Raw genomic sequence first — 72,089 nt, forward strand, 5'->3', positions numbered from 1 at the left:
GAAAATGAAAGCTCCCAAACGCTCTTTCAAATCATCAAAGGTTTATCAGCAGGGGAGCAAAGCATTGTGTGTGTGTATGCTTGCTTTGCACACACAAATGTCCTTCCGGGTGGCCGGAGTGCAATTCGCAGCCAGACAATGCAGCAGGAGTCTTGCGGGCTGCAATTTACACTCTTCAGCTACTGACTCAGACCAGCGGTATAATACAGGTACACTATCCCTTATCCGAAAGCCTTGGGACCAGCTGAGTTTCGGTTTTCGGAATTTTTCGGATTTCAGAAGGTATTATTATAAGACTGGGAAATTTGTATTTAATATAAATTGTAAAAGTTCAGGCTACCTCTTGCGACTGTTCCGTGTCTCATTCCCCTTCCTGCTTCTCTGGAAAGCCGGATATCGGCTGACTCCTACTAAGCTGGCCCGCAAATCAGGTCGGGGGTCAGGTGGGGGGTGGGGGGGGAGAAAAGAATATCGGATGGGCCGCGGTTCAGTCGGGGGTCGGGGGGGAGAAAAGAATATCGGACGGGCCGCAGTTCGGTTCGGGTCACGGGGGGGGGGGGGGTCGGGTCGGGTGGGGGGGGGGGAGAAAAGAATATCAGACGGGCCGCGGTTCGGGTCGGGGGTCGGGTCGGGTCGGGTGGAGGGGGGAGAAAAGAATATCGGACAGGTCGGGGGTCGGGTTGGGGGGGAGAAAAGAATATCGGACGGGCCGCAGGTCGGGTCGGGGGGAGAAAAGAATATCGGACGGGCCGCTGCAGCTATCACTCTCCCGGTACCTCCTTCACACTGCCCGGCTCGGCCTGCAATCTCCTACCCAAGAGGGAACTCTGTGACCCTCTGCCCTGCTCAGCGTAAGCCGTGCGCCACTCTGGTCATGTTGTGTGCACGACTTACGCTGAACGAAAAAACTTTCAGTTTTTAGAGGTTTTCGGTTTTCGGAAGTTCGGATAAAGGATAGTCTACCTGTAGAACAAAAGCAAAATACTGCGGATGCTGGAAATCTGAAATAAAAACAGAAAATGTTGGAACTACTCAGCAAGTCAGGGAGCATCTGTGGAGAGAAAAACAGAGTTAATGTTTCAGGTCGATGACCCTTCGTCAGATATGTAATAGAACTGCCGCTTTTAGATGCTTTGTTCAAATGCCCTGCAAGCTCCTCTACTGAACATCATCTGCTCTTAGATTAAATCCATGTCTCGATCAAGCCCGCTTGATTGGCACCCCATCTACCACCTTAAGCGTTCACTCCCTGACAACCGGCACATCGTGACTGCAGTGTGTACCATCTACAAGATGCACTGCAGCAACTCGCCAAGGCTTCTTCGACAGCACCTCCCAAACCTGTGACCTCTTCCACCTAGAGGGACAAGGGCAGCAGATGCATGGGAACACCACCACCTCCAAGTTCCCCTCCAAGTCACACAGCATCCTGACTTGGAAGTACATCGCTGCTCTTTCATCGTCGCTGGTTCAAAATCCTGGAACTCCCTACCCAACAGCAATGTGGGAGTACCCTCACCACACGGACTGCAGCGGTTCAAGAATGCGGCTCACCACCACCTTCTCAGGGGCAACTAGGGATGGGCAATAAATGCTGGCCTCATTCGCGACGCCCACATCCCGTGAATGAAAAAAAAATACTTGCTCCTCAATCCGTCAGAGAAGCTTTGGGGGCAATTTCACCCGTTAGGAGACAGATGGGATCGGGTGCAACACTGGTTTTACATCATGCCTGATTCTATTCTCCATTGAAGTCAATGCAGTGTGTAAAACCAACGTTCCACCCCATCCCATGGGTTTCCCACCCTGTGAGTTAGGGTAAAATTACCCCCAATGTTACTCCAGTGTCTCTACTGGTGGGAAGGAAAAGGGTAGGTTTTTCCACCATTCTTTTCACAATACTACTACAGTATTTGAATCCATGATCGACTCAGTCAGTCATAATTTGGGGTGAAACTCCTCAAGGTTTTTATTTCAAGTGCATTTACATTCCTAATGTGAGCAACATTATGACATCCCAACGGTCTAAGTTGTGGTTCACCGCAATGTCAATCTTGGGCTTTCCTTAATCAAACCTCCTCGTGGCTAATCTTACAGTGACATTGGAAGAGACCGAGGAAAGGTTACCTGCCCACTCGTTTGTCTCAGGATGGAGTGCGATGTGAAGAGGCCACAGAGGGGGAGTAATGAATATATTTTTTTTAAAATCAAGCCAATTAAAAAAAGTAGGGTGTTGTTTAAAACAACTAATGATGCATCACGCCTCCAGTGAGCAGTGCAGGAATGATATCATTACACAATGCATTTACAAACTTGACAACGGCCCAAGAAGGACCCAGGTTTTTCCCTGTTGCTTCTCCTGAGGGTGATGGCTACAGGTTCAATAGTAGCCTTCAAAATGGAATTGGATAAATGCTTGAAGGAGAAAAAACTGCAGGGATATGGGGAAAGAGCGGTGGGAGTGGGACTAACTGGATTGCTCTTCGAAAGAGCCAGCGCAGACTCGATGGGCCGAATGGCCTCCTTCTGTGCTGTACTATTCTATGATTCTATATGATTCATGCTCGGTTATGGTCTTACAGAGATTGGGAGCTCTCCAGTGGCCATTCTTTATGTATGAGCCCAGTCAGTGAGCGTCGGAAGCTCGGGGTCATGCTTACAGACTGAACGGTGGTGTTCTGCAAAGCGGTCACCCAATCTGCGTTTGGTCTCCCCAATGTAGAGGAGGCCACATTGTGAGCAGCGAATACAGTATACTAAATTGCAAGAAGTACAAGTAAATCACTGTTTCACCTGGAAGGGGTGTTTGGGGCCCTTGACAGTGGGAAGGGAGGAGGTAAAAGGGCAGGTGTTGCAGGTATAAACAGTGACCCTTGCTGGAATGTGTGTGTGTGTGTGTGTGTGTGTGTGTGTATATTGGGGTGAGGACATGATTCAGCTCCTATAGTCAAGTAGCCGACGCTCACCTGCCCTTTTACCTCCTCCATTCCCACTGTCCAAGGCCCCAAACACTCCTTCCAGGTGAAACAGCGATTTACTTGTACTTCTTGCAATTTAGTATACTGTATTCGCTGCTCACGATGCGGTCTCCTCTACACTGGGGAGACCAAATGCAGATTGGGTGACTGCTTTGCAGAACACCTCCGTTCAGTCCGTAAGGGTGACCCCGAGCTTCCGGTCGTCTGTCACTTTAATTCTCCGCTTACAATGTCTCCTTAAATGTACACCCTGAGAAGAATACAAAAAATAATTGGGGAAAGCCAGCTATACACGTACCGGGAGTGCACTATGCTTGTCCTGCTCCAGTCCTATTACTGAAAAATGGACATGACAAGAGGTTTATACAGCTTGGCCCATAAGAACACTCCATCTGTGAGAAGCCAGAGCTCTCACTCTTAATCTGCAGTTTGCCACGTTCCGTTCTCCTAGAATACTATCTGAAGAACATGGTTGCACTGAAATGAGGCTCTATTGATGTCAGGTACAAAGATTGAGGCTAGTAGCCCTTTTAAGCGTCTAAATTGAAATTTAATCCTCAAGACCTGCAATAAGAGTTCATCACGAGACTGCCGAGGGTAACAAAATTAGCCTTTCCAATGTGTCATTAGCCAAGCATATGCTGAAATAATAGCGGATGATATTTGGAAATTACATGGGTGAATGGCAACTTTACTTAGAAAATTATTCAATTCTGCTCATGTAGAACTTCAAATGTAATCGAGAGGGAAACAAATTACCATCTGTGACATAATTAACATTTCCATCACTGACAGCGGAAGTAATGCTGAACAAACTCCACTCAGTCACCCTTGACTGAATGTTTCAGGCTGGCTGGGGAGTTTGGCACTCACAGGCTCGAGGTTAATATTTTATTAGTTTGTGATAGTGCGTGCTGGAGGGAGAATTGTCTATCGCTGCCTCTCTCTCTCTCTCGCTAGACACTTTAGTCCCTTTGCTGCAATCCTTGCCATTGAATAGCTTCCTGCTGCAAGGATACTGAAACACCAGGAACACCCAACAGAAGGCATGACTCAACCAGATGAGGTCTGGGTTTTTTTTCTCCTTCGTCCTCTGAAACAGATTGTTTCATCCCTTGAAAGTCCATCTAGCAATCTGGCTCAGAAATGAGGAGACACACTTGACCAAGCAAGATGGCTTTCAGTAACAGGAAGCAATGGGACCTGAACTTGCAATATTCTTGTTTGCAGCTCAAGCATTCAACTTACTACTTATTTATTTTTAAAGCTAAAATACTGCCTGCCATGTAACTAAACCAAGAATCTAGAAATAAAAGATCAATCGATTTGACTAATTGTTTTCATTTAAATGTATGCGCACATGTTTTCCATCCATTATTAAATAAGATTGACTTTTTTTTTATTCGTTCTTGGGATGTGGGCATCGCTGGCAAGGCCAGCATTTATTGCCCATCCCTAATTGCCCTCGAGAAGGTGGTGGTGAGCCACCTTCTGGAACCGCTGCAGTCCGTGTGGTGAAGGTACTCCCGCAGTGACTTATGTCATCAATAGCATATTTGTTCTGTTTAATACCAGAGTTTAGAATGTTTTTTCTATTCATTCAGGGGTTGTGGACGTCACCGGCAAGGCCAGAATTTATTGCCCATCCCTAATTACCCACAAGAATGTGGCGGTGAGCCGCCTTCTTGAATACAACGGAGTGGCTGGTGATGCCATTTCAGAGGGCAGTTAAGAGTCAACCACATTGCTGTGGGTCTGGAGTCACATATAGGCCAGACCGGGTAAGGACATTAATGAACCAGATGGGTTTTTACAGCAATCCAGGAGTTTCATGGTCACCATTACTGATACTAGCTTTTTATTGCAGATTTATTTAATTGAATTTAAATTCCCCATTTGAACTCATATCTCTGGATCATTAGTCCAGGCCTCTGGATTACTAGTCCAGTAATATAACTACTATGCTACCGCACCCATGTCTGGGAGGACAGAACTCGAGGAATGTTAGGAGTATCACAATGCAGATCACAATACTGTCACCTTGGGGATTCAGGTGCACATCAGTCCGGAAGGTGAGATAAAAGACTTGATTCTCTGCTGACTGTAAAAGTCTTATAGGAAACGAGTGTCGGAAATGTCAACCCACTTCTCTTGGACAAGAGTGCTCATAATGTGGCATGAACTGGACAAGTTCAGTCACAACCATAGGGGAAGGCTGGTGTGGGAAGTAGAAGGGGATTATACTGGTGTTCTTCAGTTGCTGGATTTAAGGCATGTTGTTTGAGCAGAATCAAAGGAAGCTTCACTCTGCATCCAGTTGTGACATGCCTGACCTGCGAGTGCTTGTGCTGATACCATGGGATAAAAGTAGGAAAGGGTTTCACTCCTCACCAATGACATTTCTCTCTCCGATAAGAACAAAAATTCACTCTTAAGAGTAAAATGATAAACGGAGCGTTGAACAGCGAAATCTGTTCCCTTAAGGATTTTCAACTGCATACTGCCCCTCGGCGACATCATCCGAAAAAACAACATCAGGTTCCACATGTACGCTGACGTCACCCAGCTCTACCTCACCACCAGCTCTCTCGACCCCTCCACTGCCTCTAATTTGTCAGACTGCTTGTCCGACATCCAGTAATGGAGGAGCAGAAAATTCCCTCCAATTAAATATCGGGAAGACTGAAGCCATTGTCTTCAGTCCCCGCCACAAACTCCGTTCCTTAGCCATTGATTCCATACCTCTCCCTGGCAACTGTCTGAGGCTGAACCAGACTGTTCGCAACCTTGGTGTCGTATTTGACCCCGAGTTGAGGTTCCGACCACATATCCACTGCATCACCAAGACCGCCTACTTCCACCTCCGTAACATCGTCCGACTCCACCCCAACTTCAGCTCACCTGCTGCTGAAACCCTCATCCATGCCTTTGTTACCTCTAGACTTGACTATTCCAACGCACTCCTGGCTGGCCTCCCAACTTGAGCTCATCCAAAACTCTGCTGTCCCTATCCTAACTCGCACCAAGTCCCGTTCGCCCAACAACCCTGTTTTCGCTGACCTGCTTTGGCAACGCCTCTATTTTTAAATTCTTATCCTTGTTTTCAAACCCCTCCTCGCCCCTCCCTGTCCCTGTAACCTCCTCCAGCCCTACAACCCTCTGAGATCTCAGCGATCCTCCAATTCTGGCCTCTTGAGCATCCCCGATTGTAATCGCTCCACCATTGGTGGCTGTGCTTTCAGCTGCCTGGGCCCTAAGCTCTGGAATTCCCTCCCTAAACCTCTCCGCCTCTCCACCTCTCTCTCCTCCTCTAAGACTCTCCTTAAAACCTACCTCTGACCAAACTTTTAGTCATCTGTCCTAATATCTCCTTTTCATAGAATCATAGAAATTTATGGCACAGAAGGAGGCCTTTCGACCCATCGTGTCTGTGCCGGCTGAAAAAGAGCTAGCTTATGTGGCTCGGTGTCAAATCTTGTTTGATAATCGCTCCTGTGAAGCACCTTGGGATGTTTTACTATGTTTAAGGCGCTATATAAATGCAAGTCCTTTCGTTCCTTACTTTTAACCATTCTATATACTCTAATAAAAGAGTTTTTGCTTTCTGATTTTAAGATATTTTTGCTCTCCTGGTCCATTCAGTGTAGGAGCTGGTTTCACTGTGAATGCACGGGCTGTCCATACAAATAAAACAGTAGCCCCATCTGCTGCCCGAAGGCATAAACATCACTTGCATCGCATCTTCAGAAACACAGTTTGGGTCTGATGGCTCTGCATTGACCCCATGGGGGGGTCACTTGCTTTTGTCCCTCTTCTAATCTGCACAATAACACTCAATGCTGCCATCTGTCACCTTCCTGAGACTAGGAACTGCCGCCAAGGTGATGATGATCAGCATTCGCAGCAGTGACTAAACTGTGGGCCGTTTCCTGTCAGCGGCTTTAATGCGTTCAGAAAGAATAATATTTACGCTAACCTTATTCCTAACACTTCCGTTAAGTGTAAAGTAGATTTACTGGCACCATTTTAGCCAAGTCTTTCTGTAGTGTTTGTCACAGTGAAATTGTAACGATGGAAAGCAAGCGGCAAATAGATCGAATTCCATAGAAAAATAAATGTAAAACAGTTGCCGTCACAATTTAACGCTGTTTTGCCCTCAGTCTTTAGGCTGAGTTTTTTATGGCGTTGTACAGTGTTAATTTGTAGTCAATTGAGTTTGAGTACTTTTTATTCTTCAAGCTGTTCCTCACATGAAGAAATGTTGAAAACAAGGAAAAGTGACAGGCTGATGGCAAATGCAGGATCATTTCCAAGCGCACAGAATCTGTATTTGTATCTTAGGAAAGAAAGAAAGACTTGCATTTCTATAGCGCCTTTCATGACCACCGGACGTCTCAAAGTGCTTTACAGCCAATGAAGTACTTTTTGAAGTGGAGTCACTGTTGTAATGTGGGAAACGTGGCAGCCAATTTGTGCACAGCAAGCTCCCACAAACAGCAATGTGATAATGACCAGATAATCTGTTTTTGTTATGCTGGTTGAAGGAGAAATATTGGCCAGGACACCGGGGAGAATTCTCCTACTCTTCTTCAAAATAGTGCCATGGGATTTTTTTACGTTCACCTGAGAGGGCAGACAGGGCCTCGGTTTAACGTCTCATCTGAAAGACGGCACCTCCAAAAGTGCTGCGCTCCCTCAGCACTGCACTGGAGTGTCAGCCTAGATTTATGTATAGGACTGAAAAGATCTATTGCGATGGATCTGGCCGGTCATAGCGTCTAGGAAATATCACGTCCCACAATATTGCTCATAACCCTCTATCAAATTATTCCCCAGGCCCTTCGACAATTTACTCTTCAATTGCTTATACAATCAACCCCCCGCAACCTTCACTTAGCAGTCCATTTCTTACATTCACCACCCTCTGTGGAATTAAATCGAAACTGTCTCTTCGCGCTCCCTCTTCTAAGGTTGATGCTATGCCCTCAAACTGTTTGTAACAATCAAGATTATTATATTCTGGGATCGTTATGTTCTGTCAAGCTGCTGTATAGGTCAGTCACGTGCATGGCTAAGTATCCAAATCAGTTTGAACTAGTTCTGAAAGGCACACTATTGAAGTACTGAGCTTGTGTGTACATGTCAGAAATAAGGAGGCACAAAGTAATGAGGAACCTACTGAGTGAGCTGTGAGTTAGAGAGATCGTTACACTGCTCAAGTGCTATAGAATCATAGATTCGTACAACACAGAAGGAGGCCATTCGGCCCACCGTGCCTGTGCCGGCTCTTTGAAAGAGCTCTCCAATTAGTCCCACTTTCCCCCTGCTCTTTCCCCTTAGCCCCACAAATGGTTTCTTTTCAAGTATTTATCCAATTCCCTATTCAAAGTTACTATTGAATCTGCTTCCACCGCCCTTTCAGGCAGCGTGTTCCAGATCACAGCAATACACTTCCGGCAGTAGATTCCAAGGTCTGCATGGATTTTCAACCGCAGCCCAAATATTCCCGATTTCCACATCTGGAACAGCTAATCCAATGACTATTCACCCAACGGTGCGTTCACATTCCACAAGTTCAGCATTCGCGTGCAACGAGACCTGGGTGTCCTTGTGCACCAGTCGCTGAAGGTAAGCATGCAGGCGCAGCAGGCGGTTAAGAAGGCAAATGGTACGTTGGCCTTCGTAGTGAGTGGGTTCGAGTACAGGAACAAGGATGTCTTGCTGCAGTTGTACAGGGCCTTGGTGAGACCACATCTTGAGTATTGTGTGCAGTTTTGGTCGCCTTATCTGAGGAAGGATGTTCTTGCCATGGAGGGAGTGCAGCGAAGATTCACCAGACTGATGCCTGGGATGGCAGGAATGACGTATGAGGAGAGAGTGGGTCGATTGGGCTTATACTCGCTGGAGTTTAGAAGAATGAGAGGGGATCTCATTGGAACTTATAAAATTCTAACAGGACTAGACAGACTAGATGCAGGAAGGATGTTCCTGATGGCGGGGGAGTCCAGAACCAGGGGTCACAGTCTAAAGATAAGGGGTAAGCCATTTAGGACAGAGATGAGGAGGGATTTCTTCACCCAGAGAGTGGTGAACCTGTGGAATTCTCTACCACAGAAGGCAGTGGAGGCCAATTCATTAAATATATTCAAGAAGGAGTTAGATATATTTCTTAAGGCTAAAGGGATCAAGGGATATGGGGAGAAGGCAGGGACAGGGTACTGAATTTGGATGATCAGCCATGATCTCACTGAATGGCGGAGCAGGCTCGAGGGGCCGAATGGCCTGCTCCTGCTCCTATCTTCTATCTATCTATTTATGTAAAGTCGAAACTGCTTCCACCGACGTGAAACCTGGACCGTGAATCGGCTGTTGAGGGCTGAACTGACTCTGAAGTGAAGCGATAGGGAAACCACCTCCTCCAGGAAGTCTCAGCCACTTAGTACCGGTGTCCAGTCAGTCCCAGACTCTAGATTGAGGTTGTGTTCACACTTTAACAGCAGCAGTGGCGCAAAGCAAAATTGCTTTGCACCAACCACTTCATTACAGTTCTGGCGTGAATTCGCCCTTAGTGTGCACTTTACTGCTGATTATTCACTAAACATGTGCTTAATGTTGTGCTTAAAATGTTGTGCTAAAATATTGTGCTTAAAAGTTTCTCAATGGTTTCTAAACGTTCCTTTGATTGTATCTGTAAGTTGAATACACATTCAATTCTGATGTTAACTAATCTCCAGATACATCCAAATCTTCAAACAGTCTTCTTATTGATCCGGAACATTTTGATCAGCTCTACCATCCTATTGTTTTGCTCCGACTCGACTGGTTTTTTTTGCACATTTTCTCTGAACAGGGATTGCTGATGACAATCGACATTTATATAGCGCCTTTAACATAGAAAAATGTCCACAAATACTTCACAGAAGCGTAAATCAAAAAAAAAATCCATTGAAGTCCAACTTTGAGTGTGCTACTGAACATAACATTGAAAGACTTGGGAATTTACACAGGCTAATTTCATCAATTTTCCAATGAGAAGCGACTTGACTTTGAGCCTGCAAGAAATTAACCCACCAAATTAACAATTGGAATAATCATAGTTGAATTCCTTAACATGAAGCTGCGGAACTTTAGTTTCCTTTAGTCTTGCCTTCCACCGACAATCTGCAGCCTTTTAAAACTGAGGCTTGGCATCACTTCACTATTTCTTGATGTGCCTCATCTTCTCTCCCACTTTTTTTCAACACTGGAGGTGTATTGTGCTATGAACCTTGGCCTTTTACCTACGACTCTCAATGTAAAGAAAAAACAAGGAAACAAGCCTCTTGGCTCCGAGAACATTCAAGGTAGACAATAATTCAGATATTCTGGTCAGAAAATTGTAGCCTTCGACCATCATAAGATCATAGAATCATAGAATAGTACAGCACAGAAGGAGGCCATTCAGTCCATCGAGTCTACACCGGCTCTTTCGAAGAGCAGTTAGTCCCACTCCCCGCTCTTTCCCCATATCCTTGCAATTATTTTCCTTCTAGTATTTATCTAGTTATCTTTTGAAGGCTACTCTTGAATCTGTATCCACCACCCTATCAGGCAGTGCTTCCAAATCCCAACCACTCGTTACGTAAATAAGTTTTTCCTTATGTCGCCTCTGGATCTTTTGCCCATTGTCTTAAATCTGTGCCCTCTGGTCATCGGCCCTTCAGCCATCAAAAACCACAAAAGCAGATTTTACCAGGGCAGAGATAACTCCTGTTGTAAAGGAGGTCTGGTTGAGATGGGTGATGACCTTCAGCATAGAGAAAGAGCACCTCTGCCTCCCATCCAAATCAAACACAAAATCAGTCCTGGTAGGAGATAACTAGGCAGTTGAATGTCGCTTTGACCAACTGAATTACTTGGCAAAAGTTTTTGAACAAAGGACATTGGCCTTCATTGACATGGAGACAGTTAATGGCGCTCTTCCTGAGGAGGTGGCAGAGAGGCAGAAACCAGCTGGTACGTACAAGATTCAAGCTACCTTCTCCTGGTTTTCACAACAGGTAACATCAAAGGTGATAGAGTGCTGGAGGGAAGAGAAAACAGGAACTACAGGCCAGTTAGCCTGACATCAATAGTAGGGAAAATGCTAGAATCTCTTAAGGAAGTAGGATCAGGGCATATTGAAAATCATAATATGATTGGGCAGAGTCAACACGGATTTATGAAAGAGAAATCGTGTTTGACAAATCTGCTAGAGCTTTTTGAGGTTGTAACTAGCCGGGCATATAAGGGGGAACCAGTGGATGTGCTGTATTTGGATTTTCAAAAAGCATATGATAAGGTGCCACACAAAAGGTTATTACACAAAATTAGGACTCTTGGGGTTGGGGGTAAAATATTAGCATGGTTTGAGGATTGGTTAATGGACAGAAAACAGTGTAGGAATAAACGGGTCATTTTCGGGTTGGCAGGCTATAACTAGTGGTGCACAGCAAGGATCAGTGCTTGGGCCTCAGCTATTTACAATCTATATTAATGACTTAGATGAGGGGACCAAGTGTAAGGTAGCCAAGTTTGCTGACGATGCAAAGCTAGGCAAGAAAGTAAGCTGTGAGGAGGATCCATGGAGGTTGCGAAGAGATATAGACAGGTTACGTGAGTGGGCAAGAACAACGCAGATGGAATATAACATGAAGAAATGTTAAGTTATCCACTTTGGTGGGAAAAATAGAAAAGTTGAATATTTTTTAAAAGAAAGAAAGCGCTTTACAGTCAATGAAGTACTTTTGAAGTGTAATCACTGTTGTAATGTAGGAAAAGGTGAGAGACGGGGAAATGTTGGTATTCAGAGGGACCTGGGTGTCCTTGTACATGAATCACAGAACGTTAGCATGCAGGTACAGCAAGTAATTAGTAAAGCAAATGTTAAGTTAGCCTTTATTACAAAGGATTGGAGTATAAGGCTAAAAAAGTCTTACTGCAATTATATAGGGCCTTGGTGAGACCACACCTGGAGTATTGTGTACAGTTTGGTGTCCTTACTTAAGGAAGGATATACTTGCCATAGAGGGAGTGCAACAAAGGTTCACCAGACAGATTCCTAGGATGAGGAATTTTCCTATGAGGAGAGATTGAGTAGACTAGGCCTATATTCCCTAGAGTTTAGAAAAATGGGAGGAGATCTCATTGAAACATATAAAATGGCTTAAGGGCCTTGATAAGGTAGATGGGTCAGGATAGGATAGGTGAGGTGAGAGTGACTGCCCTTGAAATCAAGGCAGCATTTGACCAAGTGTGGCATTAAGGGGCCCTAGTAAAACTGAAGTCAATCAGAATCAAGGGAAAAACTCTACACTGGCTGGAGTCATACCTAGCACACAGGAAGATGGTTGTGGTGGGTAGTGGTCAATCATCACAGCTCCAGGACATCACTGCAGGAGTTCCTCAGGGCAGTGTCCTAGGCCAATCCATCTTCGGCTGCTTCATCAATGACCTTCCCTGCATCATAATGTCAAAAATGGGGATTTTGCCAATGACTGCACAGTGTTCAGTGCCATTCACAACTCCTCAGATAATGAAGCAGACCATGCCCACATGCAACAAGACCTGGATGGCATTCAGGCTTGGGCTGATAAGTGGCAGGTAACATTCGCGCCACACAAGTGCCAGACAATGACTATCTCCAATAAGTGAGAGTCTAACCACTGCCCTTGACATTCAACGGCATTACCATCGCTGAATCCCCCACTGTCAACATCCTGGGGGTCACCATTGACCAGAAACTTAACTGGACCAGTCACATAAATACTGTGGCAACAAGAGCAGGTCAGAGGTTAGGAATTCTGCGGCAAGTGTCTCACCTCCTGACTCCCCAAAGCCTTTCCACAATCTACAAGGCACAAATCAGGAGTGTGATGGAATACTCTCCACTTGCCTGGATGAGTGCAGCTCCAACAACACTCAAGAAGCTCAACACCATCCAGGACAAAGCAGCCCGTTTGACTGGCACCCCATCCACCACCTTAAACATTCACTCCCTCCACCACCAGCGTACTGTGGCTGCAGTGTGTACCATCTACAAGAAGCACTGCAGCAAATTGCCAGGGCTCCTTCGGCAGCACCTCCCAAACCCGCGACCTCTACCACCTAGAAGGACAAGGGCAGCAGATGCATGGGAACACCACCACCTCCAAATTCTCCTCCAAGTCACACACCATCCTGATTTGGAAATATAGCGGCCGTTCCTTCATCGGCGCTGGGTCAAAATCCTGGAACTCCCTCCCTAACAGCACTGTGGGAGTAGCTTCACCACACAGACTGCAGCGGTTCAAGAAGGCGGCTCACCACTACCTTCTCAAGGTCAATTAGGGATGGGCAATAAATGTTGGAATTTCCAGCGATGCCTACATCCCATAAACGTATTTTTAAAAATGCACTTCTGATGCGCTGCACCTGTTCAGCACCAGAGAAGCCAGGAAAATCGGTCCCATTGACTCTAATATGACTATCTATAATTGGAAACAATTTCAGCCTTTTGGAGAATTTTTAATGAAAATTCTGCTTGGTGTGACATGTACCTCCATGTTGTCACATCACGTTACTAAGCAATACATAGGAACAGGAGGAGGCCATTCGGCCCCTCGAGCCTGCTCCGCCATTCAATGAGATCATGGCTGATCTGTGACCTAACTCCATGTACCCGCCTTTGGCCCATATCCCTTAAACCTTTGGTTAACAAAAATCAATCAATCTCAGATTTCAAATTAACAATTGACCTAGCATCAATTGCCGTTTGCGGAAGAGAGTTCCAAATTTCTACCACCCTTAGTGTGTAGAAGTGTTTCCTAACTTCACTCCCGACTATGTCCCCAAGTCCTAGACTCCCCAACCAGCAAAAATACTTTCTCTCTATCTACCCTATCAGCTCCCCTTAATAGCTTGAAAACTTCAATCAAATCATCCCTTAACCTTAGAAATTCCAGGGAATACAACCCTAGTTTGTGTAGTCTCTCGACTAATATTAATTGACTCTGCACCCAACACTGTTATTAAGCCGTCAGAGGGAAAACCTCACTGACATTTTAAGCCAAATATATTCCGAGTACATTGCTACCTCCTCCTTTCCTTGAAATAAAAGCGTCCTTGAGATCAAATGGAAGAATGTAAGTTCACATGATCCCTCAAATTGCATTGCACCTTATAGCAGGATTTTATTATTTTACAATTTATTCACTTTTCTGACTGCTTTAAGAGCTGTAAACACCAGCAAATGGACAGGAATCGAAAGCAGATTCTGTTAGGCAAATTACTGAACAATCTTCACCAAAGAAGTTAAACAAACAAGCAGCTACTTTGAATATTGAAACTGTAATTAAGCTGCTCATTGAAAGGCAAATAATGTAGGAGCTATGTGGGCTGTACACAAGTGTCTGCACATCAAACATTAAATATCCATCTGGCAAATAATAAATGATAATAAATGATGTTTGGAATGGAACTTAAAGCTGCTCAAATTACTTGTGCATTAGGCTGCTTCATATCTATCAAAACCCAGCCGGATTTCTCTCTTCAATGAATTCTGTAACTTGTTTAGAATGATACAGTGCAGAAGGAGGCCATTTGGCCCATCGTGCCTTTGCCGTCTCTTTGATTATATAGAAACATTATGAATGTGCCCATTTCCTGCTTATCAGCTTCACACTTTAACTGTCACGCATCACAATTTTTGATTGCTCCAATTTAGTATTCCTAAATGAGCAAAAAATTAGAACTCTGTTAACTATGAGCAGTGAAGAAAATCTATCAATAAGTAGAGCTCGAGTAGACTAGGCCTATATTCTCTCATAAGAACATAAGAAATAGGAGCAGGAGTAGGCCAATCGGCCCCTCGAGCCTGCTCCGCCATTCCATAAGATCATGGCTGATCTGATCCTAACCGCCAAACCACTATCACAGAACCATCTCCTGAATCTAACAGAATTAGACACACGAAATAGGAGCAGGATCAGGCTACACGGCCCCTGGGCCCGCTCCGCTACCCACAGGGCCATGACCGATCCGAACCTAGACTCATGTCCAAATTCCTGCCCGCTCCCCGTAACCCTTAATTCCCTTTACTTCTAGGAAACTATCTATTTCTGTTTTAAATTTATGTAATGATGTAGCTTCTACAGCTTCTTGGGGCAGCATATTCCATGGACCTACCACCCTCTCGAGTTTAAAAGGATACAAAATCCTTAAAGGGCTTGACAGGGTAGATGCAGGGAGGATGTTTCCCCTGGCTGGGGAGTCCAGAACCAGGGATCACAGTCTCAGAATAAGGGGTCGGCCATTTAGGACTGAGATGAGGAGAAATTTCTTCACTCAGAGGTTGATGAATCTTTGGAATTCTCTACCCCAGAGGGCTGTGGAGGCTCAGTCGTTGAGTATATACAAGACAGAGATCGATAGATTTTTGAATATTAAGGGAATCAAGGAATATGGGGATAGTGTGGGAAGGTGGGATTGAGGTAGAAGATCAGCCATGATCTTATTAAATGGCGGAGCAGGCTCGAAGGGCCGAATGACCTACTCCTGGTCCTATTCTTTTTCTATAAAATAAATTCAGTCAATCAAATCTCCTTATTAATTTTCGGCTGCCATATTTTCTTCAGCCAGTAGAATGCACACAGGTCAAGAATGTTGTAAATAAGGTTCGTAACATAATAATAGCATAACAAATTACACATTTCACAATAACATGATTAAATCTATCTTTACAATTCTTTTTTTGGCTGACTACCTTCACTAGTGTGTTATTGAAGACTGGAGCCTGTTGAGTTGCTAGTTTCCCAAGAGGTATCACTCTGAAAAAAGGGGAAAATACTAATGCATTTTTTTTTATATTCGTTCATGGTATGTGGGCGTCGCTGGCGAGGCCAGCATTTATTGCCCGTCCCTAATTGCCCTTGAGAAGGTGGTGGTGAGCCGCCTTCTTGAACCGCTGCAGTCCGTGTGGTGAGGGTACTCCCACAGCGCTGTTCGGGAGGGAGTTCCAGGATTTTGACCCGGCGACGATGAAGGAACAGCAAATATACTTCTAAGTCAGGATGGTGTGAGGCTTGGAGGGGAACTTGGAGGTGGTGGTGTTCCCATGCGCCTGCTGCCCTTGTCCTTCTAGGTGGTGGAGGTCGCGGATTTGGGAGGTGCTGCCGAAGAAGCCTTGGCGAGTTGCTGCAGTGCATGTGGCTGCAATTCCCAGCATGCTGCAGTCTGAGCATGTCCACTGGTGAGGATCTCCCAGCATGCAGCACAACAACGCTCGGGTAATCTATGACACAATGACTTGCCTTCTCTTAGGTGAGATTGTTTCGCTAAATTATTTCAAAACAAACTACAGCGCGAACATTAGAAACTTGCTGAGGTAAAGTGTATTGTCTGGTGCTTATTTTTTACTTCAGAGTGAATGAGATAGCCAGACTGACACAGACAGAAATAGAGATGCAAAGGGTTGAATCCTCAGATTTTCTCACGTATTCAAGACAGTTACAGCACCTTTTTGTTTTGTTTGTACCGAGACTTCAAAAACAATGATTGAATAACAACAGAAGCCTGTATCTATACAGTACATTTAATACAGAGAAAAGCATCCCAAGATGTTTCACAGAGGTATAATAATACAAAATAATGGATGCCAAGCCAAAGAAGGCAGTGTTGGCAGGAGTGACCAAATTCTCTCAGTGGAGATATGAACCACTTCTACAACTCAACATTCCCCCCACTCCCCCAACATTTTATCCTCTAACTCACCGTGAGCAATGGGACATTTGCCAGTACTGTGCTTTCATTTTACTTCCAACATTGCACTTTAAAGTGTCAAAAGATTTTTCTTTTAAAAAAAGGAAGGAAAGACAGCCATTTCATACTGGTTTCTTGTGACCTGATGCCAGAAGCTTACAATCTGCAAACTTGCCTCATCAACAGCAATTGTCCTGTGATTGAACAGGATTTACCCCAACTATTCTTTGTGACCTGGAAGAGACAGGTCACCTTAAACAGAGGTCAACCTTAGCAGCAAAGTAATACATTGGGGGAAAAATTGAGTTGCGCCCCCTTTGGGGCGCTAACTTCGCCGGGGTGCTACTTAGCGCCCCCAAGACCGAAATTGAATGGTAGCGCCCCAAGAGGGAAGCGGGGGAAATATCGCGGCGCTATGTGCCGCGGTACTGCAGGCCTTCCTCCCCTTCTTAAAGGGGAGGGGCCTGGTGCAGCGCATCCTGGCGCCCAGCTGGGCCACCGGGGATCGGGAGTGCTGGCAAACGAGCCCGGCACTCAACAGGAGTGCCGGGCTCACGGAGAGCAGCCGGCATCCCGCGAGGGGGGGGCTTCACGGGGGCCGGAGACGGCAACGGGGGCAGGTGCTGGCAGGCGGCCACCTCCCCTTTAACTAGCTGCAGGTAGGCCCCCCTGACCCCGTCGGACATAGCGGGAGGACGCCACCGAAGATCACGGCCGGGGCGCGAGTGGGGCGCTGCGCATGCTGTTAATGGTTAGTGCCGCCGCTAACCTCCCGTTGAATTTCGCAGGAGGCGTTGGAGGCACCACTCCCGGGCGCGAGTTGCTTTGCGCCCCGTTAATCCCCCATTGTGTCTTACGAGGTATAATGCTCCTGTCATTATAAAAGAGTGCATCAACCTGTGAGCACTGCCATGGGAAATCTGTCAGTAATGATAGAAAATATCCCCGATAACAAATCCTCTATCTCTACTCCAAAGTCTGCAATGTTCTTCCATGTTGTGTCTGTCTTTATTCACTGAGCATACAATGTCAGAGGGTCTCTTAATCTCTCCTGCCTTCCACCCTATCACAGACCTTCCCTTTTGTTCTTTCCTCCCCTCCCCCCTTTCCCGACCCCTACACTTGCTTAGAAACCTGTTCCATCTCCAGCTTTTTTCCAGTTCTGACGAAGGGTCATCGACCTGAAACGTTAACTCTGTTTCTCTCTCTCCACAGATGCTGCTCTGACCTGCTGAGTGTTTCCAGCATTTTCTGTTTTGATTTCAGCTTTCCAGCGTCTGCAGTATCTTGCTTTTGTTGTGATGTCAGAGGGTTGTTGTTGGCAAAGACGGGGAAGAGTTAAAACAGAGAACACACGATCCCCATTGTAATGGTGTTACGTACAGGGGGCATGATGTTCTCTTCAAGAGGTGATGCACTTTTCTGAATTGCAATGAGTCAACTTACTGCACATCATCAACTCATGCATCGGGATAGCAGGTGAGTAAGGTTGGAGTGAAGTGAGGATGTGGGCGAGTTCACAAAAGTAAATGAGTCACGGCAAACCAGGTTCCGATGGAGTGCGTTCATTAAATATTTGGTTTAAATTGTTTGCTGAGTCTTACCTTTTGAAATGTCAACTATATTAATATGCATAAAGATGAAAACAATTATCTTTTTTTTTTTAAATTGGCCACTTTTACAGCGAGCGGCTTAATTGCGAAGCTTTGCAGAAGCAGAACACTGAACCAGTGAATGGTTTATATTCCAGTTGGCTGTATTGACTGCACTTCCATGACAATAGAAACTGAAAATCTCAAGGCATTTTCCATCCATACCCTTTGTATTCACTTCTGTCTTAACCAAATTATTCACCCCAGTTAACTGTAGTTAACTCTTTCATATTATTTTAATTTAGAATTTACAAAATGAAAAACAGATTAACCTAGTGCCTTTATGAAATAAAGAATAGATTTGCCTTTCTAATCTAGGCTTTATTAACTTAAAAATCCTGTAGCACATCTTTCAACACCCAGTCCCAACTAAAGGCTGGAAAGAACTGAATTTAAGATGGCCACCACAAATCACATGACATCAACTACCAATGAGATTACAGCATATATCCCAAGGCAGGAAACAAACAACCAATCACAATACTTCTTACTAAACATAAAGAATAATCACCACACTTTATAAAGCACTTTACAGCCAATGAAGTATCTATTGAAGTGCAGTCACGCTTGTAATGTAGGAAACGCGGCAGCTAATTTACACACAGCAAGATCCCACAAACAGTAATGTGATTAATCTGTGATACACTAGCAAAATACCGCGGATGCTGGAAATCTGAAATAACAACAGAAAAATGCTGGAAATACTCAGCAGGCCAGGCAGCATCCGCGGAGAGAGAAACAGAGTTAACGTTTCAGGTCTGGGACCCTTCACCGGACTTGAGCCCACAACCTTCTGACTCAAAAGCAAGAGTGCTACCAATGAGCCACAGATGACACTTGTTAAGTACTATCATTTGCATAGAGTATAAGGTCTGTGTTGAAAATGATGCTTTGGGATACCAATGTATGAACCCTTAGCCCATTCTCCGAAATTGCTCTATGCCTTCTCTCAGCAGCAGCATTAAGCCTGTTTAAAGTCAATGAGATAATGCCACCACTAAAAGAGTGGAGAGAGGAATTTCAGACGATTGTGTTGAGCATTCGTATCTTAGTAACTCATGCTGTAATTTTAGGGACCTGGTGAGTGATTTTCTCTGGGTAAGATGAAATTGGGGATGTCCTCAGAATAAAATAAATTTAAAATGGAGATAGACAGTTTCCTAGCAGATAAGGGAATTAGGGGTTACGGGGAGAGGGCAGGGAAGTGGACGTGAGTCTAGATTCGGATCAGCCATGATCCTATTGAATGGCGGAGCAGGCCCAAGGGGCCGTATGGCCTACTCCTGCTCCTACTTCTTATGTTCTTATAATAAAAGCATTTAACAAATTGGCTCAGTTGCTACTACCTTTGCCTCTGGGTCAGAAGATCATGGGCTGGGGCCCCACACCAAGACTTGAGTGTGTACTCTATACATACACTTCAGCAATGGGGGAGTTATCAGAAGAATGCATTATCAGAACTGTCGTTCTTTGTATGTGCCCTTAAACTAATCTCTTTTCTGCCTGTTTGGCTGGCTGTTAAAAATTCCACCACAATATTTGAAAAAAGCAGGCAAGTTCTCTCAATGCCTCAACCAACATTACTCCCTCAATCAATATGCCCCCAAAAAAACAGGTCATTTATCTCATTGCTGTTCGTGGGATGTTGCTTTGTGTGAAATGGCTACCACTGCCCACCAAAAAAGCAATTCAACTTAGAGATATTTTTGACGATCTTGTATAAAAGCGGAGTGCATACTTAGTTATTTTCAAGTGACCTACTGTTAAAGGTATAGTTGTGTGGTGTGAGAGGTATTCTTCAGCCCTTCCATCATTTTGAAATTGGGCCTTCATCTTGTAGTACTACCTTCAGAAGACAATCATAGCTGGTGGATAGTTATCCAATATGGTGGATTGCACAGCAACGGTGCGGCCTAAACAAAAACAATTTTTTTTTTTATTCGTTCATAGGATCCGGGCATCACTGGAAAGACCAGCATTTATTGCCCATCCCTAGTTGCCCTTGAGAAGGTAATGGTGAGCCGCCTTCTTGAACCGCTGCAGTCCGTGTGGTGAAGGTGCTCCCACAGTGCTGTTAGGGAGGGTGTTCCAGGATTTTGACCCAGCGACGATGAAGGAACGGCGATATACTTCCAGGTCAGGATGCTGTGTAACTTGGAGGGGAACTTAGGGGTGGTGGTGTTCCCATGCGCCTGCTGCCCTTGTCATTCTAGGTGGAAGAGGTTGCGGGTTTGGGAGGTGCTGCCGAAGAAGCCTTGGCGAGTTGCTGCAGTGCATCTTGTAGATGGTACACACTGCAGCCACGGTGTGCCGGTGGTGGTGGGAGTGAATGTTAAGGTGGTGGATGGGGTGCCAATCAAGCGGGCTGCTTTGTCCTGGATGCCTTGTAGATGGTGGAAAGGCTTTGGGGAGTCAGGAGGTGAGACACTCGCCGCAGAATACCTAGCCTCTGATCTGCTCTTGTTGCCACAGTATTTATGTGGTTGGTCCAGTTAAGTTTCTGGTCAATGGTGATCCCCAGGATGTTGATGGTGGGGGATTCACAAATAACAGTTATGTGGGGGCAAGTCATGGGAGGTAAGATATAGTAGAAGTTGAGCCGATGTTTCACATTATTTTAACATTTGAGTTACAGCCTTTGTAACACACTCAATCACAGCTGTTATAAGCTATATGTGGTAGTCTGTTAAAATGTGGTTGAAGTGCTGCCAAGTAAAACATATAAAAGATAGGAGGCATGAAGCAATTCTCGTAGTTTTATGTACAATATTTAGTACAACACAAGAAGCACCGTGCATTTATATAGTGCTTTTCACCACCCCGGCATGTCCCAAAACATGTCACATACAATATATTTAGTTTGAAGTATAGCCACTGTTGTAATATAGGAAATGTGGCAGCCAATTTGCGCACAGCAAGTCCCCACAAGCAGCAATGAGATGAATGACCAGATAGTCTAGTCAATGGTGGTGGTGGCTCTTCTTCAAATAATACCATGGAACCATCCGCTTTAATATCTCAGCCAAACGACAGCATCGCTAACAGCGCTGCGCTCGCTCAATGCTGCATTTATGAATCAGCCCCTGATTATGTGCGTAATTCCTGGGTGGGGGTTTGAACTCACATCCTTCATGACTCAAGAATGCTACCAGCTGAGCCAAACTGACACGGAACTAATGTCCTTCCTACAAGGTTTCAGTGCCAGGAAAATAAATCTCAGGAAACATACAGGCCAATTTTTCAGAATGTCCTCTCGGAGTGAGCGGGCTCCGTTGTGAAGTGGTTTCATTAGCTTTTGAAAATAGTTTGCGAGGCTGTTGCTGGTTGAGATATGGAGGGGATTCACTGAGGTCTGACTTTGTGATCCAGTCTTCTGCTCATAAATGATTTGGTTCCATTTTTGTTCATTCACAGATATAAACTAACCACCTTGTAACTTATTAATAAGCAAAATTTGTAAAACAAGTTCATAGGGCAGAATTTTGCTGGTGCTCAGAGTGCGGGTTTGGAGGTGGGACCGCTGTCAAAATCGCAAAGATTGACAGCGGGTAGGAAGTCCGCTGTCAACCTCCCTCCAATCAATCTGCCCAAGTGCCGGGTCCTCGATTTGCTCATGGACCCGACACCTAGCGGCGGGAAGAAGATTAAAGCCACTTACCTTCCTGTTAACAGGTACTTGATACTTGTTGACAGGCTATTTTTCAATTTTGCCGCTTCTGCCTCGGGCTTCCCGACGTCCGGACACCACACCAGGTAAGTGTGGCGTGCTGTGGGTCTGCTGTAATGTTCCTGCATTGATGACAGCTGCAGAAGTGGTGTGAAGGATCCAATGGTGCACTGGTGAGTCTCAGAGGTAAGAAAATGTTGGGAAAATCATTTTTAATGCATTTACACTTTTCTGTAGGTAACACGTTTTGAATTTTATGTCTACTCCCACCTCATTGGGAGAACTTCTCTCACCGGTGACAGATCGCTTCTGCCACCTCACCTGCAGCTGCCATCTGTTCTAGCCTATGGAGGGAGTCATTGGAGAGCCTAGGTGCAAGAGCTCACCTTTGTGCAGTGATTGTCAGTGTTTGCAGCACTTCAATGCTCTCAAACACTGAGAAATGAGCTGTCAAAAAAAATTGTGCATGGTCCCTTTAAGAAAACCGGCAGATGATGCGTCATCAAATGACGTCATCTGACCGGCTTCCTCTTAATTGGCCAGCAAGCCTGTAGGGTGGGCTTAACAAGGTCAATCAAGGGAAAATCACATTGGTGGGCCGGATGCAGCTGGGGGCGGGACTGGAACCTGGAAACCAGCTGACCCGTTCCCAAGCCGTATCCATTTACAAAATCACGGCCACAGTGTGGAGGGGGTTGGTGCCCAATCTGGGCTTATAACTGCTGGAGTTCAGAAGTATGAGAGGTGATCTCATTGTAACATATAAGATTCTGACAGGGTAGATGCCGAGAGGTTGTTCCCCTGACTGGAGAGTCTAGCACTAGGGGTCACAGTCCCAGGATAAGGGGGCCGACCATTTAAGACTGAGATGAGGAGGAATTTCTTCACTCAGAGGGTGGTGAATCTTTGGCATTCTCTACCCCAAAGGGCTGTGGATGCTCAGTCGTTGAGTATATTCAAGACAGAAATCGAAAGACTTTTGGACTGTGGGGGAATCAAGGGATATGGGGATCGGGCGGGGAAGTGGAGTTGAGGTCAAAGATCAGCCATGATCTTAATGGCCCAGAAATTCGGGTCCCAACGCGTGAGTACGCACGGGGTACTCACCCGTAAGCCCAATGGAAGTGCCGGTTTCCTGCATGCACTGCGCATGCGCGGGAAAACGGCACTTCCATTCCCCTGAAAGAAGGGGTTCAGAGTTCGAACACGTGTGCGGGAGAGGCTGCGCGTGCGCATCGAACTTACGTTTTTTCCCCAGGTTTTCCCGGGAGGGTAAGTCTCCAGAAGTTAGGCATGTAAAAAGCAGTCGCAAGGCCTGCTTTTTACAAGGTAAGTGGTGAATTAATTAAATTAAAACATTTTTTCCACAGGTTTATTATTTTTAAATACTTTAAAGAAAGGTAAGTTTATTTTTAACCCCATTAGAAAATAAAATTACTTTTTTCAAAAATTTAAATTATTGTATAAAATAGTTATTTCATGTAATTTATAGTTTATTTAAAAAATGTGATTTTTAAAAAATTTATTTGAAGATTTAGTGATTTTTGGGGCTTATAGTATTTCTAAGTTTGACGGCCCTTTCAGTCAAACTTATGAATGAAGCATTCCCTGCTCCGATTGGCTCCCCATGGCCCACGTGATCCCAGGGGACGCATCGAGCTAACTGCGCCCCTGGGATACACAAGCACTGCGCGCCGGCAGTTGGAGCAGGCCCAGGATCGGAATCCCACACGGGCCCTACAGCTCAACAGCCGGCGCGCTAGGTAAGTGCAGGTCGGGGGCTTGCACCTGCAGGAAGCCCCCGACCCGAATTTCTGGGCCATTGAATGGCGGAGCAGGCTCGCGGGGCCCTGTGGCCTACTCCTGTTCCGAATTCTTATGTTCTTAATCTGGTGGACCACCTATGCCCTCTAGCCCCTGGCATTGTGGCCTGGAAGGCAGCTCAGTACTATTTCCACTTGCATTTCTTGTACACGAGAATTGACTCGTTTAAGGTTGGTGGTCTTGAAGTTTGAAAAGGGCTGTTGCCTCATTTGTGGATGAGTCTTAAAACTGGAGCATGAAGGTCTGTTGCTATCAGACGCTTGATGTATATCCAAATTAATGGGATCTTGGGTTTGAACGTTAAACGGGGGTCCCCAAGGCTCCATGGTGCACACTGTATGACAGGAATCTTAGACACCCCTGCCCTGGTATATTGTTAACTGGTCTCAGAGCCGTCTCTGAATCTTTTAATAAAAATCATCCTTTAAATGTAGAAAAAGAAAACTGCCCTTCATGCAGTACATGGATTTTACAATTTATTCCAACAAAGGCATCAAAGAATTACAAATAAATTAAAATTCTCAGGATAGATTATAATCACTTTGAGTTATAATCAATAGTAATTTAATTTTCATAGATCAGGCGCATGTGTCGACTGCCTGAATGGCTCAGAAACTGTTCTAAGATAATGAATTGCCTTTCCAGTGCATTCAGGATGATTACTGTTATTATTATAGCAAATGTGAGGTACTGATGTCCACTGTGCAATCAGCCCAGACTTGCTAATCATTGGAAATACAATAACAGAAGGATTAAAATGAGCTAGAACAAACTTTAAGCGAGAGTCTAACCACCGGCCCTTGATATTCAACGGCATTGCCATCGCCGAATCCCCACCATCAACATCCTGGGTGTTACCATTGACCAGAAACTTAACTGGACCAGTCACATAAATACGGTGGCTACAAGAGCAGGTCAGAGACTGGGTATTCTGCGGCGAGTGTCTCACCTCCTGACTCCCCAAAGCCTTTCTACCATCTACAAGGCACAAGTAAGGAGTGTGCTGGAATACTCTCCACTTGCCTGGATGAGTGCAGCTCCAACAACACTCAAGAAGCTCAACACCATCCAGGACAAAGCAGCCCGCTTGATTGGCACCCCATCTTCTTCTTAGGCAGTCACTTGGAACCGAGGATGACTTGCTTCCACATTAAAAATGAATTCTCAGGTGACTGATGAGTCCAATGCGGGACCTACAGTCACTGTCACAGGCGGGGCAGACGGTGGTTGACGGGGCAGGTGGGTGAGGTGCTTGGGTTGACGTACGCTCCTTGCACTTGGCTTCCACTTGCTCCCGGCGAAGAGACTCGAGGTGTTCGGCGCCTTCCCGGATGCTTCTACTCCAGTTTGTGCGGTCTTGGGCCAGGGATTCCCAGGTGTTGGTGGGGATGTTACACTTTTTCAAGGAGGCTTTGAGGGTGTCCTTGAAGCGTTTCCTCTGCCCACCTGGGGCTCTCTTGCCGTGCCAGAGCTCCGAGTAGAGCGCTTGCATTGGGAGTCTCGTATCGGGCATGCGGACGATGTGACCCGTCCATCGGAGCTGATCGAGCGTGGTCAAAGCTTTGATGCTGGGGATGTTGGCCTGAGCAAGAATACTGACGTTGGTGCGCATATCCTGCCAATGGATTTGCAGGATCTTACGGAGGCAGCGTTGGTGGTACCTCTCCAGTGCTTTGAGGTGCCTCCTGTGCATGGTCCATGTCTCTGAGGCATACAGCAGGACGGGTATCACTGCTGCTCTGTAGGCCGTGAGCTTGGTGCCCGGTTTGAGGTCCTGGTCTTCAAACACTCTCTACCTCAGGCGACCGAAGGCTGCAGTGGCACACTGAAGGCGGTGTTGGACTTTGTCATCGACATCTGCCCTTGTTGACAGTAGGCTCCCGAGGTATGGAAAGTGGTCCACGTTGTCCAAGGCCTTGTCGTGGATTTTGATAATCGAGAAGCAGTATTGTGTGGCGGGGGTAGGTTGGTAGAGGACCTTTGTCTTATGGATGTTTAGTGTAAGGCCCATGCTCTTGTACGCTTCGGTGAAGGTGTTGACGATGGTTTGGAGTTCAACCTCCGAGTGAGCGCAGATGCACGCGTCATCTGCATACTGTAATTCGACTACAGAGGATGGGACGACCTTGGATCTGGACTGGAGGCGACGGAGGTGGAACAGTTTCCCGTTTGTTCTGTAAATTCGCTCCACTCCAACGGGGAGCTTACTGAGGGTGAGACGGAGCATTGCAGCAAGGAAGATCGAGAAGAGCGTTGGTGCGATGACACAGCCTTGCTTGACCCCGGTTCATACGTCAATTGGATCTGTGGTGGAACTGTTGGTCAGGATCACGGCTTGCCTGTCACCGTGAAGCAAGTGGAGGATGGTGACAAACTTTTGAGGGCAGCCAAATTAGAGGAGGGCACTCCATAATCCCCACAGTTGACAGTGTCAAAGGCCTTTGTGAGATCAAAGAAGGCCTTGTACAGTGGTTGGTGCTGTTCCCTGCATTCCTCTTGTAATTGACATGCGGTGAAGACCATGTCCATTGTGCCCCTTAGTGGGCGGAATCTGCACTGCGACTCTGGGAGGAGCTCTTCGGCCACTGGGAGAAGGCGATTGAGGGATTCTTGCGATGACTGTCCCTGTGGCAGACAGCAGGGAATCTCCTCTGTAATTACCGCAATCAGACTTGTCACCTTTCTTGAAGATGGTCACAATTACGGCGTCTCTGAGATCCCCTGGCATGCTCTCCTCCTTCCAGATAAGAGAAATGAGTTCATGAATTTGCGCCAGTAGTGCTTCTCCGCCATGCTTTAGTGCCTCGGCGGGGATTCCATCTGCTCCGGAGGCCTTGCTGTTCTTCAGCTTAAACATTCACTCCCTCCACCACCGGCGCACCGTGGCTGCAGTGTATACCATCTACAAGATGCACTGCAGCAACTCGCCAAGGCTTCTTCGGCAGCACCTCCCAAACCCGCGACCTCTTCCCCCTAGAAGGACAAGGGCAGCAGATGCATGGGAACACCACCACCTCCAAGTCACACATCTTGACTTGGAAGTATATCGGCCGTTCCTTCATCGTCGCTGGGTCAAATTCCTGGAACTCCCTCCCTAACAGCACTGTGGGAGCACCTTCACCACACGGACTGCAGCCGTTCAAGCCGGCTCACCACCACCTTTTCAAGGGCAATTAGGGATAGGCAATAAATGCTGGCCTTGCCAGCGACGCCCACATCCCATAAACTAATATTTTAAAAAATGACTTGCCAATCATTGGAAATACAATAACAGAAGGATTAAAATGAGCTAGAACAAACTTTCATCCATTTAACTAAATGGGTTAACGTCCCATGTTAAGATAGTGGATCAAGGAATTTCAGGGTAAATTTACCCGGCTGTGCTCACAGGGGCAGACCCTCGTGTGATAGGTCGTATTAGGAACTCATGAAAGAGGTCAATGCAACTAATTCAAGGCCCATACGATTTCTAGTCTTAATAGTTGGGAAATTAGGTGGGTCACCAATTGGGAACATTGCTCTCTGCACCCAAATTCGCCAAGTCCTGTCGAGCATGTTCCGTGCCAGGAATGTTCAATTGTAACATGTACCCCATTCGTCAATGTGCTATTGTTGCTAATATCACATAGCGTGGATTCCCCCTGGGTCCTGAACTCCCATGCTTTATTGTAGTAAACCGGCATGTGATTGGTTACCCAAACTGCGGGAGTGACGCTGGACTACGCCCGTCGGTGCCCACCAGCACTGACTGTGTTTGGGGGGGTCATTGGGAGAGCCCGTCTTCACTTGCATGGGGCTGGCGGGCACCCACATGCCACCACAGGTGCCTCTTGGCCACCTACCTGTCCCGTGCAGTTGGAAACCCCTGCGCCCACTATCTATTTGGGGGAGAGTACCCGGGTCCCATTCTCCTAAGGTGCTATTGTGACCCCTTTGCCTCTGTGTAAGAGAGCCAATAATAAAATGGTTTTAGAATAAATTTGCCCGTCTTCGGGGTTCAGGATGCCACACAGGCCTGAATGCCCTAGTAGAGCCCACTTATACCCTTCTGGAGGTTGGTAGGTCTCGAATAACTCATCGGACTAGCCTCCAATCTTAAGCCACGTCCCTTATGAGCCTGGGAAGTGGGAACTCTCAGTACCCTTTACTTTTGGTATCACTGGGCTTGCAAGGGGCAGTTGGGGGCTCCGCCCCTTAAAAGAGCAAATGTGGCTTTCCAAATGAGTCAGGACACAATGGGGGTGAAATTCAGTATCGCCCCATTTGGGGCGCAATTATCGGCCGGGCGCAAAGATTAGCGCCCGGCGCAAATTATCACCGTCGACTGCAAAATTCACCTCTCTCGCCCCTGGAGGTGATTGGAGCGCTAAATCAGGCGCTTCACATCTGTCTTAAGGCGCAAAGGCCAAGGAGCGAGGCGCTAACTCACAGCGCTGGCGAAGCTCATGTGATTTCAGTCAGCAATGGAACACAGACACACTGTCACCGGCCAATTCTTAAAGGGGAGTTCTGATGAATGGTCATCAACCTGAAACGTTAACTCTGTTTCTCTCTTCACAGATTCTGCTTGACCTGCTGAGTTTCTCCTGCATTTTCTGTTTTTATCTTAGAGGGGAGGGTTTATCTTGGTCTCCATCCACATCCTGTTCATTGCAGCCTTGAGTCTCGGCCAGGAGAGACCTGTACATCAAATCTGCTGGAAAGAACAATGGAGAGGCCCAGGGAAAGAGCTCAGAGTGCAGCCCCCACAGTCTCTTCTAAATCGATACAAGGAAGGGCAAATCAAAATGAACCTGCAAAGTGCTGCTCAGTACCCAAAACTCCTTCACACAGCGTTGAATCTCCAGAAGTCTCTCTCTCTCTCTCTCTCTCAGAATGCGTGGTGCAAAAATGTCACCAACAAAAAAGGCAGGACGTGGTCGCCTTTAAATAGCGCTCCCCCAGTCCCTTCCCGACTGCAAAACACTCCCCTCAACCTGTCGTTGCTAGCGGCAGGCGTTAAGGCAGGGGGCGCCACTCAATTTCCAGTCCGGGGCGCTACCGGGGCATTGCGCACTCGACTGACGTCACGATCTGCCGGCGCAGGAGATCGTGGCGGTAGTGTTTAGCGCCGCCGCAAAAATGTCCGGTCAATTTCGCGAGAGGCGCAGATATCGCCGCGCCCGGGCGCTAGTTGCTTTGCGCCCCACTTAGCGCCCTCTTAAGGCACTAACGGGTGGCGCACACAACTGAATTTTTCCCCCAGTGTGTCCAAGTCCTGCCCCTTTTCCTCAGCCATTTGGCTGGACTCCCGCCAGCATTATGGCAGGCAGACCAAGAAAAACCACCCACGATTTAGCTTGTAAATGCGGAACAACACATATTCAACTCAAATTTCAGACGTAATAATTATAGGCTTCAGTTCTGAGTTTATTCAATGTATCTCACTGCTCCCTCGAACTTGCCGTATTATGAGAGTACCAACGCAACGATCCGGTTTTCTAACATGATCACGTTGAGTAAGATTTGGATATTTGGTTCCTGCCCACCAATGTTTTCATCAACAACAACTTGTATTTATATAGCGCCTTTAACGTAGTAAAACATCCCAAGGCGCTTCACAGGAGTGTTACAAGACAGAAATTTTACATCGAACCACATAAGGAGAAATTAGGGCAGATGACCGAAAGCTTGATCGAGGAGGTAGGTTTTAACAAGTGGCTTAAAGGAGGAAAGAGAGGTAGAGAGGCGGAGAGGTTTAGGCAGGGAGTTCCAGAGCTGAGGGCCCAGGCAACAGAAGGCACGGCCACCAATGGTGAGCGATTATAATCAGGGATGCTCAAGAGTGAAGAATTAGAGGAGCGCAGATATCTCGGAGGGTTGTGGGGCTGGAGGAGATTACAGAGATAGGGAGGGGCGAGGCCATGGAGGGGTTTGAAAACAAGGATGAGAATTTTGAATTTTGAAATCAAGGGTAAACTTGTTAGTTATCGTCATCATCTAGTTGAAAATTCTCTTTTTCCAGCTATACTAAACCAGCGACCAACATTAGACGTGCGAGAAGAGCAACAGTTAATGGTGTATTCAGATAACAAGTAAATAGTGCGTTTAATTACTCGAACTAATGGCTCTCTGACTTAGCGAATCGTTTAAAAGCTAAATCCCTTTCAGGCATTTAATTGGTATCGTTTCTTATTGATGGTGTTACTCATAGCTCCATCACATAACATTTCCCCCGAGAGGTCTTTTGCAAAAGCATAATCAGATTCCGTGGTGCAAAATTGAATCTTCAAGCTTTGCTGCCTTCTATGTCACGCAGAAACTAATGGAGCAGCCATTGCGGGAGAAGTATTGGTTAATTTCTTCAAGATGCACAAGGCTGTTGCCTTAACAACTTTTTCTTGACCTCAGGAAAGACTGGACTTTATTGAAGTAGTCCATTACTCGGAAGTGAATAACGGTTTCCTCACGTAACCATTTTATCTGGACTAGGATGTTGTCCAATTTCTTTTCATCCTGCCCTGTAGTTCCTACTGTTCCGCCTGTGTTTTATTGCCATTTATCTCATGTCTGCCAATCTCAGTGGTAGCTCTCTCACTGTTGTAGAGTTTGAGTCCTACTTCAAGCCTTGAGTACTTAATCTGGGCTGGCATTTCAATGCAGTACTGAGCGAGCGCTACATGGCTGGGGCTGCTGTCCTTTGGATGAGATGTTACACTGAGGCCTTGGCTGCCTGTTCAGGTGAATGTAACAGATCCCACTGAACCTTTTCTTCAAAGAAAAGCAAGGGCAACATTCATCTCTCAAACACGACCATCAAAAGATATTGGCCTAGAAATTCAGTGGGCTGCGCCACCCGTTAGCGCCTTAAGAGGGCGCTAAGTGGGTCGGAAGCCACTGGCCATGCCTCCCGCTACATTCAGCGGGATGCTAATGGCGGCGCTAGCCGTTAGCGCTGTGCCACTACCGATGACGTCATCAGTGTGCGCAGCGCCCCGCTAATGCCCTGATCGCGATATTTAGATGCGCCCCCTGCTTTAACGCCGGACGCTATATGCGACCGGTTCAGGGGGGCCTACCTGCGACGGTAGAGGCACTAATTAAAGGAGGTGTGGGGCGGCCATTTTTGTTGCTGGCCGCCTGCCAGCACCTCTCCGCGCTGCCGTCCCCGGCCTCCTGAGCCGCCACCCGCGGAGTGCCGACTGCGTTCCAAGAGCCTGGCACTTCTCCTCGGTGCCGGGCTCTTTTGCCAGCACTCGCGATCCTCAATCGCGATGCACAAGGCCCCTCCCCTTTAAGAAGGGGAGGAAGGACTGCAGTACCGCAGCACGCCATGCCGCAGCGAGTGGCGCTGTGGCACATTGCGCAGCGATATTCAGCTGCAGCACCCCAAGAGGGATGTGGGGTGCCTCCAGTAGTGCTGCGCTTCCCTCTGGGTCGCGCCAACTGAATTTCCGGCCGGCGGTCGCGACTGCTTCCGGGGCGCTACTTTTAGCGCCCTGGCGAGGCTGGTGCCCCAAACGGGGCTATAGTGAATTTTATTGACTGGTCATTCATTTCATTGCTGTTTGTGTGGCCTTGCTGAGAACAAATGGGCTGTTCCGTTTGCCTATATAGCAACAGTAGCACAAAAACCTAGGTCTGACGCTCCAGTGCAGTGCTGAGGGAGTGCTGCACTGTCGGAGGTGCCGTCTTTCGGAGGAGACCTTAAACCGAGGCCCCGTCTGCCCTCTCTTTTGAAGAAGAGCAGGGGGAGTTCTCCCCGGTGTCCCGGCCAATATTTATCCCTCAATCAACATCACTAAAAGCAGATAATCTGGTTATTATCACATTGCTGTTTGTGGGAGCTTGCTGTGCGCTAATTGGCTGTCGCGTTTCCTGCATAACAACAGTGACTCCACTTCAAAAGTACTTAATTGGCTGTAAAGCGCTTTGGGATGTCCCGAGGTGGTGGATGGCGCTATATAAATGCAAGTCTTTTTTTTTGCAAACTGATGCAAAAGCGATAGTATAACTGCAGTCACATTCCGCAGCAGTATCTTACAGTCTTTAAATTGTCAGACTGATTGTCAGACATACAGTTCTGGATGAGCGAAAATTTTCTCCAATTAAATATTGGGAAAACCGAATCCATTGATTTCGGTCCCCGCCACAAACTCCGTTCCCTAGCAACCGACTCCATCCCTCTCCCTAACATCTGTCTGAGGCTGAACCACATTGTTCGCAACCTTGGTGTCATATTTGACCCTGAAAAGAGCATCCGACCACATATCCGCAGCATAACAAAGACTGCCGATTTCCACCTCTGTAACATTGCCCGTCTCCGCCCTTGCCTCAGCTGCTGAAACCCTCATCCATGCCTTTGTTACCTCTAGACTTGACTATTCCAACGCACTCCTGCCTGGCCTCCCACATTCCACCCTATTTAAACTTGAGGTGATCCAAAACTCGGCTGCCTGTGTCCTAACTCACCCCAAGTCCCGTTCGCCCATCACCCCCTGTGCTCGCTGACCTACATTGGCTCCCGGTTAAGCAGCGCCTCGATTTCAAAATTCTCATCCTTGTATTCAAATCCCTCCATGGCCTCGTCCCTCCCCTATCTCTGTAATCTCCTTCAGCCCCACAACCCCCCGAGATATCTGCACTCCTCTAATTCTGCCCTCTTGAGCATCCCTGATTATAATCGCTCAACCTTTGGTGGCCGTGCCTTCTGTTGCCTGGGCCCTAAGCTCTGGAATTCCCTGCCTAAACCTCTCCGCCTCGCTACCTCTCTTTCCTCCTTTAAGACGCTCCTTAAAACCGACCTCTTTGACCAAGCTTTTGGTCACCTGCCCTAATTTATCCTTATGTGGCTCAGTGTCAAATTTTTTGTCTTAAAATACTTCTGTGCGGCGCCTTGGGACGTTTTACTACGTTAAAGGCGCTATATAAATACAAGTTGTTGTTGTTGTTGAAAGGTGCAGGAGTGGCACTGAAAGGGTTAAGGATGCATATTTGCAAGCTTTGAGCGTTTTGTAGTTCAGACAAGGCTGTCGAGTCTGGCCCAAAACGAAATATTGCCTTGTCCAACAGTAACATCTAAAAAAGCTATCATTTGAAATCCTTTATTTGTGATACCGACCTCGCTGAACTCCCTCCTCCTGAAACTGTTCATCAGCGTCCCTTGTTAGTTCTATTGAAAGACTGACAGCTGGTTTTCATTTAACAGAGACCAAGTGTAGGAGTTGGTGGGAACATATTTAATAATTTTCAGAATGTTAACCACTATAATTTCCATACAAATTCATCCACATTGAGAGGTGTAATTTAGTATTTGTTCCCAAATACCCTTACTAAAAAAAAACCTCTCCAGTTTAATTACACCGAGCGAGTGTTTAGTTCAGGCTGTTAAGCATATAATCTGCTCGCTTTGGAATTCCCAATTTCATTTTTTTTTTATTAAATCTGTTTTTCTGTTCTACAAGAAATAATTGTCTGTGATTTTACTGCGAAATCAACCTCACCATTTGGTCATTAAGTATAATTATATCCCTCAGAGAACCCAAAAAAGAAAGAAAGAAAGAAAACAGTCTCACTGCGCAGTAGCTCCCACATTACGATTATCATCTTTTTAAATGTCAGTTATGAACTCGGCCTTAAATTGTCCTCGGCTCCCAGAGCACTTCAAAGAGCGTTCTAATCTTTCTGTTCGAGGCGCACGTTCCAAAATGCATTCGGAGCAGCAGAGCTCCTATCTTAGCTCTTTCGCCAAAGCGCTGGCTTTGTTGAATTCGCAAATCATTTTTATTTAATCTGCTTTTAAAATAAAAAATAAAGATTAACTTCTGTGCTCAGCAAAGTGAGGGATGGTAACGCTGGCAGATTGAACACTTTCCCAAAGTCTTAGCTATGGCTTACAATAGATTAGTGTATGTCACGGGAGACAAATTAAACTTCAGTTTTTGATGTTAATAAGTGGTGGAGGAACGACTGTGCGGAGCGGCGCAATGGATTTGCAGGATACAATGGAATGCTCACGATGTTGTAAATGTTCCAGATGTTGAATAAAACCGTATATTAAAAAAAAAAGTGCTGGCACTCTCACCACTGAGTCAGAAGGTTGTGGGTTCAAGTCCCACTCCAGAGACTTGAGCACAAAAATCTAGGATAATTTAGGACTGAGGTGAGGAGAAATTTCTTCACTCAGAGGGTGGTGAATCTTTGGAATTCTCTGCCCCAGAGGGCTGTGGAGGCTCAGTCGTTGAGTATATTCAAGACAGAGATCGATAGATCTTTGGATATTAAGGGAATCAAGGGGATGGGGACATTGCAGGAGAGTGGAGATAAGCCATGATCTTATTGAATGGTCAAATGGCCTACTCCTGCTCCTATTTCTTATGTTATGTTCTTATGATAACACTCCACTGCAAAGTGCTGCACGGTTGGAGGTGCCATTTTTCAGATGAGACGTTAAACCGAGGCCCCCGCCTGCCCTCTCAGGTGGACGTAAAAGATCCCGCGGCACTATTTCGAAGGAGAGCAGGGGAGTTCTTCCCGATATCCTAGCCAATATTTATTCCTCAATCAACATAACAAAAACAGATTATCTGGTCATTATCACATTGCTGTTTGTGGGACCTTGCTGTGCGCAAATTGGCTGCTGTGTTTCTTACCTTATAACAGTGATTACAATTCAAAAGTACTTAAGCAAAATACTGCGGATGCTGGAAATCTGAAGTAAAAACAGAAAATGCTGGAAATACTCAGCAGGTCAGGCAGCATCTGTGGAGAGAGAAACAGAGTCAACGTTTCAGGTCGATGACCTGCTGAGTATTTCCAGCATTTTCTGTTTTTACTTCAAAAGTACTTAATTGGCTGTAAAGCACTGTGGGATATTCTGAGTTTGTGAAAGGCGCTATATAAATGAAAGTTCTTTCTTTCACTGTGATTTTAAATTCAGTCTACAGGATGGCACAGTAGCACAACGCTTTACATCACAAATAGACTGTGCAATGGAATGAGTTGTCAGCCCTTCTCTGGCTTGCTATACTCTTCTCCTTCTTCTTAGGCAGTCCCTCAGAACCGAGGATGACTTGCTTCCACATTAAAAATGAGTTCTCAGGTGACTCGGTTAAGAAGGCAAATGGTATGTTGGCAATCGTAGCGAGAGGATTCGAGTACAAGAACAAGGATGTCTTGCTGCAGTTGTACAGGGCCTTGGTGAGACCACACCTTGAGTATTGTGTGCAGTTTTGGTCGTCTTATCTGAGGAAGGATGTTCTTGCCATGGAGGAAGTGCAGCGAAGATTCACCAGACTGATACCTGGGATGGCAGGAATGACGTATGAGGAGAGATTGGGTCGCTTGGGCTTGTACTCGCTGGAGTTTAGAAGAATGAGAGGGGATCTCATTGAAACTTATAAAATTCTAACAGGACTAGACAGACTAGATGCAGGAAGGATGTTTCCGATGGTCGGGGAGTCCAGAACCAGGGGTCACAGTCTAAGGATAAGGGGTAAGCCATTTAGGACAGAGATGAGGAGGAATTTCTTCACCCAGAGAGTGGTGAACCTGTGGAATTCTCTACCACAGAAGGCAGTTGAGGCCAATTCATTAAATATATTCAAGAAGGAGTTGGATATATTTCTTAAGGCTAAAGGGATCAAGAGATATGGGGAGAAGGCAGGGACAGGGTACTGAGTTTGGATGATCAGCCATGATCTCATTGAATGGCGGAGCAGGCTCGAGGGGCCGAATGGCCTACTCCTGCTCCTATGTTTCTATGTTTTTATGACTGATGAGTCCAATGCGGGACCTACAGTCTCTGTCACAGGTGGGGCAGACGATGGTTGAAGGGGCGGGTGGGTGGGGTGCTTGGGTTGACGTGCGCTCCTTGCGCTTGGCTTCCGCTTGCTCCCGGCGAAGAGACTCGAGGTGTTCGGCGCCTTCCTGGATGCTTCTCCTCCACTTTGTGTGGCCTTGGGCCAGGGATTCCCAGGTGTCAGTGGGGACGTTGCACTTTTTCAAGGAGGCTTTGAGGGTGTCCTTGAAGCATTTCCTCTGCCCACCTGGGGCTCTCTTGCCGTGTCGGAACTCCGAGTAGAGCGCTTGTTTTGGGAGTCTCGTATCGGGCATGTGGACGATGTGACCCGTCCATCGGAGCTGATGCTACACACTGGCCCTCAACTAGAAAACGAGTGCGTGTTGTCATCAAATAAGGACAAGATTGGACTCAGCTGTGATAACATACAGGTGTCAAATGTCCTGCTAAAACTCTCAGTCTCGTCTGCCACACAACCACCACTTGGGCAAGGTACAATAAGGTTGACTTTCAAGTTGTATCTAATCCCGAATTGAACAGAAGAAATAGGAGCAGGAGTAGGCCATTTGTCCCTTCGAGCCTGCTCCGCCATTCAATTAAGATTATGGCTGATCTTTTACCTCATCTCCACTTTCCTGCACTGTCCCCATATCCCTTGACTTATCCAAAAATCTATCGATCTCTGTCTTGAATATACTCAACGACTGAGCCTCCACGGCCCTCTGGGGTAGAGAATTCCAAAGATTCACCACCCTCTGAGTGAAGAAATTTCTCCTCATCTCAGTCCTAAATAGCCGACCCCTTATTCTGAGACTGTGACCCCTGGTTCTAGACTCCCCAGCCAGGGGGAAACAGCCTCTCAGCATCTACAATGTTTTTTTTACAAATTTTCTTTTTCTCTCTCCCACATGGCAGCTGTCTCTCATTCTGCCAGTACACTTCACACCTAATCTGAGCCGTCTTTTGTCTCCACTGTCCTATTACCATCTCGTCTGGTTTTGAATACCTCTTTACTTCTTTTGTTCTATCGCAGCCCTGCCTTCGATCTATTTTATTTCCTTTCCAGTTTTGAAAAAGGGTTTCGACCCAAAACGTTGACTCTAATTTCTCTCCACGGATGTTGCCTGACCTGCTGAGTTTTTCCAGCACCTACAATGTCAAGCCCTGTAAGAATTTTGTACATTTCAATGAGATCACCTCTCATTCTTCTAAACTCGAGGGAATGCAGGCCTAGGAATTGTACCTTCATGGGAGAAAATCAGAAAACCAATAGAATAGAAAAGAACCTGGCCTAGAAATTCAGGTGGCTGCGCCAGGCGCTAACGCCAAAAAAGGGCTATATTTCCGTCGATAAAGCCTTAGCGCCGGAATGCAGACCGATCTGCGCCGACGCCCAAATTCATTTGAGATTTAGCGCCGGCGCAAAGTGTTAGCGCCCGCTCGGGTGCGCGCGCAGCTTATGGCGTCATATCCTCGCGCAACGCTGTTTTAGCGCCCCAAACCGGAAATTGAGTGGCGCCCGCCCAATGTGGGCGTGGCGCTATTAGGAATTGTAAAATGGAACGTTGCAGAGGCCCTGTGGGCCTCGGGGAGCGCAAATTAAAGGGCACCTCCACTGACCTATAAAGCCCAGCCATTTTGCTGCAATGACTTCACTGCTTTGGATTTCTACACAGAGACCAAGGGACAGAGATTCCAGATTTGGGACAAGATAAGAGAGGTCTTTTTGGCTTCTGGCCAGTGCTTTGACATTTGACTCTTGCTGATTTCACTGTTGCGACCTTGATTATGGGGGCTGCATGGGGGGCCAACATTGAGTTGCAGCATTATGTGCGGAGGGCTCGCAGACGCTGTGAGAGACGGGCAGCCATGCGTAGACACAGAAGGGCCATCAGGCGTCGCCAACGTAGGCCTTACGCACCCAGGCAATACCGGCAGCAGGTGTCCTATGTCACCATGTCTGCGGCACTTTGTGTAAAGAGGCTGCGCTTCAGAAGGGAGGTGGTTGGAGAGATCTGCCAGCTGCTTCACGCAGATTTGCAGCCACAGCTCATGTCCAGGACGTCTCTCTCGGTGGAAGTGAAGGTCACGGTGGCTCTCAGCTTTTATGCAAGTGGCTCATTCCAAGCCGCTGCTGGGGACATCGCGAACATCTCCCAGTTCGCCGCACATCGCTGCATCCGGCAGGTCACCGATGCACTGTTCGCGAGGAGACACCAGTTCATCTCCTTCCCCATGACCCAACAGAGGCAGCAGCAGCGTGCAGTGGGATTTGGCAGGATCGCGGGCTTCCCCATGGTGCAGGGCGCCATTGACTGCACGCATGTGGCTATGCGGGCACCTATAGACAATCCCGAGGTTTACCGCAACCGCAAGGGCTACCATTCCCTCAATGTGCAGCTGGTGTGTGACCACAGGCAGCGCATCCTAGCTGTAAATGCCCGCTTCCCAGGAAGCAGCCACGATGCTTTTATCCTGCGCCAGACTACTGTGGCTGACATGTTCCAGGCACAGCCTCCACCAAGGGAATGACTTATCGGGGACAAGGGCTACCCTTTGTGCACATGGCTCATGACCCCGCTCCGCGCGCCCAGGACCCCAGCGGAGGACTCATACAACGAAAGCCATCAAGCAACAAGGAACGTCATAGAGCAAACCATAGGCGTCCTCAAGCAATGCTTCCGCTGCCTGGATCGCTCCGGCGGCTCTCTACAGTATTCGCCGGATAGAGTGTCCCAGTTCGTCGTCGTGTGCTGCATGCTGCACAACCTGGCTATCCGCCGGACGCAGGCACTGCCACCTGACATTGCACCACCACCTGAGGAGGACGAGCAGGAGGACCATCAGGAGGAGGAGGGGGAGGAGGAGGAGGAGCAGGCCAGGAGGGGGCCAGAAGGCCCAAGGGCCGTACGCCAGGGGCTTATTGCTCGACACTTCTAGGCCCGCTGTGAGGGAATGGCCTGTGGGAATGAGCGCACCTGAAGGCAGCCGCTCCGGAAGCCGTCAGCCAGTTAACGCAGCAAACACTTGAAACATGACACCTGGACAAGCTGAATAAATAAAAACCTTTATTTAACAAACTGAGGCCCCTTCCCACATGAAACTCAAAAACACAGAACACACCCAAAAAACAGTCACAAACATATGTCACTCCCCCAACCTGGGGAGGACTAACAAAAGTTGGCCATCCACATGGCCTTCAACATTGGCCGTAACAAAAAAAGGGCCCCCCTCGCCAACAGAAAGACCCCCATAAAAACAAAAAATGCCTTCAATTTCGGCCATCCACAAAAATCAGCCCCCAAAACACAATCCCCCCCATATATACAATGCCGCAGAGACCACACTCTAGCGGCTGTGCCGAGAGGGCGAGTCCTTAGAGAGCCTTCCCTGGCCCCTGCCCGGCCTGCTGCTCCGCCTCAACGTGGGCCCTGTGGCGGCCTCAAGGCTGGGGGAAGGCTCATGAGAGCCCCCATGCGTCGCGACAGATGCCCTTGGGGGTCGGCCAACACGACGCACGTCCCGGGAGGGGCCGGCTGCTGACTGGTTCGGCTGTGGCTGGCCAGCATCAGTGGCAGCAGCAGCTCCTCGCACCCTGGCTGGGGGAGTGGCAGTGTCGGATGCTCCAAGGGGGGCAAGCTGGCTGCTGCCAGGCGCGCGAGGCTCAGCAGACACAGTGGCAGTCGTCCGGCCTGGCAGTTCAGCTGGCACAGCTATGTGCTGGAGGCCAGCCCGCTGTGTTGCAGCAGGGCGGCGGGTGCGGGTGCGACGCCTCTGCGTCAAAGCGAGTGTGGCAGAAGTCAGTGACCGCACTGCCCGGGTATGTGCCTCCAGCTGCTGTGACAGTGTGTCGAAGGAACCACCTCTCTGGCGACTCTCCTCCTGCAGTGCCGCGAGTAGTTCGACCCCCCTGGCGTGCGCTGCGGCCAGTTGCTCCACCCCCCTGGCCTGTGATTGGCCGAATGCTGCCACACTCTGAGCCAGGGACTCGATGGCATGCGGCATCTGCTCCACAACCCCCATGAACTCATGGTGGCGCCGGTCAGACGCCACCGAGATCTCTTGCAGGAGGCGCACCTCCTGGCCGAGGCCACTCTCCGGACTGGAGAGAGGACTCTGCAGCTGGGGAGAAGCCGGCCGAGCTGGCCGACCCCTGCCGCCTGCCTGGACCCCACTGCAAGCAGGATCTGCCCTCCCCTGCAACACCTCCCCCTGGCTCTCCTGCATGCCAGACGTCCCCCCTTCATTGCCATCCCCTGGCACGGCTGAGGGCTCGCCCGATGGGCCGGCTTCCTCCTCGTCCTGGACGTCCTCCTCCTCCAAGGGCCTGGCACCCGGCGCCTCAGGGACCACCTCCTCCTCAGCAGCTGAAAGCAGGAAGGCACAAGAGTAGCTTTAAAGTGAGGACAGGGCGTCAGCGAGGGACGCCTGAGCGGTGGCATTATGCGCATTTGTCCGTCAGTGGGAAAGGATTTAGATCGGAAGCACTAGGGCAACGAGAGAGCTGCAAGCGGTCATCTCCTTACCAGTGGCTTCCAGCACAGGGTCCGCATCCCCGATGGCTACAGGGCCAGTCACCCGGGGACGCAGGAGTCCAGCGACGCTCTCCTCCAGAGCACTTAGAGCCTGGTAGTGGGGCCGTCCACCACCGGTCTCCACCCGGCTGCGCGCATTTCTTGCCAGCTTGGCCTGCAAGAGAAAGGACGGACTCTAAGTACAGTGTGGTGCCCTGTTGCTGTGTGTACTGCCTCCCATGGTGGAATAGCCTGGCCAGTGTGGTCAGTGCAGAAAGTGCTGTTGATGATCATGCCAGTGGCATTGCTGCGTGAGGAGGGCTGCCCATTATGCCTTTGAGGTCCCTTTGCCCATAGTGTGAGGCTCACATGCAAGGATGAGGAGGGCAGTGGAAAGGGTACTCACCTTCACCAGCCGACAGAGGTCATTGAACTTTTTGCGGCACTGGTCCGCAGTCCTGGGCACATCTGAGTTTGAGGAGACCCTGCGTGCGATGCTCCTCCAGGCTTTCCTGAACTCTCTCCTGGGAGCCTTTCTGCCATTGTCCGGGCACAAGATGGGTCTTCTCTCCTGGACAGCATCAATCCGCACCCTCAGTGCATGGTCTGAGAAGCGCTGGGCTCTTTCACGGGCCATCTCCATCTGTCCTGGCGCTATTTTGTCCCACCAGCACTGTTGAGGCCTAGCAGCAGGGCTCCAGTGTGCAGGGCGTGGCAGCAGTCAAAGTTGACCCTTCCCCCTTTAAGAGCAGGCCGGCGTCAGGGTGTCTGCTGTCAAGCAACACATGACCGCACCTGCGCTGCGCCCGGCATCGGCGTTATCAGGCCGCAGCGCCGGTACCGAGCATTGCAACGCCGGTTTCAGCGCTCGCCAAAACTCTTGGCCAAATCCACTGAATTTCGGCGCGGTTGCCTGCAGTTTCCAGCGGGCGCTAAATTTACCGAACGCCCGACTTTAGCGCCCCAAAACTGTGCAAACTGAATTTCTAGGCCCCTGCATTTATATAGCGCCTTTCACGTCCTCAGGACGTCGCAAAGCGCTTTACAACCAATGAAGTACTTTTTAAGTGTGGTCACTGTTGCAAAGTAGAAAAATGACTATAGTTGCTGTATAAAGACCTTACAGGAAACGTTTTCTTATCCAGCACGACGGGACCAACGTGGTGCTGGTTCATCAAAAATTCCGGATAACCGAAAGCTATAGTAAAAGATACGGAGCGGAGAGCTCCGTATAAAGCAACAAACCCCGTTGCTTAGCAACAGCTTCAGAACAATGGCTGCAAGTTGCAAGCGTCTCTGTAGCTTAGCAACAGCTGCAGCCACACCCTTGCACAGCAACAAATGGAGGAAGGCAAGTAATAAAAGTTACCTGAACCTAATCCTGAATTTTGCCGGTTAACCGAGGTTTCCGGTTATTTAGGTGCCGGTAAATTGAAAGTTTCCTGTACTTGGGCCAGCACATTGCATTCATCAAATAGCGAAACAATCACCTATGTTCAGTCAAAGATGACTGAAGTACATTAATAGTCTCTCGTGAGAGGTATGCTACCCTTTTGCTCAAACGTATTATCTCAATTCAAAAACAAGAGTGGCTTTAATTAAATTAGCATGGTTCTACTACATTACTAGCATTCAGGACTGAATGCATCATTTGATTTTAATAAGTAAACATTCTCCACAGCATGGGAGCGCTGCTTATTATATTAGTGATGCAAAACTACCCACAAGGGTCGACCATTAAAAGGCGTAGAAAAATCCCTCTGGCAGCCTCCTCTTAGAGAAAAGATTTTCTTACCTGCTTTAATTAAAATTGCTCAAATCATTTGCATTTCATTTATTTCAATTCCAAATGATTCTGTATTAACAGCCCAATAGTCATCAGGAACATAAGAGGAGAAGTAGGCCATTCAGCCCCTCGAGCCTGTTCCGCCATACAGTTGGATCATGGCTGATTGGTAGATGTAGCTGAGATACCAGTCATTATTAACCTATGCCCCGTCAAATAAACAAATGCTGCGTGTGGCTGCGCCAGGCTCTACAGGGGGGCTGAGGGGTCCCAGAGCACTATTCAAAGAAAAGCAGGGAGTCGCCCCCAGTGTCCTGGCCAATATTCCTCCCCAGCTGAACTGGTCATTCATCTCACTGATGTTTTGTCAGATCTTGCTCTACTCAAAATGGTTGTTGTATTTGCCTACATTAACAGTCGCTGCACTCCAAAATTACATGGGAAGAGTTTTAAGACATTTATGGTGCTATATAAACCCAAATATTTATTTTATGCTGTATTAGGTTTACAACACCAATACCACTTGACGTAAGAAAACTACTAGGCACTTGGTCTAAGCGTTAAACAAAGCTTTAATCGACTGTTTTACAACATGGAGGTCTAGTTGTGTCCTTCACTAGTTCCTGTTAAGAATGTCCTGCGCAAGGTGGGCCTGTGCCCGAGTATTTATACTCTCCCTGGACAGCGCCACCAGCAGGCTGCTCAGTATTATTTCATAAGTCTTTCTTTCATGAATGACTGAGTCATGTCACCACTGGAGTACTGTATACAGTTTTGGTCTCCTTGCCCAAGGGAGGACATACTTGCCTTGGATGGAGTGCAACGAAGGTTCACTAGATTGATTCCTGGGATGAGAGGGTTGTCCTGTGAAGAGAGATTGAGTAGATTGGGCCGATACTCTCTGGAGTTTAGAAGAATGAGAGGTGATCTCATTGAAACATATAAGATTCTGAGAGGGCTTCACAGGGTAGATGCTGGGAGGATGTTTCCCCTGGCTGGGGAGTCTAGAACCAGGGGTCACAGACTCAGAATAAGGGGTCGGCCATTTAGGACTGAGGTGAGGAGAAATTTCTTCACTCAGGGTTGTAAATCTTTGTAATTCTCTACCTCAGAGGGCTGTGGATGCTCAGTCGTTGAGTATATTCAAGACTGAGATCGATAGATTTTTGGACTCTTTAAGAGAATCAAGGGATATGGGGATCGGGCGGGAAAGTGGAGTTGAGGTCGAAGATCAGCCATGATCTTATTGAATGGCGGAGCCGGATCGAGGATCCATATGGCCTACTCCTGCTCCTAATTCTTATGTTCTTAACTTCTGCTTTGCTCCACCTACAAAATCCAAACCATCCATCTAAGATAAACAGATAAACAAAGAATCTTGAAAGAAAAACAGAAGATGATAGAAATGCACAGCAGATTGATCAGCATCTATTGCGGTGGACTCTAGCTCACCCTTACCCGATAAAATATCCTCCTTGGTAGTCTGCAGCAGTGTAGAAGATTCTATGGGTAGCTTGTTAAATCTCAGCTCCTACAATTGTCCTGCCTTCATCTTCTACGCCTTCATAGACCATGTTGACAACTGAAACACCTGCATACTCATCAACAATGGCCAACATAGAAACATAGAAGATAGGAGCAGGAGTAGCCCATTCGGCCCCTCGAGCCTGCTCCGCCATTCAATGCGATCATGGCTGATCATCCAAATTCAGTACCCTGTCCCTGCCTTCTCCCCATATCCCCTGATCCCTTTAGCCTTAAGAAATATATGTAACTCCTTCTTGAATATATTTAATGAATTGGCCTCAATGGCCTTCTGTGGTGGAGAATTCCACAGGTTCACCACTCTCTGGGTGAAGAAATTCCTCCTCATCCAGTCCTAAATGGCTTACCCCTTATCCTTAGACTGTGACCCCTGGTTCTGGCCTCCCCTGCCATCGGGAACATCCTTCCTACATCTAGTCTGTCTAGTCCTGTTAGAATTTTATAAGTTTCAATGAGATCCCCTCTCATTCTTCTAAACTCTAGCGAATATAAGCCCAATCGATCCAATCTCTCCTCATACGTCATTCCTGCCATCCCAGGTATCAGCCTGGTGTATCTTCACTGCACTCCCTCCATGGCAAGAACATCCTTCCTCAGATAAGGCGACCAAAACTGCACACAATACTCAAGGTGTGGTCTCACCAAGGCCCTGTACAACTGCAGCAAGACATCCTTGCTCCTGTACTCGAATCCTCTCGCTATGAAGGCCAACAATGGCCAACATCATCATCAGCAGCAGGAGAGACAGGCTCCGCTCTATTGGAATGGTGGCTTCTTCAGGATGCAGGGCAGCCATCCATACACCTGTCTGCACTGTCATAGACCACTGAACAGGGAAAGGTTTTGCTCTGTAAATGTGCAGGCGGCACGCAACTGCCATGTGAAAATGACGCGCTCAATGCGCTGGTAGGAGTCAATCTTGCTTGCCCCAGATGATTGAAGGGGAAAGAAGGTTGGAAAGATTCTGCTTACCTCTTCTTTTCTTCTTCTTAGGCAGTCCCTCGGAACGGAGGATGACTTGCTTCCACGCTAAAAATGAGTTCTCAGGTGACTGATGAGTCCAATGCGGGACCTACAGTCTCTGTCTCAGGTGGGGCAGACGGTGGTTGAAGGGGCTGGTGAGTGGAGTGCTTGGGTTGACGTGCGCTCCTTGTGCTTGGCTTCCGCTTGCTGCTGGCGAAGGGACTCGAGGTGTTCGCCGCCTTCCCGGATGCTTCTCCTCCACTTTGTGCGGCCTTGGGCCAGGGATTCCCAGGTGTCGGTGGGAATGTTGCACTTTTTCAAGGAGGCTTTGAGGATGTCCTTGAAGCATTTCCTCTGCCCACCTGGGGTTCTCTTGCCGTGTCGGAGCTCCGAGTAGAGCGCTTGTTTTGGGAGTCTCGTATCGGGCATGCGGACGATGTGACCCATCCATCGGAGCTGATCGAGCGTGGTCAAAGCTTCGATGTTGGGGATGTTGGCCTGTGCGAGAACACTGACGTTGGTGCGCCTATCTTGCCAATAGATTGGCAGGATCTTGCAGAGACAGCATTGGTGGTACCTCTCCAATGCTTTGAGGTGCCTGCTGTAAATGGTCCATGTCTCTGAGGCATACAGGAGGGCGGGTATCTATAGACCATGAGCTTGGTGCCGGGTTTGAGGTCCTGGTCTTCAAACACTCTCTTCCTCAGGCGACCGAAGGCTGCACTGGCACACGGAAGGCGGTGTTGGACTTCATCATCACGTCTGCCCTTGTTGACAGTAGGCTCCCAAGGTATGGAAAGTGGTCCACCTTGTCCAAGGCCTTGTCGTGGATTTTGATAATCAGGGGGCAGTAGTGTGTGGCGGGGGGTGGGGGTGGTTGGTAGAGGACCTTTGTCTTACGGATCTTTAGTGTAAGGCCTATGCTCTCATACGCTTCGGTGAAGGTGTTGACGGTGAAGGTGGAGTTCGACCTCCGAGTGTGCGCAGACCTATTGCAGCCTTGGCACCCATACCACACAACTACAGTGAAACATAGGCACGAACTGGGATCATTACTTGAGATGTTTAAACAACACCGTGTAGCCTGATCCTGCTCCTAGTTCGTTTGTCTAATTCTGTTAGATTCAGGAGATGGTTCTGTGATAGTAGATTGGCGGTTAGGATCAGATCAGCCATGATCTTATTGAATGGCGGAGCAGGCTCGAGGGGCCGATTGGCCTACTCCTGCTCCTATTTCTTATGTTCTTATGTTCTTATGTTTGGACCAGTTGAGGGGAAAGGGGGATAATATTCATGTTTCCAAATCTTATTTATGTACGAATTCCCTAAAAAAAAAAACAGTTGAGCGTGATTTATTGTCCACGCCATACTTGACACTGTTGCCCTCATTAATGGACTGCACTCCTCTAAAGTGGATATCAGATTGCTACATTTTTCAATGCACTTATCCAGGCACTAACCTTAAGAGAGTTATCTGGAAGCTGTAGGGCTCTTCTTACAGGGGCTTAATCAACAAATATTGAATTGGATCATTCATTTTTGCAGGCCCGTTCCACCCCCTCACTCATCATAATCAGGGAGCGCGGAGGAAAGTCTGGCACTGTTATTACAAACATTATCCGCATGGAACATTATTATTGATGGTTTATAGCCTTACTTATTGATCCCGTTTCATTACCCATCGGCAACAGCAGTTAACAAAGGAAGACTGGAAACTCCAGACACCTTTTTCATTTGAAAAGCTCTGACATTTTAGCCTTGCCCAGGAGCTGAAATACTTGGAGTGCAAATCATCCAAGACCGATTCTGGCAGTTTGTTGCAGAGCATCGTTGACAGGAGCCTTTCAGTAGGTTGCTTCCCTCCCAGGCTGTTCTATTGGCTGAAGAATAGTGCACGGAGAGTCTAGAAGGGCCCTGAAAGAGGGGCAATAAAAAACAAATAGAACTCCTATTTGTTCGCAATAACAGAACCATTTATAACCACTTAAAGACCTTCAAAAGAGAGATGATTTTTGATTTGGCCAGACTTTTGTATCAGTGATCAGCAAGGTGTTCCACTGATGGATTTATACAGCTAATGGGATCATTCACTTCTACTTATGTACAGACAGATTAAAAAATAAGGCACTTAAATAAATGAAATTGTGGCAGAGCCACTAAGGGACTCGGATCAACTGTATATAATTCCCTTTAACATTGTGTTAGCTACAGCCTGAATCTGTATCTTTGTATATACTGTTTGCATGTACAGAGCACGGTCCATTTAAGAGCGCGGGCAAATGCGATGACGTCACACCGTTCATCACGTGATCCCCCAACGGCGGGAAAAATGTGATGACGTCATGACGCCAGCCACAGGACCGCCCAAGCAGTCCTCGTGGAGCCTCCGAACTGACTAGACCTGTATTCGCGGTTGTTACAGGTCTTCGGGCTCACGAAGTCGGAGTGCGCCCACCGACTGCTCGCTATGCCCGGCCTCGGGGACTCCAAGCCGTCTGAGCTCATGAGCCAAATGCTCACGCTCCTTGGCTCCGAACCGGAATGCTTCCTCTTTAGGGAGCTCTTCCTCAGTCAGTTACCGGAGCAAGTACAAGCTGCCCTGGCCAGGTCCAAAGTCACAGACTGCGCAGCACTTGCTGCCGAAGCGGACAAGATTTTCACGGTGACGCAGCAGTACTGTGCTGCCATGAGGCGCCCATCCCCCACAGACGCCGCCCCGGGTCCTCAACCCACGGGGCTGTGCTTCTACCACGCCCGTTTTGGCGCGAAAGCAAGATGTTGCCGCCCTCCCTGCAGCTTCTCGCCCAAAACAAAAAAACAGCAACTCTGCCAAAAGAGGAACGGGTCTAACGGGTGCCCCGCGGCTGCGATGGCGATCGGAAATTCAGGCAAGCTCCTGTTTATCACCGACTCCCTCTCCAGCCGACGATTCCTATGTGACTCCGGGTCGCAGTGTAGCATCCTACCCGCGTCAGCTCTGGATGTACAGGCTGGGAGGCACGGCCTCGCCCTTGAGGCGGCTAATGGCGGGGCTATTCGGACCTTCGGCAGACGACGGGTCCAGGTGTGCTTCGGCGGCCAGCGGTTTTACTGTGACTATGTTACGGCCAAAGTCTCTCAAGCCATCCTCGGTGCGGATTTCTTGTGTGCCAACAGTCTCCTGGTCGATGTAAGGAACCGACAGTTAATCAATGCAGCCACATTTCACTCTATCCCTTGCCACCGCAGTAACGCCATGTCGCGCACCGTCTCGTGTGCTTTCCTGACTCCGGATGAGTTCACTCACCAGCTAGGCGAATTCCCAGACCTGACCAGACCCACCTTCTCCTCCACGGCCACAAAACATGGAGTTGAACACCACATCACCACTACTGGCCCCCCGGTCTATGCACGGGCCTGGCGCCTCGAAACTGGCAAGCTCGCGGCCGCGAAAGCGGAGTTCGCCACAATGGAACGCTTAGGGATTATTCGCCGGTCGAATAGTCCCTGGTCTTCGCCTCTCCACATTGTCCCAAAGCCTGGCGGCAGATGGCGGCCATGCGGCGATTACCGACGCCACTACTCTTGCTCAGTACCCGATCCCTCATATCTAGGATTTCTCTGCCCATTTGGCAGGAAATACCATTTTTTCCAAAGTCGACCTTGTCCGTGGCTACCACCAGGTCCCGGTGCACCCGCAAGATGTCCGGAAGACTGCAGTCATCACCCCATTCGGCCTTTTCAAATTTCTGCGGATGCCGTTTGGACTGAAGAACGCTGCCCAGACTTTCCAGCACCTGATGGACTCCATACTTCGGGACCTCCAGTTCATATTCGTCTACTTGGACGATATTCTCATTGCCAGCCCTAACAAGGAGCAGCACATTTGTCATTTACGCACCCTTTTCCGGCGCCTCAGCCAACACGGCCTGATCATCAACCCGGCCAAGTGCCAGTTCGGCCTGCAACGAATTGATTTCCTGGGGCATCGCATCACCTCGGAAGGAGCAGTTCCTTTGCAAACGAAGGTGGAGGCAGTAACATCTTTTCCACGCCCACAGCCTATTAAGGCCCTGCAAGAATTCCTCGGAATGATAAACTTTTACCACCGTTTTGTGCCTAAGGCAGCACTGCTCATGCAACCCCTATACGAAGCCCTCAAGAGCAAGTCTGGCAAGGATCCGGTAAGCTGGACGGTCGACATGGACCGTGCTTTCGCTGACACCAAAAGCGCCTTGGCCAACACGACCATGCTGGCGCACCCGCTGCCAGGAGCCACCATCGCCCTCACCACCGACGTGTCAGACTACGCCATCGGCGCAGTACAGGAACAGTGGGTAAACGGAACGTGGCAACCGCTGGCGTTTTTCAGCCATCAACTACAGTGGAACGAGCGAGCGTACAGTACCTTCGACCGGGAGTTGCTGGCTCTTTTTCTGGCCATCCACCATTTCCGTTTTTTGCTGGAAGGACGTCCTTTCACTGCTTTTGTGGACCATAAGCCACTAACTTTCACTATGGCCAAGACCGCCGAACCATGGTCAGCCCGACAACAATGTCAGCTAACGTTTATCTTGGAATTCAGTACAGATATTCAGCACGTGGCCGGTAAAGACAACCTGGTGGCAGATTGCCTCTCCCGCGCAACCGTTCATGCGGTCCAGCTTGGCATCGACTATGCCCTCATGGCCGCAGATCAAGCCTCGGATCCGGAGGTGCAGGCTTACCGAACCAGCCCCGCTAGCCTCCAAGTGGCCGACGTCACATTCCATGCCGCAGGCACCACGCTACTTTGTGACGTCTCCGTAGGAGATCCTCGCCCTATCGTGCCGGTCGCCTGGCGCCGCAAAGTGTTTGACGCCATACACGGGTTGTCACACCCTGGAATGAAGGCCTCGCAAAGGCTGATGTCGTCCAAGTTCGTTTGGCGGGGCATGCATATGGATGTCCGCGACTGGGCCAACACCTGCGTGGTCTGCCAAAAGGTCAAGGTGCAGCGCCACGTCAAAGCTCCATTGGCCAACTTTGCAGTTCCGGAACAACGGTTCGACCACGTACATGTGGACCTGGTGGGGCCACTTCCACCTTCCCATGGGTTTACACAAATCCTAACGATGGTAGACCGCACCACTAGATGGCCAAAGGCAGTTCCCTTGTCATCCACCACTTCGGCAGACGTAGCCAGGGCGTTCATCTCCTCTTGGGTCACCCGTTTTGGGGTACCCGTGGACATCTCTTCTGACCGTGGACCGCAGTTTATCCTCCGAGCTCTGGAATGCAGTGGCTCAGGGGCTCGGTATCAAGCTACATCGCACCACAGCCTACCATCCACAGGCGAACGGCTTGTGCGAACGATTTCACAGGTCACTAAAAGCCGCACTGAGGGCCAGCCTCCAAGGCACTGGATGGGCAGACAAGCTACCGTGGGTCCTGTTGGGTCGTCGCACGGCACCCAAGGAAGATCTTCGCTCGTCCTCTGCAGAGCTAGTCTATGGTCAGCCGCTGCGAGTGCCAGGGGACTTTCTTCCAACGCCAACAGAACCATGGTCCGCATCCGACCAACTCCTCAGCCACCAGGAGGCAGCCAGGTGCTTTGCACTAGTACCAACATCGCATCACGGCTTTCAGAGCTCCCACGTCCCAGCAGAGCTGAAGAACGCTGAATATGTGTTCATCCGCCACGACGCTCATCGGGATCCGCTCAAGGCCCCTTACACTGGTCCTTTCCGTGTGCTAGAGCCGGGAGACAAAACTTTCTTGGTGGATATCAGAGGTAAACCGGACCACATTTCGGTTGACCGGTTGAAGCCAGCACACTTGGACCTTGACCGCCCTGTCGAGACCGCACAGCCGCCAAAACGCGGTTGACCGTCCACAGTCGCCATGCCGGATCAAGCGCAACCACCCCCCAGCCCGCCTGCCATCCAGCAGCTTTCACTTCAGGTGTACAGAAGTCGCTCTGACAGGCTTGTCAGGCCTCCTCACCATTTGACTTAATTCTGGGGGGGCGCATGTGGCAGAGCCACTAAGGGACTCGGATCAACTGTATATAATTCCCTTTAACAATGTGTTAGCTACAGCCTGAATCTGTATCTTTGTATATACTGTTTGCATGTACAGAGCGCGGTCCCTTTAAGAGCGCGGGCAAACGCGATGACGTCACGCCGTTCATCACGTGATCCCCCAACGGCGGGGAAAATGTGATGACATCATGACGCCGGCCACGGGACCGCCCAAGCAGTCCTCGTGGAGCCTCCGAACTGACTAGACCTGTATTCGTAGTTCTCGTGCTTTTGTTTGTTAAACTCAGCTAGTTTTACATTAAACATCTTTTGATTGATCGCCTGAGTCGACCTCAGTCTTTTGATAGGAATTAGACATTCCTACAAAATAGTCTTACTGTTGTACAGTCAACAGGATGCTTTTCCATGTACATCAATAATGGCACTGAATCCGCTGCACTTCTCCAAACTCAACTAGCCTCCAATGGAAAATGACACATTGAGAATAGTCTGGTAGTACAGTGTGTGAGAGTTTCAGTGTACCAGGCCATCGAGTGATAGGATTCGTCTTTACAGCTCCGATTGCCTACCAGGTGAGTTTCCAATCTACAGTGCTGTACTAAACACTGAGGGAGCGCTGCACTGTCGGAGGTGCCGTCTTTTGGATGAGACATTAAACCGAGACCCCGTCTGCCCTCTCAGGTGGGCGTAGAAGATCCCCATACTATTTTGTAGGTACTTCATTGGCTGTAAAGCACTCTGTAGCATCCTGAGGTTGTGAAAGGTGCTGTGTAAACACAAAGCTTTCTTTTCTTCAGTATACTGGACCATCGAGTGATAGGATTCATCTTTACAGCTCTGATTACCTTCCAGGTGAGTTCTCAATCAATACTGCGCAGAAGCACATAGGCAAGATTAAAGGAAAATTCAAAGGGAAAAATACCCTGGGCTGGTCTTGCAGACCCACCAGTTATAAAGCAGGACTAGAAGAAGTCAGGGAGATGCTCCCCGGATGTCCTATATGTTACAGTGACTGCATTAGATAGAAGGTAAGAGTATGTATGTGAGACATACTTATAAAAGGAAAGAGTATTTTAAAGAAATAAAAAAACATGTGAATTAATTCATGCGAATATCAGCTAAAATAAATGGTGTGTGTCTGGACAATTGATATTTGCATTTCCCACATTACAACAGTGACTACACTCCAAAGGTACTTCATTGGTTGTAAAGCGCTTTGAGACGTCTGGTGGTCATGAAAGGCGCTGTAGAAATCCAAGTCTGTCAAGCCTGTCTGTCTTTTATCTCCCCCCTGTGGGAAATTGCCTCATCTCTGCTCAGTATCTTGTCTGACTACATTTTACAGATTGAAAGTCCATACCGTTAAATGGAATTGCCATCGCAATGGGGCAGAATGTATAGGCCAGGCCCTCGCAAGCCTGAGCACACAGGAATAATTACTTTCTACAAGAGAAAACATCTTTATTTGCATTGTATCTCCTTGGATGTCCTTCCACTGCTGTTCTCTTTCAACAGGAGGTTGTAGTCCTCCAGTGGCGGGCCCGTGTAGGGGGGTGGCATGGCGTGGCGTGTGTACCCAGTCAGCTTCGCCTCTGACTGTCTCTGAGCGGTTCGAATCGCTCCCACACCCCTGGGTTCTAGACACCGGACTTAGGTACAGGCGGCGATACAGAAAATAGAGTAGACAAGTGGTTTGGTGCAAGAAAACCAAAATTTTATTAAAAGGCTAAATAAAACACAATACTACTGAGAATTACTGGTATAGTTACAGGCATAAACAATTAATACACTTATATGGGAATGGGGAACACACGGCACATCGAGGGAAACAAATACATTAAAAATCCCCTTATCTTTATCCCACCCCCTATACCTAACTAGATTAAGATATGAGGGGCCAGGAATTCATGCTCACCAATTCGAAACCTGTTGCTTTAGATGGTGGGGTTTTGAGGTTCGCTCTTTCTGTCCTTTGGGGTATCTCGTCGCCACGTGGTCACAGGGCGTGGCGCTGAAGTTGTTTGTGCGAAGCACCCTCCTTTTTCTCCGTTAACGTCTTTGTCGAGTACTTCGTCGCGATGGGCCTTCTTTTTCAGGCGGTCGCCGATGGTATTGCTGCGGTTGGGGGTCAGTTGGCGGTCTTTACCGTCTAATGATTTTCCTACCCAAGCTTCGAACACCAGCTTATTCTTCAACTGGGCTATTACTGTCCATGTGACAAACGCCAGCTTATAACTAGGCCGTTTGTCTTGATTTTGCTACCCATTCTTCGAACACCAGCATATTCTTAAATTGGGGTTTTACTGTCCATGCATGTAACGCCAACTTATTTACCAAACGCCAGCTTATAACTAGGCGTTTGTCCTCCAACGCGTCTTTCCGCTGCCCTTCTCTGCCTTTATCGGTTTACCGTATTCTTCGTCTCGTCTCGTCTGCCCGTTTGTGGTCTGTGCGTCCTGTGTGGTTTTGAACTCGGGTCTCGTTCTCCTCCCGCGTTGGGCCCTCAGTGTAGTAATGGGCGTCCTTGGTGTTGAGCGGCGCAGGGAGCGAGAAGAGAGCCCGCCATGAGGCCAAGGCACAAGAAGGAGAGGCAGCAGGCCAAAAGCCAAACGATAAGCGGCCAGAGCAAGAGCGCCACCCATAAGAGCGTGATCACTAACGATGGGCCTACAATTAAACCCGATTCTGCATTCCTTATCTGCGCGCCAAATCAGGTCAGTCCTTTGTCTAACTTTTGGCAGGCTTGTTTAAAATGATTACAGCCATTTACTTTAACGACTTCTGGAATGGTTGTCCCCGTGTTTAATGGTTTCGATGTCCTGGCTGTTTGTTATTAATGAAACTTAATCGGGTTTCCTGACTTGGCAGCCACCTGTGAGCTGTTACCGATTAAATATGCAGAAACCTAATGGCCTCGATTTAGGTCCATTCTAACCTGATCTGTTTCAAGGTGAATGAATGCATATTCTGTGTTTGCTTTAGCTGTCTGGCTCCACAAAGTCTCTTCACAGATCCATACATTTTAAGTTTCGTTTCAGGTTTGAAAAAGTGCCTGCCTTTTCTGCAGGTCCTTGCTTTTAAAATCCTGTACTTTTGGTCACGAGGTTGCAGAAGCCATTTTGGGTACCCCTTTTTAACAACTTGTCCATACAGGGTCCCTTTATCCATAGCTTTTGGAGAATGTGGGAATTTTGAGAACCCTACACCCGTCTCCACAGTGACTACACCTGAGACTGTCAGCTGACAGGAGGTACACTTACTGGAGTGGAACAGTCCCATCTCTGGGCTTCCCTTCACCCGGTCTACTCTCAACTCCAATTAGGGGATTTAATCCAGCATTATTCCTGCCGCTCACTTTATTTTTGTGAGGGAATCCAAAACATAAATCTAAGACAGTCACTAATAAATCCAATAGGGAATTCAAGAGAAACTTCTTTACCCGGTGCATGGTGAGAATGTGGAACTCACTACCAAAAGTAGTAGTTGAGATGAATAGCATGGACGCATTTAAGGGGAAGCAAGCTAAGTACATGAGGGAGAAAGGAATAGAAGATTATGCTGATAGGGTGAGATGAAGAGGGGTGGGAGGAGGCTCGTGTGGAGCATAAACACTGACATAGACAAGTTGGGCCGAATGGCCGGTTTCTGTGCTGTAAACTCTACGTAATTTTGTATCCATGTAATCGTTTTTGATAGTGTACATAACATTTTGTGCACTATTATAATGTAGATATCAACTCCCTTAAAAGGGCTGTTAAAATAATACTGTTAAAATAATGCATAACCAAATTGTATGTATTAAGATTGTTCCGAGGTAGTTACATCCTGTCTACCTGTTAAATTGGCAATATACAGGATTTGGTTGTCTCTATAACCAGAGAGAACATCTTGAACAATTGCAGAATGAGTGCAGGAAAGCAGAATATAAAAGATCCAACCTCCACAACAACTAGCAGCCCCTATGTCAATTCTCTATTAATATGTCTATGAAAGATATCTACACAGACACAAAGACATTAAAGTACTGGGATCATATCATAGAAAATTAAAATTGAGGTGGCAGGAGGTAAGAATATAAAGAAAAAAGAGAATCATTGTAAGAAAAGTTTCAAAGAAAAGTTTTTGAAAGAACTTAACAAATTGTGCTGCATTTTAACAGTGTCAGCAGAAATGGTTAAGAGGTCACTTGGAAGTAATCTGTCCGTTTCGAAACATTTGTTGCTTTGTGGATTATCCTTGTGCTGATACACCAAACAACCAGCTGCTGTTGGACAGAAGCAGTTAGGTCGAATGACACATTGGTGCGGTGGATCATTTATCAGGTTCGTGCGAGACTGAAACTGATGGAAGACACTAAGCTCCAGGTGGGGGACAAGTGCCACTGGGCCGTTATGTGTGCGAAGTAAATGGAACAGAAAGTGCCGGGGATCAGAAGTACAATCAGCCAGTAAACAACACGTGCATGGTTGACCTGACGGAGAGGACAATTTGACCCTAAGATTCTCATGGGTTTCTTTGCACTTGGGAACCATAGACAAGCAATTCCCACCACCCCCCCACACACAAAATATCCATGTATGGTAATTCATTCTTCCTCATCTGGTCCATGTGTGGTAATCCATTCTTCCTCATCTGAAAGAAATCCTATAGGATTCTTAAGATAGATCCAATAAATAAGTTTGGAAATAATTCAATGTTTGTCTGACCAAAGAAGCAAACATACCCCTGTGATAAAAAAAAATACACATTTAAGGCCATATTTTTTAATCTGTTCAATATCATTTTAACAACAAGTAGATGTGATTGAGAAATGGTGCGATGTTGGTTCAAAGTGCTGATGGTCCGTTTATCAGTGCTCCAAGCATGAAAAGTGGATTAATGATCATTAGCAAAGACAATATTTGTTTGCTAACTTTGGTAATGATGCACTCATGTGCCCCAGCTGCACGGTCAACCCAATAACTGCGTATTGGGCTCCAGATCAGATTTAGCAGCAACAAGTGTAAGATGGGAAGATTTTGGACCAGTACCACACCAATGATGCCCGTCCTGTAGAGGGGGGACATTTATTTATTGCCTTTAATGTAGTAAAAATGTCCCAAGAGATAAAAGGGAAATGGGAAACTGTGCTGGCTTCATAAAGGAATAATAACCGAGAGAATTGCAGATGTGTTATTTACACATCGGTACTTCGGATACTTATCAGACATATTCACACTAGTGGCTTCATTTGTCGGTTTTTTGATGGTTAAAATATGTTCCAGAATGATTAATAGTCAACTGCACTTTTCAAACTGTGGCAGCTGAACAGACTACTGAGAAGAATTTGGCACAAGGTGACACCACATACGTGTGGTTGATTCACAACTAAAAATCCTACACCTAGGATTCACCCAATGTTAGCAGTGTGTCTCTCGGACTAAGAATGTGCAGGCGGGTGGGGGGGGGGGGGGTGGGAGGGGTGGGAGGGTGGTAATGTATAAAAGAAAAAACAGGAACCATAAGCCTTTAAAATGTTTTTATGTAGATAAGCTTTAGTGATGGCCCATAGTACAGGATAAATCCAAGGTTGGGCCACTTGAAGGCATAGTTCTATCTCAAGACATCATTGAATCCTTGTAATGGGATCCTAAAGAATTTGTTCCAAAATCTACAGTAACAGCATAAGATTTTTGAATACAAAATCCTGCAGGATATTTTCTGAAGAACTGGGAATGTGAGGTTCCAAATTTGAAATTTCCAAATTGATTTGTTTGGATTGTTTCTGATTTTATATCACTAAGACAGGAGTGAAAGTTACCAATTATTGTCCAAATCTGCAAAGTTAACATTCTCTGCTGCCCGTGTCCTAGCTTGCCCATCACCCCTGTGCTCGCTGGCCTACCTTGCCTCCTGGTTTGGCAACGCTTCGATTTTAAAATTGTCATCCTTGTTTTCAAATCATTCCATGGCCTCGCCCCCACTCCCTAACTCTGTAATCTCCTCCAGCCCTACAACCTTCCAAGACCTCTGCGCTCCTCCAATTCTGACCTGTTGCCCATCCCCAATTTTAATCGTTCCACCATTGGCGGCTGTGCCTCGGCCCTAGGTACTGGAAGGCCCTCCTTAAACCTCTCCACCTCCTTTCGGATGCTCCTTAAAACCTAACTCGTTGACCAAGCCTGTCCTAATGTCTCCTTCTGTGGCCCGGTGTCAAATGTTGTTTGATAATCGCTCCTCTGAAACGACTTGGGACAGTTTACTCCGTTAAAGGCGCTCTATAAATGCAAGTTGTTGTTGCACGAGAGTGCTAGTTGGTCCTTCTTCAAGAGATATTTTATTGCACTATATTGTCTGTCCAGTTTGTTCTGAATTATATGATTAGATATTATTCACAATGTATAGCCATCTCTCTCTGCTGTAGACACAGGGATTTTGAAATTTATTAGGCCTCTCATCAGTTTTTTCCCCCCAAGCCTAAAATGTGCTTTTGGTAATCTCACCTATACTTCCTCTAGAGCAGGGCTGTAAAAAAAATGATGTCCTAGAAATTCCGTCGCACCTCGCCCATTTTACAGGTGCAACCGGTCACCTGCGGATGCAATATGTATTTCCGCACCAGAAGTGTGCTGCCCGCCATCTAGGATTGGTCTCCTCCGTCGGTGTTCTAGGAGCATACCAGACGTATTCAAAACAGTAATTAAAATATTTAACATCGCTTCTGAAGCACAGCACCTCCGACAGTGCAGCACTCCTTCAGTACTGCGCTGAAGTGTCAGCCTAGGTTATGTGCTCAAATCCTGGGGTTTTACGCGAATCCATGACTTGTAGGCGAGATTACCGCCATTGGTAGAAACACAATCAGGGCACGTTATGGTGCATTTGTCCTCAATGTTTTAGCACCAGTGCGAAGCAGTTTTAGCCACACTGGATCTAGTGTTGAATAACGAACCAGAATTGGTTAAAATCTGACGGTGTCAGCTGTGGCTCAGTGGGTAGCACACTCGCCTCCGAGTCAGAAGGTTGTGGGTTCAAGTCCCACTCCAGGGACTTGAGCACAAAAATCTCGGCTGACACTCCAGTGCAATGCTGAGGGAGTGCTGCACTGTCGGAGGTGCCGTCTTTTGGATGAGACGTTAAACCAAGGTCCTGTCTACTCTCTCAGGTGGACGTAAAAGATCCCGCGGCACTATTTCAAAGAAGAGCAAGGGAGTTATCCCTAGTGTCCTGGCTAATAACATAACAAAAAAGAGATTATCTGGTCACTATTACATGGCTGTTTGTGGGAGCTTGCTGTGTGTGAATTGGCTGCCGCATTTCCTACATTACAACAGTGACTACGCTTCAAAAAGTACTTCATTGGCTGTAAAGCGCTTTGGGACGTCTGGTGGTCGTGAAAGGCGCTGTAGAAATGAGAGTCTTTCTTAAGGGAGCATCTTGCAAATAGTGACCATAATATGATTGAATTTGAAATTAGGTTCGAGAGGGAAAAGCACGAGCCACAAATCGTGGTTTTAAATTTAAGCAAGGCAAACTTTGAAGGGATGAGAAATAAATTGACCACAATAAACTGGCCTGAATTGTTAATGGATAAGCCTACAGAAGTATTCAAAAAATTATTTGGGGGTAACTACAGACCTCTGTTTAATTTCAGTTGTGACATGGATTGGTAATTGGATGGGAGGTAGGAGACAGACAGTAGGGATAAAGGGTTTGTTCTCTGATTGGCAGGATGTGACAAGTGGTGTTCTTCAGGGTTCTGTACTAGGGCCTCAGCTTTTCACCATATATATTAAAAACTTGGATGAAGGAATAGAGTTGTCTATCCAAGCTTGTAGATGACACTATGTTAGGAAGCACAGTGAATTGTGTGGATAGGAGTCGTCGTCGTTCGTGTCTTCATACTGTTCCCTTTGGGGAACTGTATGAAGTGGTGGAAGGATTTCTGGCCGCGATTAACGCTCCTTCCATGACCGTAACCATCTTCGTACCAGCCATTAGGGTGGTTAGTCCTATGGCGGGAGGGTTTTATGGGCTCCCACAACCCATACGGGGGGAGGGGGGGCCCACACCCACGGACGCAAGTATCCCGCTGGATGTCAACCCAGAATTTAGAGCCGGAGCTCCGACTCCACTTGCCGGGACTGTCTGGAGCGGGGTTCGAAACCCTACGCCTTCTGGCCCAGCGGCGGGGATGCTACCGCTACGCCAAAGGCCACTCCGTGGCTAGGAGTAGAAAGTTACAAAGGGACGTGGACAGACTAACTAAGTGGGCAACATATGGCCGATGGAGTTCAATGTTGGGAAGTATGAGGTCATCCGCTTTACATCCAAGAAAGACAAATAGGAATATTTTCTTAATGGTGAGGGGCAAGGATCTGTGGAGGAGCCAAGAGATTTGGATATCCATGTACACAAATCTCGAAAAGCTAGTGGGAAGGTATAACATCTAATCAATAAGGCTAAGAGAATTTTGGCTTTCATCTCAAGGGAGTAGGAATTCAAAAAGTGGGGAAGTGACGTTTCTGTTGTACAGCACCTTGATCAGGCCCCATCTGGGGTGCTGCATTTAGTTTTGGACATTGAACCTCAGGAATGATGTATTTGCCTTGCAAGCGGTACAGTACAGATTCACAGAAGGGTAATTTATAAGGACAGGTTGCCTAAACATGGCTTGTATTCCATTGAGTTTAGAATGGTTTGGGATAATCGAATGAAAGTGTTTAAAATGATAATGGGATTAGATAGGGTAGCTACAGAGCAACTATTTCCTCTGGTGAGGAAATCCAGGGTAAAGGGCCACAATCTGAAAATTAGAGTTCGGTCATTTAGGAGTGAAATCAGGAAGCGCTCTTTCACACAAAGGGTAATGGAAATGTGGAACTCGAACGCCCAAAAGGCTGTGGATGCTGGGTCAATTGAAATTTGCAAGACTGTGATCAATGGGTTCGTGTTGGGTGAGAGGAATCAAGGGACATGGAGCAAAGGCGGGTAGATGAAGTTGAGGTGCAGATCAGCCGCGATCGAATTGAATGGCGGAGCAGGCTCGAGGGGCTGAAGGGCCTACTCCTGCTCCTATATCACAGAGATAGGCGGGTCACGATTTGATCTCAAGGCCTGCCTTAAAAGACTTATGATAAAAAAAAGGTGTCCCTTCTTTAAAAAAATAAGTTAAAGCAAAATAGTTAGTGAAGCTAAATACTCGAAGTGGTTGCCATAGAAAATAATTCCTAATAAAAAAAGAGATTTTGACTTTTCTTAATTCTTAACTTACTAGCTAATAGCACAGTAAAATATATTCCACGGCCCATTTTCTAAGTCATTGCCTGGAACTGGATCTTTAATGTTGTAGTTCCATAATAAATGAATTCATTATGTGCATCCTTGATTCTGTGGTTTAACATTAAAAGGCTCCATTGGCATAGGCATAGTGAAATCTGCTTTAGAGTTCTGAGGGATGAGATGTCAGACAGACTTTCAGTATATAATCGCTCAGAAGATACATTTTCAACATATTTTTAAATACTTTCTTTGGATGAGATCGAACAGTTGCCCAATCTGCATAGGAAATAGAGCAGACAATAGTTTGAAGCTCAGCCTCTCACCTTACCGAGTCTATAAACAATAGCAAAATACTGCAGATGCTGGAAATCCGAAATAACAACAGAAAACGCTGGAAAAACTCAGCAGGCCAAGCAACATCGGTGGAGAGAGAAACAGAGTTAACGTTTCAGGTCGATGACCCTTCGTCAGGACTGGAAAAAAAGCAGGAAAAGGAACAAATTTTAAAGTGAGTTTAGGGGCTGGGAAATGGGGGAGGGGGTGAAAGTCTTTCATTCTGCCAGCGCAATTCACACTTCATCCAGAGCCATCCTTTGTTTCTTAACCTGTCCCATTACCATCTACTCTTGCCTTGAATATCTCTTAATGCCTCTTTACTTCTCCCGCCTTCCATCCTATCACAGACCTCCCCTTTTGTTCTTTCATCCCCTCCCCCCTTGCCCAGCCCCTAAACTCGCTTTAAAATTTGTTCCTTTTCCTGCTTTTTTCCAGTTCTGACGAAAGGTCGTCAACCTGAAGCGTTAACTCTGTTTCTCTCTCCACGGATGCTGCCCTGGCCTGATGAGGTTTTCCAGCGTTTTCTGGTGTTTTACTGAGTATATAGTTTGGCTAATAGCCCAGTTTAGTGACTTCCAATAACAGCATCTGTTGAAATCACTTAAATACTTCAACAACAACAGAAGCAACGACTAAAGCTCCATGCATTGAGATATCCATGAGCATCAATCTTGAGGGTGGATAACATTCCTATGTTGGGTTTAGAGATACATATGTCTGCAGACATCTTCCTGACAAGGGCCCTAGTCAAAATAACCTTTGAGGGAGGCTTAAACAGCATTAGTGACCAAGCTTAGGCAGGATTAACTTAGTTCTCGTGTCACATAGTATCATAATTACCTTGAAATCTGCTGTTGCCAAGACCTTGAGCAAGAATTGAGTCGGTTAACAATTTCAGTCTCATGGTCAAAAGACAATACCCTAGCCTGCCAACTCAGTTTGTCTTTAGACCTCCTTACGAGCAGCAACCCCAACTGTCCCATCCTACTCTCTCGCTGAACTTCCCGCCCAGCGGGCCGACTGGGGGCAAATCTTGCCAATCCCCTCCCCATCCAACTCATCCCCCCCGCGCTGACCCTGTGGATGCTGGCTGTGGGGCAGCCATCACTGACTCGCATCTCCCTCCAGAATGTCTGTTCACTTGCGAACAAGGCCCTTGCCATCCATGAGCTTATCGTGGATGATTGCATCGACATTATGGCCCTGACGGAAACTTGGCTGAGGGACGATGACACCTTTACCCTTAAATGAAGCCTCCCCACCTAGCTATACCTTCCACCACTTTCCCCGCTCAGGCTGCTGTAGCGGTGTAGCTCTCGTCACCAAATCACACCTTGGTTTGTCCCCCCACCCCTCCGGCACTTTCTCCTCCTTTGAGCATCTCGCCTTATTCCACCCCTCTTGCCTCTCATTTAAAATTCTCGTTCTCTACCGCCCACCCAAGTAGCATAAATTTTTTTATTACCGAGATATCTTCACTGCTTTCCTCCCTCTGCACCGAACGACTTCTCAACCTTGGTGACTTCAACCTCCATCTCAATTCATCATGAACTCAGAGGAGAGAGAGCATTAGCCTCCTATCCTCCCTTAATCTCCCCCTCCATGTAAACTCCCCAACCCATATTCACGGCCACCCCATCAACCTTGCCATCTCGCGTGGCCACGCCACTCCCATTGTGTCAATCGCAGATAAGGCCACCTCTGACCACTTCCTCGTATCGCTCTCCACCCACTCCACCGACCCCTCCCCACCCCCCCTACTTCCTTCTGTGTCTACCCCTGGAAAAAAACTCTCTCCCAACTCTCTTACAACTGCACTTATGAAATCCCAACTGTCCAGCCTTTGGCCCTCCATTCACCATGATATTTCTGCAGCTACCGATCTGCTCAACCACACCATCACCACCACCTTTGATTCCCTATTAAAACAATTACTCTCTCACCCTGGCCGTTCCCCCAGGTACGGCCCTCATCTTGGCTCCCTTAAGTCCAAGGGACGCAGACTTAAACGGATATGGCGGACAACTGGTTTATCCATTCACCGCCAAATCTGTCTGGACCACATAAAGCATTATTGGGTCCTGCTCGCGTCTGCCAAAATTGCTCATTCTGGAATGCAAAGATAAATCCCGGCTTCTATTTTCCACTGCTAACCGCCTTCTTAAATCCTTCTCCCATCTCCTCCATCCTCACCTCTGACAAGTGTGAGGAGCTCATGGACTTCTTTGTCTCTAAGATTGAGACCATCTGTTCAGCTGCCTCTGCCACTTCCCTTCCTTCCCCTAGCCCACCAGGCAAAACTTCCTCTAAGGTTCACCCCTGCCCTAGCCCTGAACTCACATCTTTCTCCAGTTTCTCTCCGATCTCCCCTCATGACCTCTCCGCACTCATCTTGTCCGTGGGACCCACTCCCTGCTCCCTTGACCCTATTCCCACCAAACTGCTGACCACCCAACTTCCTTTTCTGGCTCCCATGTTAGCTGACTTTGTTAATGATTCTCTCTTCTCAGGTACTGTCCCCCTCTCCCTTAAATCTGCCGTCATCACCCCTCTCAAAAATCCAACCCTTGACCCCTCCGTCCTTGCAAACTACTGCTCCATCTCCAACCACCCTTTGCTCTCAAGTCCTTGAACATGTTGTCGCCTCCCAAATCCGTACCCATCTTTCTCGCAACTTCATGCTTGAATCCCTCCAATCAGGTTTCCGCCCTTGCCACAGTACCGAAACGGCTCTCATCAGAGTCACAAATGGCATCCTTTGTGACTGTGACAAAGGTAAACTATCCCTCCTCGTCCTTCTTGACATGTCTGCAGCCTTTGACATGGTTGACCACTCCATCCTTCTCCAACGCCTCCCCACCGTCCTCCAGTGGGTGGGACTGCACTCGCCTGGTTCCATTCTTATCTATCTAACCGTAGCCAGAGAATCACCTGCAGCGGCTTCTCTTCCCGCTCCCGCAATGTTACCTCTGGTGTCCCCCAGGGATCTATCCTTGGCCCCCTATTTCTCATCTACATTTTGCCCCTTGGTGACATCATCCAAAAACACAGCGTCAATTTCCACATGTACGCTGACGACACCCAGCTCTACCTCACCACCACTTCTCTCGACCCCTCCACTGTCTCTAAATTGTCAGACTGCTTGTCCGATATCCAGTTCTGGATGAGCAGAAATTTTCTCCAATTAAATATTGGGAAGACCACAGCCATTGTTTTCGGTCCCTGCCACAAACTCCGTTCCCTAGCCATTGACTCCATCCCTCTCCCTATCATCTGTCTGAGGCGGAACCAGACTATTCGCAACCTTGGTGTCATGTTTGACCCTGAAATGAGCTTCTGGCTACATATCCACAGCATAACTAAGACCGCCTATTTCCACCTCCGTAACATCACCCATCTCCGCCCTTGCCTCAGCTCATCTGCTGCTGAAACCCTCATCCATGTCTTTGTTACCTCTAGACTTGACTATTCCAACGCACTCCTGGCTGGCCTCCCACATTCTACCCTATGTAAATTTGAGGTGATCCAAAACTCGGCTGCCCGTGTCCTGACTTGCACCAAGTCCCATTCGCCCATCACCCCTGTGCTCGCTGACCTAAATTGGCTCCCGGTGAAGCAACGCCTCGATTTCAAAATTCTCATCCTTGTTTTCAAATCCCTCCATGGCTTCGCCCGAGCTCCCTATCTCTGTAATCTCCTTCAGCCCCACAACCACCAACCACACCCCCCCCCCCCCCCCCGAGATATCTACGCTCCTCTAATTCTGCCCTCTTGAGCATCCCTGATTATAATCACTCAACCATTGGTGGCCGTGCCTTCTGTTGTTAGGTCCTAAGCTCTGGAATTCCCTGCCTAAACCTCTCCGCCTCGCTACCCTCCTTTAAGACGCTCCTTAAAATCTACCTCTTTGACCCAGTTTTTTGGTCACCTGCCCTAATTTCTCCTTATGTGGTTCGGTGTCAATTTTTTTGTCTTATAATACTCCTGTGAAGTACCTCGGGACGTTTTACTATGTTAAAGGTGCTATATAAATACAAGTTGTTGTTACTATGATGGTCTCCTTACCTGTTAAACACATTCTTCTTTTAGCCTGGGTATCTGACTTGAGAACCTCACCCCTATTGTGTGGAAGTTTGTGTAGTGAACGTGACGATTCTGTCCATAGATAATTCAGCATTTTAGTTTCTTATGTGCCTGCTTGGAGCAGTTGAGACTTCACATTCTTTGAAGTCATGCTTCGCGTGATTTCAACAAAGGCAGAGACTGTAACCAGGAACAGCTGAAAGTGGCCAGCGAAAGGATGCGCAGAATGTTGCAAGCATGGAACAGTCGAGTTTTGATACGCGTGGATCTCTGTTTCAGTGAGAGGAAATACATTAAAACCTGGCTCAGCTCGAAGACACTGGCATAGGAAAACCGAATTAAAAATTTTAGAACCAAGAACGGCAAAGTGGCACAAGTAGTGGAAACATCAACGTGCTGTGCTTTGAAGGAATTCCCCATCTCCATGCGTCAACCATGGGGGAACCAAACAAGGTAAATATCAGAAGGAACATCAGCAACAGCTCACCTTTGCACACCATTGGCGGAGGGCTGGTAGCATTGGAATAGCATCATGTCCATAAGTGTTTTAAAAGCAGAAATTCAAACATGAAGCAGGAATAAGGGCCTATAAATTCAAACGGTCACGTGCTTATGAAAGGCAGGCGCGAACAAATTTACTGGCGTTCTCCGAGGAAGTGGATAAAGGCAGTTGATGAGCAGAAGATGCTGCAATGTTGTGTATCTTGGCTTTCAGACGTGTGTCTCAATTGAAAACCCATGGGATCCACAGAGGAGTTGTAAATTGGATTATTAATTGCCGAGATAAATGGGAAGCAGAGAGTAGCTGTCTGTGGTAATTGATCTAATTGGGTTGCGGGGACCAGCCAAGCCCCCGGGGACTAGTCACCTGATCCTCGCTGTTCAGAATGTTTTTAAGTGAACTAGAACAAAAGTATAGAAATATGTCAACATTTGCCACATTAAATTCAATTGGAAAGTTGAATGTTCTGAGATAAGGGATTTCATTGAAACAGGTCCATCGTAATCTAACAGCTGCGGAGATAAATACAGAGAAATGCATGTTGACATGCATCTATATTATAATTTGCAAACAGAATTCTACAATTAAATTGGTTACACTATATATTTTTATTCTCTTGGATCAGACAATAAAAGAGCGTGCTACCGCATCTGGCCAAATCCCATTGTACAGATCTATTATGGAGACAATTTCAGTCACAATCCTAATCACGTGTAAAAAGAAAAGACTTACATTTATATCAAATCAATCAAATCAACTTTTATTGTCATTGTTAGTGCACAAGTGCAGTACAACGAAATGTAGGCTTGCGGCTCCCGAGAGTGTACAATTTGGATTAGGACACTTAAACATTTCAACATACATTTGTACATATATATTAGCATAAATATGACCATAATAAAGTGCAGCGGCAGATGTGCAGGCTTTAGTGTTTATTTGTGGAGTTCAGTAGGATGACAGCCCTGGGAAAGAAGCTGTTCCTAAATCTGGTCGTACGGGTGCGAATGCATCTGTAGCGTCTCCCAGATGGTAGGAGGGCGAACAGACTGTGGCTGGGGTGGGTAGGGTCTTTGATGATGGACCGTGCCCTCCGTAGGCAGCGTTTCTGATATATATGTTCTATGGTCGGTAGCACCTTCCACACCCTCAAGATGTCCCAAAGCGCTTTACAGCCAATGAAGTACTTTTGAAGTGTAGTCACTGTTGTAATGCAAGTCTATACGTATTATAACCCATGCATTGGCACGTTAAAAATTGCCTTCCACCGATGTCATTGCATGAGACAAGATGGCTTCCAATGTCCAGGTGAAACAGCGATTTACTTGTACTTCCTGCAATTTAGTATACTGTATTCGCTGCTCACGATGCGGTCTCCTCTACATTGGGGAGACCAAACGCAGATTGGGTGACCGCTTTGCGGAACACCTCCGTTCAGTCCGTAAAGGGGACCCCGAGCTCCCGGTGGCCTGTCACTTTAATTCTCCGCTTCACTTGCACTCAGACCTCACCGTCCTCGGCCTCTTGCATTGTTCCATGGAAGCTCAGCGTAAGCTCGAGGAACAGCACCTCATCTTTCGATTAGGCACTCTACAGCCTTCCGGACTCAATATCGAGTTCAACAATTTCAGATCATAACCTCTGCCGCAATCATATAATAATTTTTTTTTTAACTACACTTTTGTTTGGCCTTTTTTCTTCCCTCCCACATGGCAGCTGTCCTTCATTCTGCCAGCGCAATTCACACCTCACCTAGAGCCATCCTTTGTTCCTTAGCCTGTCCCATCCCCACCTCCCCCGGCATTCAATATCTCTTAATTGTCTCTTTTATCTCTCCTACTTTCTATCCTATCACTGACCTTCCCTTTTGTTTATTCATCCCCTCCCCCTTTTCCCAGCCCCCAACTTGCTTTAAAATCTATTCCCTTTCCTGCTTTTTTCTAGTTCTCATGAAGGGTCATCGACCTGAAACGTTAACTCTGTTTCTCTCCCCACGGATGCTGCCCTGGCCTGCTGCGTTTTTCCAGCGTTTTCTGTTGTTATTTTGGGTTTCCAGCATCCGCAGTATTTTGCCATCGTGGCTTCTAATGTGTTGAGTTATTTTAGTGGTGAAGGCATCTGGGTAGATCGCTCTCAAAACGCTTCCTGATAGTTGCTGGTTTGGTTCTAAGAGTAGGCTGGTTAACGCGATTAAAGCAGTTTCACAACCAATCCAAAGTTCCAGAAACCGTTTCAATTTGATGCTAGGAAGGAACTAGGCTATTCAGATTGAATCAGTCGATTCACCAGCAGTTCTGGTCCCTCGGCCAGCAAGCATTCTCCGAGTTTCAAAATACTGCGGATGTTTTACAGCTTGATGCAATTTGACTTCCTTTGATCCTGCTCAAAGATTACCAGGACTATTTCTCAAGGAGCACCTCGTTCTCGAGCTCATCAAGAGGCAGGAAGCTGGGTGGGAAATTAGGCAGTGAACGCATGTGACGTTACTGTTCAGGAATCTCAGGCCTACTTTTTCCTCAGATTTTTAGCACAAGATCATTTCTGTTTAGTTTCTATATTAAATGAGGGATATGCTTTGAATACTAATTTGGATCTGCTGTATCGTCTTTGCTGCTGCATATCTGTTAAAAATGGTTTTGGAGTTTATTCTACCACAGTGAAGTCTAGCAGATCACAAGGGGGCTATGACATATCCAGTAAGCTGAATGCTGGGCTCACTATATTACTCCGATATTGTCTCACTACATTATCCCGATATTGGGCTCGCTACATTGCCCCGATATTGGGCTCGCTACATTACCCCGATATTGGGCTCGCTACATTACCCCGATATTGGACTGGCTACATTACCCCGATATTGGACTAGCTACATTACCCCGATATTGGGCTCGTTACATTACCCCGATATTGGGCTCGCTACATTACCCCGATATTGGGCTCACTACATTGCCCCGATATTGGGCATATAAAGGTATGCTCTGGTTTGCAGTGTGAAGGCTGGGCGTGGTCTTCGATGCAGACCATGGTATCTGGGTAAAACTTTCAAAAAGATATCAACCCAGAACCAATGGTCTGATACTATCCAACATGGTATAAAAGGAAAATTTGAAAAGATAAAACAACTATGGGGAGGGGGAAAGATGGGTCTCGGCTGTTTGCTATTTATAAAATCAGAAAGGCGATCTTTATAAATTGCTGTGAAATCTTCCCCTATATTTTGTAACAGATAATATTTTGTAACAGATAGCAACAGATTTTGGTGCTGGAAGCAACACTGAAACTACTTATACTGTCGTGGTTTATACCATTTCATGCTGCAGCCTTGCATGTTATTATCTATATATATATATAAAACGGTTGGTCTGTCTGTCTTTCTGTCTGTTTGTCTTTCTGTCTGTCTGTCTGTCCGTCCGGCTATACAATCAAAAGTTATAGAGCGTACCTACACATATGTTATATCAAAAGAAAGCTTATCATTAGGGGAGTCTAATAGGTGTATTTACTTTTTGGTCAGATAAAAATTGTTCAGACAGTATACAAAAAAAGTTCAAAAAACAGCAACATTCCGCTCATTAGCGTTGAGTGACGTGATGGTTGACCGACGTGATGGTTGACCAATTGTACAGGGGATTAACCTGATGGTTGACCAATCGGTGCGTCACAGGGGGTGGTTCATTGCGTGTGTGGGCGGGCCTAATCCTTCTGAGCTGAGGCAAGTGGCTGCCATCTTGATTCCTAATGATTTATTTTTCCCACTTTGTGTTTATTTTTCCCACTTTGTGTGTGGGGAGGGGAAATTGTTATTAAAAAAAATTAATTTGTAAATATTTTTTCTAAGCTGATTAATTTTCCTACCTTTCACCTTTTTTTGCTCTTGACTCGCTACCTCCGCCTGGCGCCGCAACCTTGGAGGGTTACCCCACCTGCAGGCCTCGAAGCCTCGGCCTCTCCTTGCCAGCCATGCCCGAGCTAGGCACCGCCCATCCCGCCCTGCGATCGCCGCCATCTTGGTAAAGGCTGGCGGCGCGGGACTGAGCCAAGCGTAGCCATCACCGCCATCTTAGTAAAGGCTGGCGGGGCGGGAGTCAGCACGCACGTCAACATCGGCCCGGAGCGCGACCTGAGCTAAGGTGAGTCCGGCCGGCCCTGAGGCGCTGATCCGCACATGAAGGCTTCGGCTCACCGCGTCCGGGCTCTGAGTAAAGGCAGAGAGAGAGGGGGAGGGACAGAAAGGAAATCAGGGAGAGACAGGGGGAGGGAGAGGAGAGGGGGAGGGAGAGGAGAGAGGGGGGGAGGGAGAGGAGAGAGGAGAGGGGGGGGAGGGAGAGAGGGGGACAGGGGAGGGAGGGAGAGAAAGTAAAGCAGGGAGAGCGAGAGAGGGGTGAGGGAGGGAAAGAGTTGAGGGGGTGCGACAGGGAGGGAGAGTTTGCCTTCTTCCTTCCTTCCTTCGCAGGGGTCCATCGGGCCAGCCCTCAGGCGCTCCTTCCCCCCCTCTCTCTCCAGGCTAATCCCGAACTAAATCCAGCAGTCCCTCTCTTCTCCCCCAGTCTCTCTCTCTCTCTCTCTCTTCCCCATCTCTCTCTTCCCCCCGTCTCTCTCTCCCCCCCACAGTCTCTCTCTCTCTCTCTCTCCCCCCCAGTCTCCCCCCCAGTCTCTCTCTCTCTCCCCCCCCAGTCTCTCTCTCTCTCTCTCCCCCCGCACCCACGTCTCTCTCTCTCTCTCTCCCCCCGCACTCCCGTCTCTCTCTCTCCCCCCGCAGTCTCTCTCCCCCCCCGCCGTCTCTCTCTCTCTCCCCCCCCCGCCCCCGTCTCTCTCTCTCTCTCCCCCCCCCGTCTCTCTCTCTCTCTCCCCCCCCGCCCCCGTCTCTCTCTCCCCCCCCCGCCCCCGTCTCTCTCTCCCCCCCGCCCCCGTCTCTCTCCCCGCCCCCGTCTCTCTCTCCCCCCCCCCGCCCCCGTCTCTCTCTCCCCCCCCGCCCCCGTCTCTCTCTCCCCCCCGTCTCTCTCTCCCCCCCCGCCCCCGTCTCTCTCTCTCTCCCCCCCCCCGTCTCTCTCTCTCTCCCCCCCCGCCCCGTCTCTCTCTCCCCCCCCCGCCCCGTCTCTCTCTCCCCCCCCCGCCCCGTCTCTCTCTCTCTCTCCCCCCCCGCCCCGTCTCTCTCTCTCTCTCCCCCCGTCTCTCTCTCTCTCTCCCCCCCCGCCCCCTCTCTCCCCCCCGTCTCTCTCTCCCCCTCCCCCCCCGCCCCCGTCTCTCTCCCCCCCCGCCCCCGTCTCTCTCCCCCCCCCGCCCCCGTCTCTCTCCCCCCCCCCGCCCCCGTCTCTCTCCCCCCCCCCGCCCCCGTCTCTCCCCCCCCCGCCCCCGTCTCTCTCCCCCCCCCGCCCCCGTCTCTCTCCCCCCCCCGCCCCCGTCTCTCTCTCCCCCCGCCCCTCTCTCTCTCTCCCCCCCGCCCCTCTCTCTCTCTCCCCCCCGCCCCTCTCTCTCTCTCCCCCCCCGCCCCTCTCTCTCTCTCCCCCCCGCCCCTCTCTCTCTCCCCCCCCCGCCCCTCTCTCTCTCTCCCCCCCGCCTCTCTCTCTCCCCCCCCCGCCCCTCTCTCTCCCCCCCCGCCTCTCTCTCTCCCCCCCCGCCTCTCTCTCTCTCTCTCTTCCCCCCCCTCTCTCTCTCACCCCCCCCCTCTCTCTCTCACCCCCCCCCCTCTCTCTCCTCTCCCCCCCCCCCCCTCTCTCCCCCCCCCCTCTCTCCCCCCCCCTCTCTCTCTCCCCCCCCCCCTCTCTCCCCCCCCCTCTCTCCCCCCCCCTCCCTCTCTCCCCCCCCCCCCTCTCTCTCCCCCCCCCCCTCTCTCTCCCCCCCCCCCCCCTCTCTCTCCCCCCCCCCCCCTCTCTCTCCCCCCCCCCCCCCCTCTCTCTCCCCCCCCCCCCTCTCTCTCCCCCCCCCCCTCTCTCTCCCCCCCCCCCCTCTCTCTCTCCCCCCCGCCCCTCTCTCTCTCTCTCTCTCTCCCCCCCCGTCTCTCTCTCTCTCTCTCCCCCCGCAGTCTCTCTCTCTACTCCCCCCACCCCCGTCTCTCTCTCTCTCTCTCTCTCTTCCAACAACATGCCCTCAAAAATCCCTTGGCACCGCCGGGCACTCCAGCTAGTTCTATATAAATTAGTTGGAAAAATATTTGTTTGCTAGTCAACCAAGTGTTGCCCCATCACATGGGACCAATTACTGAAGCAAATAAAACAGTGTTTAAGTTGTTAATAGAGTGCTATTCAAAGAAGATGCTAATAGAATTCAAAGAGCATTGATGAGACCACACAATTGTTTTCCAGTTACAAAATGACAGAGGACCACAATCACATCCAATTATACTCAAAGACCACGTGGTCATGCAATATAACTAATTATGCTGAGAAAGTCTTTAATTGCACAGCAGGGCAGTCAGGTCAGTCAATAAGAAAATAGCTAACCAAGTTTTTTTTAAATATAATCAGAAAAGCCATTACTAGTGTCCCCAGATAAAGTGAGCAAACTATCTTTTCTTCCTTCATCTGAAAATGACGGAAGGTTACTGGAAAGTTACCAAGTAATGCAAGGTGACCACATGTCCGAGTGTGATGGAGACTGTCCCAAGTTCAAAGACTTTAGGGCAGCCTCACATTTATTTCAATGGACCAGGATCTCCATCACTTGTGTGTTCTGGGCCCCCGAGTCTAGCTCAGATTGATGAATGAACATCTCCACACTCAGGTAGCTGGAAGGGTCTGGGATTAGGAAAATGAAAAAAAAACTTACAGCGCCTTTCACGACCCTAGGACGTCCCAAAGCGCTTTACAGCCAATTAAGTACATTGAAGTGTAGTCACTGTTATAAAGGTAGGAACCATGGCAGGCAATTGCGTATAGCAAGCTTCCACAAACAGCAATGTGATAATGACCAGATAATGTTTTTTAGCGATGTTGATTGAGGGATATTAGCCAGGGCCTTGGGAGAACTCCCCTGCTCTTCTTCAAAATAGTGCCATGGGATCTTTTACATCCACCTAAGGGGGCAGACGGGGGCCTCGGTTTAACGTCTCATCCGAAAGACGGCACCTCCGACAGTGCAGCAATCCCTCAGCACTGATCTCACAAAGGCCTTCGACACGGTCAACCGTGAGGGATTATGGAGTGTCCTCCTCAAATTAGGCTGCCCTCAAAAGTTTGTCACTATCCTCCGCCTGCTTCACAACGACATGCAAGCTGTGATCCTGACCAACGGTTCCACCACAGACCCAATTCACGTATGAACCGGGGTCAAGCAAGGCTATGTCATCGCACCAACGCTGTTCTCAATCTTCCTTGCTGCAATGCTCCATCTCACCCTCAGTAAGCTCCCCGCTGGAGTGGAGCTAATTTACAGAACAAACGGGAAATTGTTCAACCTCCGTCGCCTCTAGTCCAGATCCAAGGTCGTCCCATCCTCTGTCATTGAAT

Source organism: Somniosus microcephalus, chromosome 32 (genome assembly GCF_052327205.1).
Source record: "Somniosus microcephalus isolate GS21.2 chromosome 32, FLI_Smic_1.0, whole genome shotgun sequence".
In the NCBI taxonomy this organism is placed as follows: Eukaryota; Metazoa; Chordata; class Chondrichthyes; order Squaliformes; family Somniosidae; genus Somniosus; species Somniosus microcephalus.